Genomic DNA, 72,089 nt, shown 5'->3' with positions numbered 1-72,089 from the left:
CCTATTCAAAGTCGGAAACCACCACAGCCGTCGGATCTTGCTTCAGATGAAATCTGGACCATCGATCAGTGCAAATTTCTTTCACTCACCCGTGAACCATACCATGGATCATGAAATATTTCTTGTGGATCGTGCCCTTGAATCTGTGGACCGAACGGCTGGTCCACCATACACTGAAGGCTATAAATTTTGCTTTTTAGGATATTTTTGCTCGATTTTTGCTCTGATTTTTATCTAAAAAATTAGAAAATAATATGCATTAAATTCTTCAATAATTTTTTTATATTTTGGTACTTAAATTTTTATTTAAATCAATACCTATTTTTCATAAATATGCTCTAACTTTATTTTTTTTTAAATTATTTATTTTTGTAAGAAAATCTAATTTATTCATGAAATTAGGTTTTTTTAAAAAGATGTTAGCACATAAATTACTAAAAATATCTAAAATAAATATAAAAATATACCACTTATCATACCCTCCAATTTGAACTTTGCTCATCCTCGAGTAAAGAAAGAATTTAAAATTAAGTATCATTTAACTTAAAATTTTGAATTTCACCAAATAATTCTAAAAAAAGCCACTGATGTTCCGTAGAGTGTGAGTGAGGTATGTCATTGGAGTATTAATACTAATCAATATGGGAGTTAAACTAAGAACACTAAACTTTTTTTGAATTTTTTCTAAATTATCCCTACCTTTATCTTCAAATCGTTAACTTTCATATGGACAAGTATATTGTTACTTCCATCCTTCATTTATTGAATTTTTTTTTTAATATTGTACTGCTATTGAGTGTTTTAACTCCTTAAGCTTTCTATTTGATATATGTAGTGAGTTTTCAGCCAATAACTCCCAAATCAGATGGCTTTAGGACACTAGGTATAGAATACCCCTCAGACTTATTTACTTGAATCAAACAGGCTACGAGTTAAAACTGACTTTACAATAAAGTTTCTTTACCCTTCATACATTTTGACGTGAAACTCAATGCTTGCTTAGGCAAAGAGGCCCGATTACTCAGCATGAAGTACTTAAAATTTTTTTTTAATTTTTTTTCAATATGAAGAAATGTATAGTTATCCTACACAAGCCCATAAGAAGTAAACTCACTTTTGATGCTGGTAAAAAAATTTAGAAATACTCAAAGAAAATTTGTTTAAGTTCTAAACTTAACTCTTTATTGAGTTTTCTTAATACTTGATCCCTCAATATCTCACAAACTCTCTAGTCTGTACATCAATTTTTTTTAAAAATACTTAGTTTAACTCAATTTTTAAGTGCAATCAGGTGCTTAAATACTAAATACTAACTTACTTAAGGACGTTAAAAATTTAAAAATTTTTATTATTCTTTCCTCCAATTTAATCGACATTGTCCACAATAGAGTAAGAAAAATGAAGGGTGCATATAAAAATAAAGAAAAAGAAGAGATGTCATCTGATCCAGAAGTCTTCTCAAAATTGGTTTTCCTCCCAACTTAGTCAATATTATCTTCAAATTCCTACAAAAAATATAAAGTAAAACTTGATTAACCTAAATAAAATACAAAAGAAAGCAAAAGCAAAAGCTGGATTGCCTCTTAGAAAGCACTAAGTTTATCATCTTCAGCCAGACCATACCGATTCTCTCACCTACCTCATGTCAAATATTGGATTGACAAATTCTAATAGTTTTGGATTGCCAATCTCAGGAAGATAACCTACAATAAATTTTAATATTTTATTGCCAATCTTCAGAAAGTATTGTACATCTCCATTCTTAATTATAGTAAGATAATTCACAAACTCATTCACAAATCCTTGTTTGTTGAGAATTTCTCCTATTTGTTCTTCTAAAATACTCATGAATTGAGTTTTTGGGTTAGGAGTTGAGTTTGAAGTAATAGGTGCTGAAAGGGTATCACTTGATTTTAAACATGCATACTTAGATGTGATCAAAGATGACTTCAGTTTTGGAGGAGGTGATTCTAAAGTGGAAAAACCAGCTTCTAGAGCTGAAGAAAATTGGATTCTTAGTAAATATATCTTGAGTAACTCATCTGCTCTCTTCTCTTTATCACTTAGATCAATATCAGTACTGAGCTCAGGTTCTTCTATTGTGTTAGTCTCAGTACTAATCTCCTCTTCTAAATTTTCTTTTTGGCTAGCATCAGTACTAGCCTCTTTCATCTGATCTTGGTATGGGTCCTTAAGAATTCTATCACTTCTAAGCTCAGAGATTACTTTATTATTTTCAAATTGAAGATTTTTAGGTGGGACATTGGATTGATGACTAGATCCAGGTGGTTGGTGGATGGATGGGTCATTTTTGAAATTGGTTGGCTTGATAATTGATCTAGTTCTTTCCTCATGGTAGACTCAGCTAATTGACCTATTTATACTTCTAACCTGATGAAAGATTGCTGTTGGATCATAATCATTTGTTGAAGTTGGCTAAACCTATCGTCAGCTAGAGGGATCTGTTGAGGAGGTGGGTATAACGGTTGATTGTAATAGGATGGCTGGGTAGGCTGACTAGGCTGACCTCTATTATAGGCATAATTCTGATATTGAGGCCTATCTTGAAAGTTCTATATAAAAAAAAATTTGGGTCTATACAGAAAAATTAAGGTGGTTCCTCTAATCTTGGTTATATGTGTTTGAGAATAGGTCATTGACAGGATTGGAGTAACCTTGGGCAGCTTGAACTTGTTCTTGGATGAAAGGTGAAAACTGTGCAGCCGTGAGATATTCACTCACATGATGGGCTGAGCTAGCATAGATAGAATAAATTTTTTGATAATTAGAAGGTTGTGTGTATTACACAGGAGATTGTTGACCTAGGGCTAAGCATTTATCTATAAAAAGGTTGACTTTATCTAATTTTTGGGTTATCAAGTTCAAATCGACCTTAACTAGAATCTGAATATTTGATCCTATAGAATGATAAAAATATTGATGGGTTATAGGTGGAAGGAATAAAATATTTCTTCATCTGCCTAAGTGGTTCTCAGAATTTCTAGCCAATTGATTATTAGGTGTAACATGGATCAGCCATTTAATTTTAGAATTAGATTCAACTAGATCAAAAAAAATTTATATCGTGCATATACCAATGCAAACCCTAACGTGTGTGGTTCAGATATCTCTTTTTTTTTTTTAAGAAGAAGGAGAAAGAAAAGAAGAGGAAGAAAGAGAGAGGTTCTAAATGTGAGAACCTTAAGAAAGCCCTAGACCTAAGGATGAAAGATTAGTTGTGATTAAGTGTTAATTGCAATCAAGTTAGAAGACAATTAAACCTTGACACCTATGGGTTTCTTAGACCTAATAGTTCGATATAAAGTGGGTGGGCCTAGATGCAAGTTGGGTCTGTTCTCACTTCCTTCAACTAGCCAAGTAAGAGGTGGGGTCGTGGGGGTCCTCCCGTTGCTTGCCTTAGACACCAATTGGATTGGCCAGATAAGCTAATGAAACTAATTAAATAACCATGAATCCACTTAAGCTGAGCCTTTATAACCTCTTGCTTTAGTCACCACTTTCAGACATGAGTCCAAACTTACTTTACACTTGACTTCACCACAATACTCAAACTAAACTCAATTGATCCTAGGGGCCAACGTCTACTGAATTTTAATTAGGTTTGGGTTAATTCAGGATGCTGGTTGGTTATTTTTGGGCTAAGAAAGGGTGATAAAATCTTTACCTTATCTTATTAATGGGTGTTGCCCTTAAGTTGATTTAAGATGAATATGCACAACTAATTTTAAATAAGGAGTTCTATGTAACTAAATTAGATGTATGAAATTAATCAAACTTGAAAGCTTATCTTGTCTCCAGTGATCACCCAAAGTAAATCTAAGATGATGAATGCTTCTAAATAATTAAGTTTCTACTCTTGTCATGTAATTTTTATTAGGTTTATGTGGGTAAATTTTAGGTTAATTTGAAAAAAAATAATAATTAATACTAAAAAAATAGTTAGGTTTAGGGTTAGGATTGATCTCACCAAATTGAAGTATTTTACCCTTCTTTTCTTCTTTTTTTCTACAAAAAGAAAAAAAAAATTCAAAAAAGTTAATAAATTATATTCATAAGAAAATCAAAAAAATCAAACATTAAAATTGCTGCCTTCTCCGGCAACGCGTCAAAAATTGATAGGTTCGCGATGTTGTTGTTAGGACACTGTGATTATCAATCTAATTTTGAAATAAAAATTAAAAATACGTAGAGAGTAGCGAGTTGGGTCGAATCCATAAAGAAGGCAAAATTTTGATTTGAAATCTTTGATTTTATAAAAAAAAAATTTGAAGAAAGTAATTTAAGTCAAAAAATAAAAATAAAAATTATAAAAAATAGATCCGATACTAAGATCTACTGTTTAGATCCTAGCTTCTACTTACAATAAAAATAAATAATAAAAATTTGAAGTGCATAAAATAAATTGATACTAAGATCTACTAACTAGATCCTATCATCTAATTATAAAAAAATAAAAGACAAAAATTTAAAGTGCAAGAAAATAAATTTTGCATTAATTAAAATTTAAATTTAAATATAAAAAATTTAAAAAAATAATAAAATAAAATAAAATTATAATAAAAATCTGAAGTTGATCGGCACAGTCTCATCGAAAAGATAGTTGATGACCTCTCCTTCTTCCATCGTACTTTATAGAGCTAACTGGCTTTTCTTCTTCTTCCCCTTGGATCCCTAAATCTCTCTAATTTTTTTTATTTTTTTATTTTTTTATTGATTTTTTTTTCTCACTCTTATTTTCATATCTCCTATTTATAAGTAAATTTTTTACCTTTTTCTGATCACAAAAGGAGTCCTAAAATCCTTAGAAATCGTATTATACTTGTATAAATTAATTCTGGCCGTTAGATCTTCAATGGACCACTCAGATCAGCCCAAAAAATAGTTGTTTAAATCTTTATCAGGGTCGGAGACATTCTCAACCGTTGGATCAGGTCTCAGATTTAATCTGGGCTATTAATCAGTGCTCAATTATTTCTATTTAAAGTCGGAAACCACCACAATCATCAGATCACGCATCAGATGAAATCTAGACCGTTGATCAGCGTAAATTTCTTCCACTCACCCGTAAACCACGTCGTGGATTGTGAAACATTTCCTGTGGACTGCGCCTTTGAATCCGTGGACCAAGCGGCCGGTCCACCTGCACTGAAGGCTATAAATTTTGTTTTTTAGGATATTTTTACTCGATTTTTGCTCTGATTTTTGCCTGAAAAATTTAAAAAAATATGCATTAAATTTTTCAATAATTCTTCAACATTTTGAAGTTTAAATTTTTAAATAAATCAATATCTATTTTTCATAAATATTCTCTAACTTCCTATTTTTCTAAAATTATTTATTTTTGCAAGAAAATTTTATTTTTTTAAAGATGTTAGCACCATAAATTATCAAAAATATCTAAAATAAATGTAGAAATATACCACTTATCAATTCACAAATGATTTTCGAAACTATTTCGAATCGACCGGTTTGGGGCGTACCAAATCGTACCGGTGGAGAATCGAAACGGTTCCGACGGAGAAAATGGCACACACCGATGTCGGGGAAGAAAGAGAGGGAAACATAGGCAGAGAGAGGAAAGGAAGAGAGAGGAAGATGCCGTCGAAAGCTAGCGGTGGCCCTCTTCGGCCATTGGAAGGTGGCGGAAGCCGCCGTGGCTCGATTCGCCCGATGGGGCTGTCACAACGAACGAGAAAGAGAGAGAGAGAGGGAAGACCACCGGAGATGGGAGGATGGGATGGCGAAGAGATCGCCGGAGGTCTCTGAGTGACCGCCATGGCCATTGGATGGTAAAAGTGGCACAGGCGGCATCACGGCTGTAGAACAAGGGTTGTCACCCCTGTCATGCATTGGCCCTTTTTTAAAAAAATGGAGATGAACAGTGAAGCCAGCAAATAGTTTGCCGGCTTCACTGTTTAAAATTTTTTTAAAAAAGTTTGCCGGCTTCACTGTTTAAATTTTTTTAAAAAAAAATTAAAATCAATGAAGTCGGCAATCGGATTGTCTGCTTCATTTTTTTGAATTAAAAAAAATAAAAAACAGTGAAGCCGACAAATGGTTTGCCAGTTTTACTTAAGTTTCAGTTTTTTAAAAAAATTCGTGAAACAGGAGCGTCGCTCCTGTTTCACGCCTGCGGTGCCGCATGCGTGTACTGCGCCATTTGGCAGCTACGACGGTCAGCCGGAGGCCATCCGACGGCCCCTTCAACTCCTCCCTCCTTTTCTTTCTTCCTCCCTCTCTCTATTTCTCTTTCTCTCTCTTTTCTTCTCTCGGTTCTTTTCCTTTGCCTTCATTGGTTCGTGCTGGTCTGGTACGGTACGGAGCCACACCGTTCTGTGCTGTCGGCTGATCGGGATGGCCATCGGTACCGACACAGCAAACTTTGGTTCTCTAATCTTGTTTATGAAAAAGAAAAACCCTGTAATCTTGAGAAATCACTCTATGATTATGTTATTTATCTTATTTGCAACTGAAATAGATTCCCATATATGTTTAGGATCTTCTCTTTCTCCACTTTTCTCAAGATGACATATAGGGGATGAACAACATGTATCACCTCTTGAGACCTTTTCAGGAATGTCTATGGACAATCCTCTCTTCTCTACTCCCATTTAGACTTGAAGCAAACTTGAAAGACTCCTACTTATCAAAGGTGAACATGCAGTTCAGCCTGCTTATCAAGTAGGATCTTGAGGGTGATGTAATTACTGGCAAAACTGGGTGACTGTTGGCTTTAGTATCTCCTCATAAGTGCCAAGACCTAGATATGATTAAATCATGATTAAACTTTGAGATGGCTTTTTCCTGCTCGACCACTGCTTTTACATGCCTCAAACTCTTGATGTTTTTGGTATTAGATCAAGGTGTTGTGCTACACATGGAATTTACAGATATGGCCTCTATCTCATTAGTTCCTCCTCTGCCCTTTTATGGGTAACTCCTATTTGTGATAACCTGCACTACATATTTTCATCTACGTAAGTCCTCACCTTCTCTATCAGCTTTAAAATGTATCGATGGTCCTTGATATGCCTTGCAACCACCAACTTATGGAATAAGACCATGTGTTGACAGTAAATGAGGAAGTTGATTGATCTCATCCTTGTTGGGCTAGTCCATGTTAGACACATCTATGATCCCATAATTCTTAGAAGTGCCTGTTTGAATTGATCTAATTGCTTATATCATTCACTATGGCTTTTAGATACTTGTGGGAGATCTCATGGAGTGTAAGAGGTGACACAGCAGTCCCTTTCGTCTAAATCATGCCGACCGTGGTTTGAAAATAAGTTGTTCTTGCTGGAAGTTGGGCGATGTGACTAAAATGGAACCAGCTGGATATGGCATGACCCATCTTTACGAATCGTTTTCATCTAAATCATGTTGAACATGGTTGGAAATAGGGGTTTCTCACTGCAAGTTGGGGGATGTGACTAAAATGGAAGCACCTACGCATGGCATGAGCAATCTCCTTCTTCTTGATCCATCTCATTAAACTAGGTAGCCTGTGGATCCATTTCTAACAATCACCGTTGGCCAATTGGTCTTGCCTTTTCCCTTCCCCATGAAAATACTTTCAGCAAGAATGCAAGAGTTGCTGGGCTCAATTCTTGCTGAACCGAGGACTCAGCCGTATGATAGACTGCGGTTCAAAGTTGGAATTGGATGTGCTATGCCAAAAAAATTGTTCGAGGCATGTACCGCCCTTGGTTCACACCAACCCAATCAATTCAGGAACATTTTTATCATCTTGTTTTATCTCCCTTTCTTCACTTCTTTGGTGGCAAAAACTAGTAGGGGCTCTTTCTATTTTGGAAAGGCTTGGGATTTGTCATTTTGCAGCTGAAAATGGCCACAATGGCTTCAAATATCACTTCATCCAGGGTGGCTCCTCCTCCTCCTCCTCCCTCCCTCTCTCTCTCTCTCTCTACTCTTCGAGAATCGTGATTTGATTGATAAGCATTGGGGAAAATCTGTCAAAATTTGGTCTATGTATGACTTGTAGTGATAACACCAGGATTTTGGGCATTTTGGGTTTCAAATCTAAAACCTACACCGAGAAATCCTTTTAATTTGAAGCTAATTCGAGCAAATGGTGTTTGTTTGGGTTGACTTCTGGAATGACTTATTCAATAATGCTACTGGATTATTTCTTGGAACTATAATTTCTTTTATGATTAATTTCTTGAATAATAGTTTTAGAATAATAAATACGTAAAATTTGGGGAAATACCGGGTAACATGTTTGCACTTGTATGTTCAAATGCTACCTATTGGGTTACTTTGGACATGCTCGGGTTTCTTGTGAGCTAAGGCCCAAAAATTAAACTAATTTAAATTAAGCCAGGTGAGAATGCATCCATTTCGGTTGATTGTTTATATGATGTACATATAGGACTAGTCTATGAAATGCCTCAAACAAAATAATTTTCAAGAAGATTTATAATTTTGAAAATCAGTGGAATTTATTATTTATAAACACCAAAAGTTTTATATTTTTGGTAAAGTTATACATGCCGTTGCTAGCTAATTATACACTATTTTTTGAGTTCGATAGTGCATTTTATATGCAATGAACATTTTTATTTGTTTTGAATTTGAAACAGCAGTTTGAAAATATTGAAATTTTCCTATTTTTGAAAAGTTATATAGGAACTTTTTGACTATTGTGAATTGATTACTGAGACAGGTGGTGTATTTTTTGAAACCAATTTTTTTTTTAAATTTTATGTTTAATTATATATGTTTAAAAATTAAAACTAAATAATGGATAAAACAAAGACAAGTCGATGTACCTTTGCACGTATCACTTGACTACATAGGCAGCAAAGTGCATGAATTGACCTTGCATTTCTGCTATTTTTGGAAAAGTTCATTAGAGATTCAGAAAATCATAAAATATCGACAAGTTATGGCCTGTCCTTGTTGGCCATCAAAGAATTTATTATTGATATTCTGAATTTTCAAGATTTGTTATCGATGGGGCAGAAATGCAAGTTCATTTCCCATGCTTCTCCTGTTTGCCCAAGTTATGTCACATATGTATTATCTTCCCTTTTTGGTGATTTAGTTGTTAATTTTAAACATATATTTCTAGCAATTAATACAAATATTATTAAAAATGATTTTTTTTAAAAAAAATATGCCACTGATCTAAAAAATTAGTGTATACTGATCTAACACTTCAATTATATTTTTTAAAATATAAAATTGCTTGTACTTTTATAATAAATTAATTCAAAATTATTTTTAAAATTCTAAGTAACTATGAAAATTAATTTTGATAAGATCTTTTACAATTGGCCCTTTATGTACAACATCTAAAAAATCAACCTGAATAGGTGTATTTTCATTTCATTCATTATAATATTGTGTTTAATTTTTGGGTCTAGGCTTGGGTAAAACTCAAGAATATCCAACTAGACCCCATTATTTGGCAAAAAAAATTTTAGGATGTGCACGTCACAAGTGCAAACATGCTACAATTTTTCCTGAATTTTACCTATTTATTATTTAAATATTTCAAAAATTTAAATGTACACTATTAGACTAAGCCATTTCCTACATCATATCGAAAAGGAAACCCAGACAAGCACCATTTTCTCGAGTTAATTTCAGATAAAAAGATCTTCAAATGTAGGTTTTGGAAATTGGGATTAGACCTAAAACCCTTGATATCATTATGATTGAACTTGGATTCCAGCATGAATCAAAGCAGCAAATAATATTTAGATACTTGAAGTGCAAAATTGTCTATGTCTACTACAAAATGGCAGGTTTAAGCCTTTCCCAGCCAGGTGATCTCTCTCATTGGTTTTTATCACCAATGAAATAAAGAAGGGAGAAGGAAATGAATGATAAAAGGTTCCCGAGCTCTGTTAAACTATTCTGTATTTGCTTGTTTAAAAAGAATCTCTTTCTAAAAGAAAAGGAATGGCTAATTATATGGAAAAGCCTTCTATTAATGAGGTATAGCCAGCAATTCCTATTTATCTGTTGTAGAATCAATGGTTGATCAATTCCCATGTCATTTAGATTTGACTATTTTGATTTGTAAAGTAAAAAAATCAAGAATGTAACCATCAATTATTTGAAATTATAGGATTCAATATTGATAACCATTGGGATTATTGAAGATACTTGGACATATTTATCCCTTGCACAAATAAATAAGCACATTATTGGTTTATTTGATTTTCAAAAAAATAAGTTAAAAACTTATTTGGTTTTTGCACAAATGGTAGCTCAATGTTGTAGCCATTAATAAAATCTTGGATTTTTGCAAATTAGAACTTGAAATCTGCCATAGTTGTATAGTAATCCCTACTTTTCACAAATTCTTGTAAAGTACACCTTTTATATAAACCGGTTTATTCCACTAGTTTTCATTGATTGAACCTTAGTTGAGGTTAACTAGGGTTCTCGAAGGACAAAAATGCCCTTAGTTTAATAGCAAATTAGTCTCAAGGCGGCTTCTTCTCCCTCAGCCCACTTGTTGCTCAAGACTTGGCCGATAGGGGACCAATGGTGAAGGGGCACAAGTTTAAGAGTCAATTAATGGTGAGGACCAGGGCCAAAATGTGCAAAACATGTGAATTTAACACCATTTGGAGAATATAAGCAGAGTATTCCATTATTATCTAGTTAACTTAACCTGAGGATGTATAAGCAATAAATTATAAGATTTCAAGATTAAAATATAAATATAGAAAAAACAAGAATTAGTATTCAAATATAGAAGAGTTCTAGCACTAATATACAAAAAACCCTTAGTAGAAGTTATTAATTGTAAAATCTTTAAAATCCTAAAAATATTCAAAAGAATGATCTATATTTTGTACTTCTTTTAGACAAAATACAATGTATATCAAGATGGGGATTTAATTTGCTGAAAGGGCAATTCCTTGATTTCCTTGCAAGTAAAAAATTTCATAGTGGGATTAATTTGATATATCCCTCTTTCCATTTAGCAAAAGTAAAAAATCTTAACTTTATTCACCTGAAAAATTTGAATTCTTGGACTTCTTCAATTGGAGGTGCATGAAACAGCGATCCAGATTATCAAATTACCATGACCCTCTTAGATTTTTCCTATATAAAGGTGATTGATCAAAAATCTTTTAGGTAATTGTCATCATTTGCTCTTATGATCAAAGACTTTGCCTTCGGCTAGATCAACTACTTTGTCCCTTTTAGTAAAGACAAATGAAGGAGATACCATTTGTCTCTATGTAGTGATTAAAATGATGGCATGACTTGAAATGGAAAAGATGCTTTGAAGATGTATGAAAGCAGAAATTCAAAGATCTGACACAAAGCTAGAGATGCAATCCGGAAATAAATCCATCTGAAATCCACCCTTGCCTTTAAAATAGAGGCAAGCTGTCTTAAAGAGGTGTCAGTTTAGAGGTAAGAGTATGGAGAGTGGAAGCATGATTGTGGTGCGCTTGTAAATGGTTTTTGAAGAGTTTGCTTGAGAGTGTGTTGTACTGTACTTTCTGAAAGCTTCTTGTTCTTCTATTATACAAGAATTATCTTAAATTTTCTGTTATATTATTTACAAAATATTTCCTCTATTGTTATTTGATGATGGCACTTCATTTTGTTTTGTTTTTGGAATTTACCTTCTGCTTTTATTTATCACCAAATCTCCAGCAGATAAGAAGAATCTGGTTTATCTTACTTGGCAAATTTTACTTTTACAATTCAGGGTGTGGGAATCTCTTTCAGCTACGACATGTTGTAGATCAATAGTTGTTATGCATGGAGGCTACTGCCTTCTTCAAATTGGAGTTGCAGCTGAATCTCTAACAGAAGTTGGTCAAGCAGTGGCTGTTGATGTGCATAAATTGATTCAAACTGCAGTTTATAGAAGTGTCATCGAATCTAGAAAACGTAGGTATCATACCAATATTCTGTTGCGGTTAATTTGCTTTGAATTGGACCGCACAATACTTATTTCTTTTTCCTTTTTTCTGAACATAAAAAACAGAGAGCTATTTGGCAAACCTCTCTCTTTATCCTGCAAGGTCCGAGCTTCCCTTCTTGCCTGCTAATACACAGGTACTATTTATCACTATTTCAGATAAATGTAAAACACATTTCTACTTTGTACTAGACATAAAATACATAATTTACTAGACATAAAAAGAATATTTTCAATTCTTGAAAATTTTTGTTCATAATTGCTATCATTCCATCTTTCTAACGAGGTAAAAATTATGCCATTTCTGAACTTATGAGCCCCACATTAAGCTATATGTATTGATGATGGAAACTTGTGCAGTTTGATAGCAGTGTCAGTGTAACAAGAATAGAAATGGTTCCTTTGTTTAAACTTGGGAAATCATACCAAGGTATTGTGAGAAACTGAGAAAGTATTATGGGCGAATTCTCGAGGAAAGACAAGTGCATGTTATATCTGCAAGTGAGGTCACATGACTGATGTTGTTGGGCATGAAAATTAGTAACTAATAGACAACCATGGACTTTGGGACCAAGTCTGCGGGATGTAAATAAGTGTCTACTACCAGAATGAAATTATTTGTATAGGGTTACAAATGCCAGTTGTATAATCAAATTCTCAATTTGGTTATTGCATGCTGAGGCCATGCTGTTTGGGGGCCAGCATGGTATGCATGCTTTACAATACTGCACTGACACTTGTCATCACTGGTACTGCTGAAATATATGATTCTGATAAGTGGTCTTGTGATTAGAAATTCTATTATTTTTGCATTTATGTTACACTTTTAAATTTTAATTATTGTCTAGTTGGAAGTGGGGATGTTTTGAATGTCCAAACATCATTTCTGACCCATTTAAACAAACTGTACATCACAAGCTGATGGGAAAAAAAACTAGTTGTAAATATGTGGTATGTTGCACATGAAACTAGCATATTAGGGTATCAAAAAGAAAATGCACAAATAAAAGCTCAACATAGGTGAAGTTTGGGAGAGAGAAGAAAAGAAACAAACCTTAACCGATTTTAACTTGATTTAAGTTCCATTGCATTTTTTGGACAATTCAACCAGTTGCTCCTTGGTTTAGAGGAGAGTGGAAACTGAAACATTGAGATGCAACTCACATGCAATTTAGTTCTACTTGGTGTAGTATATTCATTAGCCAAGCAAACTTTCATTTTTGATCTGGAAATTAGTAGCCCAACCAGACAGTTTTTAATTTCTCACATTAAGTCAGGCATTCTCAAACCTGAAACCCTTTATATGGAATATTATACCTCGATCTGCACAGTCATCTGATGTATGTAGCCTGCTCCTCCATCATGTAGAGAGCATGATTGCTTTGTAGTAGATTGTCCATTTAAAAGAGAGAATAAATTGAACACAAACTAATAATTAGTTATGCTTTTTCAACTAGAAAATATCTCTACCATTTGAACAGACTTATTCTAGAGAAGTTCTCTATCCCATTCCTTCAGTTGAACTGTGCACTAAATCTATCTCAACTCTGTAGGAAACTAGGAATAAATAGGAAAGTAGGCAGTAAACATGACAGTTTCTGCAGACTAGAGCTGATAGCAGTCCAGTTGACAACGTACTAGCAACCTTAGGTCATGAGCACATCTATTCAAAAAGAGAAAGAGAAGGGAAAACACTGATCTTATCATTCAAAATGCATCCTAAATGCTTCTGGGAATTTTTACATGACAATATTCGAACTTATTTTCTCTTAATTGATCAGCTCATGAGCACATAGCTTTTCCAGGCAGTTATCTTGCAGCCACTAGGGAATAGTGGAATTGCTATCATTGGTGGCGATACTATCAGGGGCTTCACCAACCTTGATCAGGTATGACTGTTCATTAGGAGATTGAGAATTTCCTAATTATGTTTTCTGTTTTACATGCTCTGATTTTAGTTAGTTTTCATCTCTGTTTATATGTTGGTGATTTTTTTCACATCTTTTTCCTGAATATAGATGTTATTTGCTTCTGGATATATATAAATTTCAGAATCCTTAAGATGGAATTCACTTGTGTCCTATTATGCCTTTGAATGGGGTCCTTCATGTTTAAATACCACAAGCATAAGGTACTGGAGTCAAAATGGAAATATTTTATGTATTTAGTAGAGGGAAAGCAGAATATGAAAGCAATGCCGGTTGAGATGTTGGAGCAGATGTGTTTTTCACAAACATAAACATGGCAAACAAAGAAACGCTAAGAGCTTATTGGGAAACTACATAGTGGTGGAATGCAATGATCCAAGAAAACATAGACAAAATGTGATATGTATTACCTAGACACTTGTGCCCGGCTCCAAAAATCCATCTCAGATATATATCTGAGTCTCATATGCACACTCGGATACTTATGAAGTTCTATGATTGTCACTTTTAAGGATTGGGGGAGAGTAAAACTCTTCCAACAATGAGTTTGACCCTCCATTTTCATGTTAGAAGTGAGTATTCTTTCTTTTAGTGATTGCTAGTGGATGTAGGCATTGAAGTAATTTTGGGAAGTGTTATTTAGTGTTATCTCTTATATTCTTAAGTTAATTAGAAAGTAGTTAAACTCTTCCAACAATGAGTTTGACCCACCATATTCATGTTAGAAGGGAGTATTCTTTCTTTTTAGTGATTGGTAGTGGATGTAGGCATTGAAATAATTTTGGGAAGTGTTCTCTTATATTCTTAAGTTAATTGGAAAGCTTTGAATGACAAACATGTATATTGAAAGACCTAAACATACAATAACTTAATGTTTATTTTTAATCTCTAAATAAAGAAAATTAAAGATATGAATATATATTTCAGTTACATTTATAATTTATCCTACATATCTCTCTATCTGCCTTTTTCTCTCTTGTCGAATCAAACATTTGGAATTTTGGATGCATGTCTGAATCCGATTCTCATATCCATATACATGCAACACTAATGAGATATTAACATGAAGTTGCTAGATATTTAGACTTCAGCCAAAAGCACTAATGGATTGCATCTGGCCTTCCCTAGATTTATTAGATATGTCTTTACCTATCTTTTCATTCTTCTGTATATTGGTAGATAAAATGATCACACTTAAGTCACTTAACCCTACCTCAAATGGAAAACAATTAGTGATAAGAAGTAGACTTTTTAAACTAGTATTATTACCAAAATTCATTCAACCGCGATCGCTAAGTTGACAGCACTTTATTTGGATCTCATGCATAAAGCATAAGTTAGCATTCATATCTATTTAAAATACCATAATTGAACTTCTTGCTAATCTTTAGGAAGATGCACCATGGTGTGAATTGATGAGAAGAACACAAGAATACATGCAAAATTATGATTCAATTTTGAACGAGGCCTGAACTAAGTAGTATAACCCCAAATAGAGATGAACCATTCAATTGTGCTTGGTCCAGGGTGGTTTGGTCCTCTCTCCCCTTGTTAAATTGAGAGGAAGGCAAAGAAGGCCTCTCATGCCTTCTTTGCCTCTCATTTTATATATTTTTTTTGTTCAACTCAAAAAATAAAATTGATCAAAGGGGGTAGATTCTACATATGTCAGCCTAGATATAAGCCAAAAAATAGGTAAATGGCCTTCTCTCCTTCTCTCATTTTTTTTTTCTTTTTCATGCCAAAAATCAGCAAAAAATGAAGAAAATAAGACTAGATCATGTCAGATTTTTGGATTTTAGAATGATTTGATGTTATTATATAAAAATTAATTAAAAATATTTAATGAAGTCAAAAAATTATTAGGCTTTGTATTATATAATATATAATGTAGAAATATTTTTTGGACTAATTTCTTGATTTTTTTATTATAATGTAATTTCATTAATTTTTAAATAATTAACTAATTATGAATTAATATAAATTGTTTAATATATGTTTGGTAAACTTGTAGGAATGGATTTAGGAAGTAGTTGGAGTGTGATATTGGTTAAGATCATGAGGTCATATTTTCAGGCTAGCACTATTAAAGGTGCAAGTGGTGCAACATGGAGTTCAAAGAAGACATGTGACTTAGTTGAAGCAGCATCTCGTAGGTGGTTACTTCAATGTGTCTACCTACTAAAAATGCCTGCATGAGATTTGTTAACTAACAAAGAAATGCCGAGAAGAGGGTGGAGATCAAATTTTGGATAGGAAAGCCACCATCATACAACTCGAGAGATCTAGAGGATTATGACACGACCATTTTGAATGATGAGAAGGCACAGATTCTAACTACCATCTAGAAGAGCTTGAGTGACCAATGGAAGAGGGAGGAGATTGCTAGTAATAGGGCTCAGTTTGGGCATCATAGTACAAGTCAAGCTCGGGTTTTGGGTCCTCTAAAATAGATCTGAGCTATGGGGGTATGTTATCTGTTAGGGAGGTTGTCTGCAAAGGTGTTGCCTATATAGCCTCTAAGTTGGAGCTTTTAGCAATAAGAAATGAAAAAATCCAGAGAGAAGCAAGGCCCATTATTCATGATGTACATCCTCATACCTTTTCTAGCAAAGATTCTAAGCAAGAGAGGGTTACATCACATTAGGGAAGGATAAGGAAAAGATATATGGAGAGCTATTGCATTGTGGTTCTACTTTAGCTACATCCTAGCAAATGCGGTATACAACACATACTATTGGTATACTATCACCTCTACTTAAAGTGCTAGTCAGATGTAGATTCTCCTAGGTTGAAGGATGTATATGGCGAGCTACCAATCAATAATAAGCAGCTAGAGAAGTGGATAGCCTTTTACTTGAGCAATGGGACATATATGGTTTGACTCTAACATGTGATGGTTGGATGGGTCCCAGCAAATGGAGTATCATCAATTTTTTTACATATTATGACATGAAGATATTTTTTCACAAATCTGTTGATGCTTTGAATTAGGTCCATGATGCCTATTACATCCTCAACTTGATGGAGGTTGTTATAAACCAAGTAGAGAAGTAGAATGTCATGCAGGTAGTCACGAATAATGGGTCACTGTACAAAGTTGTCGGGAAGATTCTGATAGATACATGATCCCATTTTCTGGATCCTATATATTGCACACTGCATAGATCTGATGTTGATGGACATCAAGAAGATTCATAAAGTGAAGTAGGGTGCTGAGATAGCTCGATCCATTACCAAATTTTAGATACAACCACATGAGCGTTGTCTTTGCAGGGAGTGAGATATTGAGACCAACAGTTACATGCTTTGCCACCCATTATATTTCACTGCCTTATCAAGAAAAAAGTAGACTTGCGTCAGATGTTCATTAGTGTCAAGTGTTAAGAGAGTAGATATGCTCAGGCCGGCATTGAATGGAGCCACGTCGAGGGCTTGGCTATGAGTTGACAGTTTTGGTAGTAGGCTTAGAGAATTATGAAGGCTATCACACCATTATATCAAGTGCTGAGAGCTATGGACAATAAAAGATACCCTTAGATGAAGTTCCTCTATCAGTTGATGATGATTCCCAAGGTCAGATTGAGTAGGCAGACCCAAAACATGCCTAGGATTCTAGGAATATATTAATATCATTGAGAAAAGGTGGGACTGTCAGATGGATAGAGAGTTACATCTAGCAGGTAATGTTCATTCATATACTTGTTTCTCATATACTTATCTAATATTATGCTAAATCAAATGCAAAATGTATTGGCAGCCTATTACCCAGCCCAAAGTTCCAGCATATCATCCTAGGAATAGGTATGGGTGAGGAAATTCTGACCCTCTTGCCAAATGTTACGTACAAGATGAAGCCTGATCTAGAAGTTGTTGCCTAGTGTCTAGAAAAGAAAAGTTAACTTGAGTGGCATGCTAGATCATTACTTTGTAAACATGTGTAAATCATTAACAATGTCAAATTGATATTGTATTCTATGTATCTATTCCACAGACAAATATTTAGGGAGGGCTATTGCAGCTTTAACGACAAGCTAGCTATGGTAAGCAAAGAAAGCATGAATCTAGGTGTCATTAGACACCTACTATGATACTCCTTTAATGTTTTATAATTATTAGTGTCTAACAGGCAATTTTCTTGAATGCATTTGTAGTCAAATTGGTGGTTCCACTTTGGGTAGTAATCCAAGAACCTTAGGAGCCTGGGGATTTGGATCTTCTTGAAGATGGTCTCCTCCGATGCCTATGAGTGCAACTGGTTTACTTTACCCTTACCCATAGCAAACAAGAGGAATTGCCTCACAAAGAAATGCTTGATGATCTTGTATATGTTCATTGCAATCTGCATCTCAAATTGAAGTGTATGAAGAGGAAATGGTGCTGAAGTATGATGATCCACTTTATAGTGATTTTGTGTATGATGAGAGGATCAATGATTGGTTGGCATGAGGGCCAGCAGCAATGGCTAGAACTAGAAGAGCTGAGATTGCCTCCTGATTGACTAGCATTTTAGTAAGGGAGGCTAGGGCAGATGTAGAATAACGGACAGAACGACATATGCCATGCTCGCATCCAGCTGTTGAGCCATAGAGATCTGGGAGGAGCCAATCATTGTAAGACTTTATGTCTGAAATATCCTCCCAAAAATCTAATGCAGAGATACTGAGAAAAGGCCACCATTGTACTCGATCTACTTAGGGAGGTCAGCACAATGGATCCACCTAGCAAAGCAGGTAGAGATGAAAATTTAGGTAAAGAAGGTAGCTCTTTAGATCAGCAGGAAAGGAAAAGAAAAGAGACTTGCAGTCCCATTGGAGGGAGTCAAGGAGGAGTTTGTTCATTAAGATTTGGAAACCCGTGACATCTCAGATGTTTGATTATCCAGATTTTCTTATGACACCTGCGATGATGACAGTTCGAGTGACAATATATCTGATGGGCAAAGAGTAGCGGTAGATATGGCATGATAGTATATGAGTCACAGCCTTAGGATATTTGATTCACCAATGAGTCCTAGTTTACTCGAGCCACATAGGATACATGTCATAGTGAATGACCTTGGCCCATGAGGATACCATTGCGTACAAGAGGTAAGTCCCTCGAGGTCATTTGGGACATACTGCTGCTGTAGATGACATTGCACATAGAGTAGTGTGTTTGGACGTACCTAGATTTGAGTCACATCGAATCCTATTCCATATAGCTAGGGTATGATTTGTATGGATATGGTTCTTTTGAGATGCCATATTTCAGTGGATGCTATCCTTAACAGCCTCAGGTAGCTTATACATCGGATTTTGCTGTCGCAACCTTTGGATGGCCAACTCGATATCAGTCGAAGGAATATTATCAAGATGGCTATCTAGCGGGCATGTAGGAATATACGGCATTCCTCCTGAAATCTTGGGAGTGGTATCCCAGGCCTGGACTATAATTGCGATCTCATTGTCTATGAAGGATATTTACACTTCACAAAATTTTAGATATTGGCATGTGTTTTATACTTTAAATACATTAAATCGACTCTTTGTTGTATTGTATATTAACGTATAAATACTTTAATTGTACTTCAATTCCAACTTATGACCAAAAAGACATTAAAACAATGTCAAAATTACAAAATAAAACCACAATAATCAAAATCACAAAGTGGGAACAAAAAATTTAAGGAAATAAGAAAAATTAAGAAAACAAAAAAAATAAAGAAAATGGTGCATTGGTTAGTGATCGATATGCTAGCCCATGTCATCTAAATGTATGCCAGCTTGTACCATATAATTGATTTGTTGGCTTGTACCATGTGTTGGTACGATGCTGAGCTAGTATCATAACATGCCGGTACCATACCATATTGATGGCCTTCCAGTATTATATCCGGTACCGGTTTAGTGCATATTTGATAAAACCTTATAGAGCTTATAAGTTGTTAAGCTAATGAATCGTGAGCAACTCATACTGGCCTATATCTTTCATAGCAACTAGAACCAGCACTCAACATCCCCCAGCATCAATTCTTGAGGGGAATTGGCTCTAACTGCTTGAAATAGACAACTATTTGTATTTCTTGATATCAAGCTCATTGGTGCTTTTACACCTTAGTTTTTGTTTGCTCATTCAAATATCACGAGGGGAATTTTCACTCATGGGGAACTCAAATCATCAAAGAATGCAAGCCAAAATGGTGAGAGATTGTTAGAGATGTGGCCATTTGATCATTGTAAGTGATGAAAAGTAATAGCCTCTTTCTTAATATTTTTTGTATTTTTAACAATGTCATAGCTAAATCATGTTTTATTTTAAATTCACAAGTAAGAGCTTTTTAGATTTTGAAATGTAAAATATGAGATTCATGTTTCTAGAACATAATCTAGGATCAAATTGAAGGGATTGGATATTTAGTTTGCATATAAATCATTCCCAAAAGCACATTAAATTCGAAAATAACTAGAGCTAATGCAACATCATCAAATTTTATAAAATAAATTTAGAAAATAATTTTCATACAAAAATAATTTAAAAATTAATTTTATTGAATAATAATTTAAAATATTAAAGACTTCTTTAGAAAAAGGTAATATTGCCTTCATAATGGACAAAGATATGGTTTGACTTTCTAACCTTTCTACTGAAATAAATTATTGGGCTAATTATGTCTCGATTGGCTACAATGGGTTGTATGGCTATAGTTGGCCGTTTGTGGCTATAAGAGGTCACATAAAATTTCTGAGACTTATGTCCTGGTTGGCTACAGTAGGCCATGTAGCTATAATGGACCATTTGTGACCACAGTAGGCCACATGACATTTTTAAGGAGTATGTCCCGATTGGTTGCAGTGGGCCGTGGCTGACTTCAATAGGCCATGTCGGCTGTAGTGGCAATGGCTGCTTCAATGGATCCTATAGGGTCTTCGAAGGGTTAGCCCCATATTTTCATCAATATGACTTCTACTTTGGTGCACCCATGAGCAAAAGCATCACGTGCCTTGTGAGGGAAGGTGTCGCTTGGTTATCCTCGAGTTTCTGCATCGGTAGGACTTCCATATTTTGAAAAGCATCAAAGAGCCTTTCGTCCTTTCTTGGATGCTGAGTTACCTTCAGTCTCTGAGCCTCGAGAGGCTCGGGGTTCGTCCATGCATGGGGTCCAACAAAGGATCCAATTATCCTAATTGGATAGTCATGAGCCATACTAGCATTTTGAGGTTGCCTCAAAGATATCGTTATTAGGGCTGAGCCTCGTTCAACATAGACTCGGCTCTATCCTCACTTCCTGTGGGTCAGCTAGCAATTTTATCCTTCAAAAAATATTCTGAAATAAAATATCAGTTGAGTTTTTATTATAAACAGAAATTATATTTACATCATAGCTGGCAATCATCGATAGTGCGACGATGGTGCCATTGACTTCCCTCTAAGATCAGAAAGAAAATGATGCTCCCAAACACTGTCCCCTTTTCCTCCTTAATTTGGGCTCCTACCCCCAACGTTGCTAGCTAGGGTAGAGATGGTGTTGATGATGCCGGTCATTGGTTGGTTGTCATTGTTTTCCTCATTGGATGGTTGATTTTGCCGCTCTTATAGATACTTGCTGGGGTAGTTTCTTCGAATTAAGGCCTTGATCTCATCTTTGAGCTAGTGGTATTTCTCGGTGTTCTGACCATAGTTGCGGTGGAAGTGATAGTGCTTCCTCTTGTCCTCTTGTTCGGAGGGGACTTCATTGGCCCAGGCTGTCATAGATACCTTTGACCCTCGATCTCCATTAGAATCTAGGATTAAGAGGTGGATAAAGAGTGTAGCTGTCGAACCATTGGGGACGACTTCTCGATTGGTAGCTCTTTTACAGTTGAAAAGATTTTCTTTCGGTCTGGGCTGCTCGGGGATCTTTTCGATCTCTCTTCTTCCCAAAGATCTTCTTTTCTTCTACTGGCTTGTGAGCTCTCAGATTTCTTCCCCTTGGGCGTCCTTCCAAGCTCAAGCTAGTAGGTCAACATAATCCCTTCAAAACTTTTTGTTGAGAGAAAAGACAAGGTGCTCATTTTGTAGCCCTTGCTTGAGTGCTGACATTACCACTGACTAGTCGAGGCTTTGTACCTCAAGCATGGTGGCATTGAAGTGTGTGATGTAGTCACGTAGTGACTTGCTCTCTTTTTGCTGGAGAGAAAAGAGACTGTCAGAGTTTTTTGATTGAGGTCGGTAGCTGCTAAAATGAGTAATGAACAGCCTATCGAGCTACTTGAACGAACGAATGGATCCTGATTGGAGTTTGAAATACCACATCTATGCCGACTTTCTAAGGATGGCCAGAAAAGTGAGACAAAAGAGGTTTTGAGGACCCTACAGCATCATGAGGGTTCTATATCCTATAGGTGATCAAGGAGATCCATGAAACCATCATATGGCTCCAGATGGGGTACTTTAAATGATTTGGGATCAATTTCTTTAGGATGGCCTTGGAGAATGGTGGTTGAGAATTGAAGTCGAAGCCATCATTACTCTGGTGAGGCCCATTCTGGACTTCACCGAGATGATGCTCAATGTCTTAACTCTCCTCTTGAGTTCGTCCTCCTATTGAGATTTTTCGAGCCTAAAAAAGCAAGTCGAGATGGAATCATCAGTGGAGAAAGAGCTTCTCAATGGTGCCTTCTCTCTTAAGCTTCGACTGGAGGAGGATGGGCTATCATAATGGGGGAGCGAAGGGAGTGTCGTTGGGGAGCAGATCTCGAACTTTGGGAGTAATATGCCTACTGAGATGGGAGGGAGCCATCTGAGGGTTCAACTCCATGTGCTGTTGTCATTGCTCCATCACTTGTTATAGTTGCTACATAGCACCAGTCGATGCCTAGATCTGGTGAGCCAAGGCATCGAATGGAGGTGGATCTATCATGGCAGAGATTGCACTACAACAGATCCACTGACAGCACCACTCTGACTGTGATGGATGGGTTGCTGATAGGAGGCAGTGGAGTTTTATGCTCTCATTGCATCATGCTTTCTGTTCTCTCAAAAAGGGACTAAGCCCTTCCTCTAGCGCAATTTGTTGCGTAAGACTTCGGAGAGGTGTTAATGTGGTTGGAGCTGGATGCCATCTGAGATCCACGACACTGAAGAGTACTTGTAAAGAAAGTCCACACTCATCAGGGATGTTCCAATGGGATTCTCTGATGCTTATGTTAGTCGAGCTTTGAGAATGGTAGAGAAAAAAGAAAGTGAGAGCCAAGAGAGCGGAGAGAGTTTTCCTTCCTCATCCTTTAGGACTTGCCCTTTCCTTGAGTGCTTGAGTTTGCTTTCTCTTACTTATTTGAGGATTCCTTTCGTACCTCTTTTGAATGAAGCTTAAGCCCGTAGGCCACTAGCTAGAATCTATGAGTTGTTAGGTTTAGCTCTATAGGCTGTTGATTATGATTTGGACCTTTATTGAGAGAGAAATCTCTTTCACCTCTAAATTAAAATTGTTAGTCATGGGTATTAGCACAGGCTTCACCAGCACAGCTGGCTAAATTGATGGTTCTGAATCCACAGCTGGTGTGAGCTCACCATATCATCCTGGATGTGTCTTAATAGAGGATTGGTCCCGATCGACGTGTTTCTCTCGTAACATGCCCTATAATATGGGGTTTCAAATTCTTAAGTATTAAACTAATGGAACAAAAATCATATGGGCAGGCATCAGAGAAGAAAATATGATACGAGCTTTCCATTTTACCATGTTGTCCTTATTACCCATCTTAAAAGAGAAACTTAAAAGTCAAATACTCCTACTAAGTCAGTCATCAATCCTGTAATTTAAAAATTAACAAAGAAAGAAAATCACATGTGGCATCCTCTTTCATCATTATTTCTAAAATATACTTATCATCGATAATATTATATGGTCAGATAATACACACTAAGCAAATTAGTCATCCATCAAGCTAATATATATCTAGATAAATCAATATATAGTTTGTAGAACATGATGTTTATCGATATATAGTATACGATTAAGTGATACACATTTAATAACTCAATATATACATCTCAGCAAATTGATATACAGTTTCTAGAACTTCATGTTCATTAGTACATATTATATGGCTAGTTGATACATACTGATCAACTTTCTGATGCATATTGTAAGTTTATTTGATACATGCCTTGCAATGCTCAAATACATACCTCTATATAAATCGATACATAATTTTTAAAATATATTTTTTACTAATACACACTAAATAGCCGATGACACCATACAAACTAGTCATTTAGCAAGCCAATATAGACTTTTAGATAGATTAATACATAGAGGTTAGAACATAATATCCATCAATACAAGTATAGTAGTCCCTACCTTTGTCTAATATAAGAAATTATATATGTTGGAAATATGGATTTGTAACCACCCATGATGGGCTTATTTAAAACTCCCCACTATTTGGGATAACTACTCAGTATTTGAGTAAAAGTGAAAAGTTATTTCTTATCTTATTATAACTGCAAAAAATAGTTATTTCTCGAAGACTCCAATATAAAAAGAAAAATGATATGGTGAACAAAAATGGAAAAAGTTTTTCTTTCTTTGGGCTCTCAAACTATCTTTGTGATTATCCAGAGGCAAATGAATTTGGATGCGGACAAAAGACATTTATCCATTCATAATTTACCTTTGACTAGGAGTATATTTGCTGATTGGTGATTTACTCCATATAGTTTCTTGGGGTAATGTATTTTTAACTTAAACATTTAAAATTTATAAATTTTTGAGCATCATAATTAAAATAAATAAATTTATTTTTAATTATTTTAATTATCCAAAAATTTCTTCATTGGTAGCAGAGCATGTAGGTTGTTTCCTAATCATCTATATGTCGTAGATATGATTATACTTATTGTATTGATGTGTCAATTGCATTAGACCCATTTAGTGGTATTTTTTTTGATTGACATAATTAGAGTTATTGTTAGACTGTGAAATTTTGTATGTAACTAGATTATATATGTGTGATGTAATAAAAAAATTTTGTAGCACAAGCTTTTGTATGTTGAGAGATATCAGTGACCCAAGCCAATTGAACCAAAATTTTATGTTAATTATTTCTCTCTCTGTGATTTGTCTCAAACTATGAGATTTGTATAATTGTAAACTACTCTTCATCAGCTTTCTGTGGATATAAAATTCATATCTTTGGAGTTAAAATGAGAAGATATTGAATTTTAAGGGTGGTGATTGGGCAAATTAAGGGTGAGTACGAGGCCCGAGAGGAAAACATGAAGAAATATCTTCAAAAGATAAAGGACTTAACTTGGTCTTCTTAAGCTTTGACATTCAACAAGTCTCCAGAGCAGACAATCAGTGCAGATGCACTATCAAAACTAGCACCTTGTTGCCCACTGATTTGGAGAACAAAACCTACTTCGAAGTGCTCAAAGCCTCGGCCCTTGAGGAGCTTCTTGTTGTCCAGTAAGTTGATGAAGAACCCTCTGGATTGATCCTTGCTTAAGTACCTTAGGTCAGGCAAGCTGCCCACTGACTGTAAGGAGGCCCGAAAGATAAGAAAATAGCCCATCCGCTATGTCTTATATGATAACAAGCCATACAAGTGGTCATTCTCCCTGCCTCCTAAAATGTCTGCACTTATCCGAGGTAGACTATGCACTATGGGAGGTCCATGAAGAAATCTATAGAAGCCACTTGGAAAAAAGGTCCCTCTCTTATAAAATCTTTGGCAAGACTATTATTAGCCCACTATGCAGCAGATGCAGGTGCCTTGTCAGAAAATGCTATCGATGCTAGAGGATCTCCAATATTCAGCATCAATCGATAGCACTCCTAACTCCCATCAGTGCTTCATGGCCATTCGCTCAATGGGGGATGGATATCCTTGATCCTTCCCCCTTGCATCCGGTCAGCACAAGTTCCTACTGGAGGCCATCGATATTTCACAAAGTGGGTCGAAGTCAAGCCCCTAACTGGTACATTCGAGGTGAAAGTAAAAGATTTTGTTTGGAAATCAATCATCTGCTATTATGATCTTCTCCGAGTATAGATCATAGATAATGGCAGGCAGTTTAGTGATATTGACTTCGTAAATTTCATAGAGAATATGGAATAGAGCACCACTTTACCTGATTGACCACCTGTAGATGAATGGAGAGGTGGACATGACTAATAGAACTCTTTTGCAAGGCTTGAAGACCAGAATAGATCGAATTTGGGGGTCCTGAGTAGACGAGCTTCATCATATACTGTGAACTATCAACCACTCAGAGACTCCCAATGGGTGAGACTCCTTTCAACCTCGCATTCGAGACTGAAGCAGTCATTCCTATGAATTTGGGCTCCCCTCCCTCAGAGTTGAGGAATATAATGAAGATACCAACTTTGTATGGTTTTGAACCAATCTTGACTTGATTGAAGAAAGCAGGGAGCATGCTGCTGTCAGAATGGCTGCCTATCATTAGAAGGTGATCAGGTACTACAATGCTTGAGTCAAAATCAAAAAATTTTGAATTGGTGATCTAGTATTATGGTGAGTCGAAGTTTTATAGCTCATGGAGTAGGAAAAGCTATCACCCAACTGGAAAGATCCTTATCAGGTGGACAAGGTAGTACATCCGGAGACCTATCGGCTCAAGTAACTCGATGGAACTTCACTCCTAGACCATAGAACTCGTCCAACCTGCACATATTCATCAGTGATTTTATAATATTATGTCATTATATATCAATATAAATGCTCAGATTGACTAATTTCTACTTGCTTAAGCATCATGAATGGCCTAAACTTCTTTTGCTGTGAAGAATTCCTCTGATCAGAACTATATCTAATAGATGAGGGCTGACCATAAGGACCCTCGGTGATCGACGATCAGTCCTCGATGACTTGGAGGTGGGGCTAACTTACAAGACCCCATCAGAGCCCAAGTCATGTGAGAAGTAGAGGGCGACCCCAACGGACCTCTGGTGGGCTAACTTATAAGACCCTCAGTCTGTGATCATGAGAAGTGCACACACTGTCTACAAACACATGCTGCCTCTTGCGTGTAGATGAGAAGTGCACACCGTTCCACTCATAAGATGAGTCGAGCACATGCTGTCTCTCATATAAAAATGAAAAGTGCACACGTTGCCTCTCACATGAAGACAAGAAGTGCACTTGTTGTCTACGGGCATATACGGTCTCTTGTGTAAAGATGAGAAATGCACACACTGTCTCTTACATAAAAATGAGAAATGCACACGCCGCCTACGGGCACAGGCTGCCTCTCACGATGAGAAATCCACACGATGCTCCACTCGTAAGATGAGCCGAGCACATGTTGCCTCTTCCCCACAGAGCAGAGCCAAGCTGCCGCCTGCAGGGCAGAGCCACACTGCCACTGCAGGACAGAGCCAAGCTGCCGCCTGTAGGGCAAAGCCAAGTTACTGTTTACAAAGCAGGGCCAAGATGTCACTTACTGAGAAAAACCAGTGGCTCTCTGGTCGGAACCACCTTCAACAAAGTTTATTCGGGATAATTTATCTCGAATTGGAACAATTTCATTTAAATTTCTAAGGTTCGGATTGGTCCAGATCAAAAAAATTCTAAGTGCCTTAGGTTGAGGTCAACCTCTGCATATTAGGTTAAAAATATGCAAGCTTACAAAAGATAATTTTTATTCATTCTGATATTTACAAGAAGAAGGATGGCATCCCCAGCGCCACCTTACAAAAAAAATGAGGGAGAAAGGAAAAGTGGGAGAAAGTGCAGCAAAATAGAAGAAAGGAGGAGGCCATGAAGGTTACACCGGTCCAAAAGCAGATCCTTGTCAGTCAACGAACCCGATTTGGAGCTCTCATCATCGTGGATGATGGCAACAATCGAATAGTGGATGCTCTTCTCGATCCCCAGCTTAAGGATGAGGAAGCTCAGTCCTCATTCGACGAGGAAGCCTCCTCATCACTGTTTTCGGACTGAAAGGATTGGAGCTCTAAATAGAGCATCATTTGCAACAGGCGGGTCTTGCAGTTCTCAAAACCATCGATAAATCTATCGACGACAATGTCGATGGCCTCTCTCTTAAACTCTGCAGAGTTTCCATACTCCTTAATGTAGTGGGCCCAGATGTCAGGAAGAATCTACTCGAATTGAGGGGTGTGATGACCCTTGAGCCTTGACAGAGATTATGAGGTGCAAGGCGTCCAGTGAGAGGAAAATGGATCAGCACTTCTGGCTTTTGCTGTTCTCCAGACCTCTTTTATAAAGGCCCACCTCTCTTTCACTCTGGCCTTCACCACCGGCAAAGGAGGATGCAACGGGGGACGCAAGGGTGATGCCATCACATTAGATGGGAGGAGTTTCTACGAAGGAGAAAGATAAAGAGATTGGGTTTTTCTACCTATTGGTCTCTATTTATAAGCACCAGAGCCTACATCAAAATCCACCAATCAATGGCTTAAGGGGATATAGCTGTCCACCAGTTAATAAATGGTATATCTTCCCACTGTCAGAAATAAATCCCGATGACACTTTGAGAGTTAGAACACAGCTATGTGGTATATGCCCACAGGCTCCATGTCTTTCCCTAGGCATCATCCTAGTGGGAGAGTCAATAGCCGTCATTCCCATGATCGCTAGCATTAAAAAGGATAGAACGAAGATGCCGCATCGGTGACTATCATAGATTGGCGCAAGTTAATCATTGCTTCAGATCGGCATGCACTAGCTATTGCCTTGCATTACTTTACGCTAGTGGTTGCATCTGATCGGCAAATGAGAGCAATCGCCTCTAGCCGGTCATAGCTCGAAATCGTTGTTGAAGTCCTTCTATTCGGAACATTCCTACTTCCTACGATCGGAACTTAGTTTGCTGCAAAACATGATGTCCTAAGTCAACTCGTGTACTGCATAATAGTGTACAATCACAAGTAAAAAGCAGAAAGTAAGAAGAAGAGCAAATTTTGTTCATCTATCCTCTGCAAAATATTTACAATTGGAGTTTTTATAATGATCTTGAAGGTCCAAGTACAGAAAGAAGAAAAAAAAATAAAAAATCTAAGAGGCAACATCTGGAGCTGAGGCACTTGTTATAGGTTCGTCAGCTGCAGTAGGGTCCCAAACTTCATCTAAAAAGTCTACATTTAATTTTGAATATTTAGCGATGATCCTATCTTGGACCATAAATCAATCATGGATGCATAAATCATGAATATTTCATAAACATGATTCAAAAATTATTTTTGTCAGATATTCATATCATGTTTCAAAACATTGCTCACAGATATTCATGCTAAGGTTACTATTACACCCATGATAGGATCATATTTGTTAATCGATAGAGTTCTTGTTTCATGTGCCAACTTTATACCCATTGGCGGTGACATGTTTCATATGGATACTAGCTTTGAATGTTGATTTTTCCAAAGAGATTCGTTCATAGCTATTTGAGAGCCTTTGAAATCCTTATATCTTTTTCTTAAAATATACATATACATATATGAGAAATAATAAAATTCATACTTCATAATCATGCTATTTTCATAAAATATATTCATAGAATCAATGTTGATAATAAAATATATTTTTTTATATCACATATGTTGATCCTTATTTTATGAAAAATATAATTTCATCAACAATAATTCTTTACATGAAAAATATAATTATTTACAAATAAATAAGAAGCGTAAGATCTACTTACCTCGATCGTTCTAAATCTTTAGACTTCATAGATAATCCTATTTAAAATGTCAAATCATCGTCAATTTCTATTTAATGAATATAATAAGATTAAATCATAAAAAAAGATGATTATTGACCAGATGCATCGGACCATCCAAACTTTAGGGCAATTCAAGATCTTCGAGCTGAGGGTCAGATTTAAGCGACTTGATCAAAAAATTATAAAGCATAAATCAGATCAAGGTCAAGATCAATCAATAGAATTTATTAATAATGAATTTGAAAGATACTTAATATGGCCAAATGAGGTTGACATACAGCACAGATATCAAAGCAGCTTCGGATCATCTTGTTGGAGTCAACATGAGTTCCTAAAAGATGAAAGCATGACTCGATACAAGATTCATAGATCTTCTTAGAGAGAGAAAGTTGTTCATGAGAGAGAAAGTAGAGAGAAAAAATAGAGAGAGAATTTTTATATCTTTCAAAAGAGGCAATCATGATCGAGATCATCAGAAGTCTTATTAAGGTGACTCAGTATGGATTAACTATGATCAGATGCTATAAATTCGAATAAGAGCCGGACTGGGATCTAACTTATTGTATGGATTTTGAAGCAATTTCGGATCATCTTATTTTTATGTCAAGTTCGGGCTAGGATCCATGGTGCTATTAGAGAGAGAAAGAGAGAGAGTAGAAAGATCCTAGAGAAAAAAGAGAGAGAGAAAAGGCTCTTTTCTCTCTCTTCTTCCTTTTTTTCTTTTCTTCCCTTCTTCTTCTTCTTTCTTTCTTTCTTCCTTTTCTTGGCCGAACAGGGGAGGGGTCAGGGCTGCGACTGGTGGTTCTTGGCTAGAAGACCAATGGTGGACCATGGCAGCAGGTGGTGGTAGTGGAGAAAGGGCCGGTTGGTGGTGGGGGCCGAACGATAAGAAAATCAAGTGAAGAATTTCAGAAAATAGGAGATTCACCCCTTTTCATATTTTTTCGATCAATGGTCGATCACCGATGGTCGAAACCTTCGAGGAAGGTAGCTGATAGGTTGGGGGTAAAGATCCAAAGATGTGGCACCGCAGGCGACGACGTCGGTGGCCAGAAAGAGGAGAAATAAGACTGGGCCAAACAGGGAAAAATAAAATCTTAGTTCATGTGGCTTTTTCGATGGATCTGATAGTCGATGGCCATGTGCAAAAGCATGGGAAGAAGGAGAGGAAGAGAGTCTAGGACTTACCTCAGGCTTCAGCAGCTTCTCCGATGAGAAATTTAGGCAGACATGGTGAGGGTGTCTACAGCTTTAGCAGAAGAAAAGAGAGAGAAACAGGAGTGAGGAAGGCAGCTATTCGGTGTTGATTGCTAAAGATGGGGAGGGGGAGATTTATAGGTTGGAGGGGAGGTTGAATCCTCCTCGGATTTGACTTCTCCTCTGATGATTTTGGGTGGAAGAAGACTCCCAATGGGAGTCTTCTTCGTTTCGTTCTTTTTTTTGACTGGGAGTCTTCTTCATTTCGTTCTGTTTTTTTTTTTTCTTTTTAGGCTGCTTTGAGATTCATGCAATAGAAAAAATTAGGATATCATATTCTTCCCTCCTTAAAAAAAATTTCATCCTCGAAACTTGCTTGCTCTTTTCGATGAATAATTCGGATGGGAAACTCTTCATAAGTTAAGTCTTCATAACTTGCAATAGCTCATATCTATCGCATTGTTCATATTAGGAACAAACTTCCTCAATAAGAAAACATGAAAAATATTATACACTTTAGACAATTCTAATGGCAAGGCTAATTTGTAAGAAATATATCTCCTCTATCCAAGACTTCAAAAGACCCAACATAGTATGGACTTAGCTTGTCGTGCCTTCCAAACCTCGTGACACCTTTTTATTCATGAGATAATGAATTTCTTTGATCTCTTAATCTTCACTTAAAATATCATAATTCCTTGCTCATGAAATTGTTTGCTTTTGATTATTTCATATGAAAATCATAATTGACTCTACCTGTTTTTAATAAAAATAAAAGAGTCTGGAACATTAGATGCTCACCATAATCGATAACCTTCTTTATCTTTTTAACTTCTTACCTGATATAACAATTAAACTCTTATCGTAAAAAATCTTTAAATCCATTTAAACAACTAGAGTGATAATGTCAAAACTAAAAAAAAGATATCTGTATCCGAAACATTCTACATCCAAACTCTATCAAGAAATATCAATCCGCTAATCTTAAATTTAAAATGCTCAAAATTCTTCTGACCATTACTAATAATAAAAGAATCAATCACCGAAAATAGTACTGCAATATCTAGATGAGCCCAAAAATCAACAAGCTTATCCTTTCATTTATCAATGGCAATCTTTTTTTTAATTAAAAATCAAGTCTCCATTCATAACACTTATTGTATCAGAATTAGTATTCTTAGCCATTTTTAATATAATTCAACCACTATTTTGTTGCGCACTCTGATCTGAACCCACTGAAGCCTATAGGGCTATCAGATAAATTCTTGACAAGAATACCATTTTATAGAGTCTCAAAAGATCTAACTTTTAAATTTTTGATAGATTTTAAGCAAAACTTTTAAGTTTCTTAATCCTTTATTATGCCTCAAGCATAACACATCAGAATTAAATTTTGATCTACTTCCATATTTGAAGCCTTTATATAAGCTCCATGATTCATCTAAAACCTCATAAATCTAAAACTAATTGAAATAAGTAAGTTAACCCTATATTCACTTGACAATCAATTAGATAGCTACAACTAACATTTTTTTGTAAAAGTATTAACTCTAACTCCAACAAACTAGAAGATCTCAAGTTAACATCTCTGTGAATAGAATCAACTTGATTATTTCTCCTAGAGCTTCATTAGGACCCTTAGCATCCATCAATAAATTGACATAAAATCTTGTCCCTTTCATCTAAAACTCATTTAAAAAAATTCAATAATAGCAACATATCTTAAATCAGCTCAGAAACCTAAACTTTGACTTAAAATAATTAATAGCCTCACTATCTCCAACTAATAAAAGGAAGATAAAGTAATCCCGTCTATAGATAGTAATATAAATTATTAAAGATTTCACTAGAATGTGTATGTCATGCTGTCATAATAAAATTCATTCACCAATATAACCAGTAGAATCATTTTGTAAGCTCAATGCTCGAAAAATATTTCTCTTTATATGATGTAATTCTTTCTTAGACTACATCCTAAATAATTTCTTTCTAAAAATTATAATAATCAGACAATCAACATAAAAAAAAAAGTCATCAAGATCTTCACCCATATCGAGTTTAGAGTTTTCAAAATCATCTAAATAATGGAACAAGTATACACAATATAACAAAACCATCAGTACAACATCCCATATTCAAAAGTCAACATCTCTTAAACTTAAGTCATCTAACTTATTGAAATCCAAGACATAACTCATTAGTTCTGTTATATACATCGTATGCCACTTATGCATAAATTACATCATAATATCTATTGTTTTACAATCTAATCATGTTGTACAATTCTAATCTACATCAATTCTTCTATATTCTTTGTCTGCCATCTCTAGGAATCATAATTCTAGGCTTAAGTTCTATCAATGATCAAACTTATTGCTAGATTTTATGTTCTACCCATTATCAAATCTATTTCTCTGATACCATAAAATATCACGTCCTAATTTTGGGACATAACACGGACATGCTACCGAGGGTTACAACCCACAATAACACGAAGCCTATCCATCATAGTGATCTAAAATCTATTATAAATAGAATATAATAAAAGATTCAATTTCATTATTCATCATGTAATTAAATCAAATTTAGTCCAGAGCATCTAAATTCATAATCAAATACAACCTAAGTTTTAAAATTTATAATAAATAACTGCAAGTCCTTGATCATAAAGTAAACTAAACTTCCGCTACAAAATTTACAAGCTTGCTATGCTAATCCTCAAGCCTGGATCCCTTTGTCGGTCCTAATCTTATTCCTCTGTACAAGAAAAAAAAAAAGAGTTACGCTAGTCCAGTAAGTAGAACCTATGCTTTCTTATCAGATCAAATATAAATTTTATTTTTCATGATAATGCAATATTTAGAAAGTAATAAATATTATAAAAATAAATATTTCATAGAGCATATAATAAAATAAGTCATAAATCAATCATGGATGCATAAATCATGAATATTTCATAAATATAATTCATAAATTATTTTTGTCAGATATTCGTATCATGTTTCAAAATATTACTCACAGATATTTATGCTAAAGTCACTATTATACTCATGATAGAATCATATTTCTTAATCGATAGAGTTCTTATTTCATGTGCCAACTTTATATCCATTGACGGAGCCATATTTCATATAGATACTAGCTCCAAATATCTATCTTTTCAAAAAAAATTCATTCATAGCTATCTAAGAGTCTTCGAAATTCTTATATCTTTTTCTTAAAATATACATATACATAGATAAAAAATAATAAAATTTATACTTCATAATCATACTATTTTCATAAGATATATTCATAAAATCAGTACTCATAATAAAATATATTTTTTCATATCATATATGCTGATCTTTATTTTATGAAAAATATGATTTCATTAATAATAATTTTTTGCATAAAAAATATAATTATTTATAAATAAATAAGGAGCATAAGATCCACTTACCTCATTCATCCTAAATCTTTAGACTTCACAGATAATCTTATTTAAAATATTAAATCATCATTAATTTTTATTCGATGAATATAATAAGATTAAATCATAAGAAAAGAAGACTGTTGATCGGACATGTCGGACCATATAGATACTAGGATAATTCAGGATCTTTGACCTGAGGGTCAGATTTAAGTGACTTGATCAAAAACTTGTAAAGCATAGATCATATCAAGATCAAGATCGATCAATATGATTCATTAATAATGAGTTTGAAAGATATTTGATATGGCCAAATAAGGTTGATATACAGCACAGATATCAAAGCAACTTCGGATCATCTTGTTGGAGTCAACATGAGTCTCTAAAAGATGAAGGCATGACTCGGTACAGAATTTATAGATCTTCTTAGAGAGAAAAAATCAATCATGAGAGAGAAAGTAGAGAGAAAAAATGAAAAAAAAATCTTCGTATCCTTCAGAAGAGATAATCATGATCGAGATCATCAGAGGTCATATCAAGGTGAATCAATATGGATTAACTATGATCAGATGCTATAAATTCGAATAAAGGTTGGGCTAGGATCTAACCTATTATACGATTTTTGAAGCGATTCTGCGTCATCTTATTTTCATGTCAAGTTCGTCCTAAGGTCCGTGGTATAGTTAGAGAGAGAAAGAGAGAGAAAGTAGAATGATCCTAGAGAGAGAAGGAGAGAGAGGAGAGAGAAAATTATTTTCTCTCTCTTCTTCCTTTTTTCTTTTCTTTTCTTTTCTTCTCTTCTTCTTCTTTCTTTCTTTCTTTTCTTGGCCGAATAGGGGGGGGGTAGGGGCCGCAGCTGGTGGTTCTTGGCCAGAAGATCAATGGCGGACCATGGCAGCAGGTGGCCGATGGCAGGTGGTAGTAATCGAGAAAGGGCCGGCCGATGGTGGGGGCCAAATGATAAGAAAATCAAGTGAAAAATTTCAAAAAATGAGGGATTCACGTCTTTTCATATTTTTTTAGTCAATGGTCGATCACTGGTGGCCAAAGCCTTCGAGGAAGGTAGCTAATAGGTTAGGGTTAAAGATCTAGGGGTGTGGCACCACGGGCGACAGCGCTGGTGGTCGGAAAGAGAAAAAATAAGGCTCGATCAAATAGGAAAAAAATAGGTTCTTGGTTCATGTGGCTTTTCTGGCGGATCCAACGGTTGATGGCCATGTGCAAAAACATAGAAAGAAGGGGAAGAAGAAGAGGAAGAGAGTTTGGGGCTTACCTTGGGCTCCGACAGTTTCTCCGGTGAAAAATTTAGGCAGACACGATGAGGGTGTCTACAGCTTCAGTGAAAGAAAAGAGAGAGAAAGATAAGGGAGGAAGGCTACTGTTCGACGTTGATTGCTAAGGACGAGGAGGGGGAGATTTATAGGTTGGAGGGGAGGCCGAATCCTCTTTGGATTTGACTTCTCCTTTGATGATTTTGGGTGGAAGAAGACTCCTAGTGGGAGTCTTCTTTGTTTTCTTTTTTTTTCTTTTTCTTTTTAGGCTGCTTTGAGATTCATGCAATAAAAAAATCAGGATATCGCAATTTATTATCGAAAATAAAAAAAAAGAGAGGAAAAACTTGCATGCTTATGCAGTTTTGCCTTAAAGAAGGATAAGTTTGAGAGGATAATGTATATTCCTTTTAATGATGAGGTGGATATCAAGATCCTCCAATTGGACCATGCAATGGAGAAGTGTTCAATGGCCAAGCAAACTCCGAACCTTGCATAATGTGGATTTTTTTCGAGATAAGCTAGAAAGAATGATATGTTCTAAGAGAAGAAACTAATTTCCTCAACTTGTTCAACTAAAAGTGGGATTTAGGTCCATTTTTCTTTCATTGATGCATAAAAAATAGAGATATATAGCCTCCATTTACACTAGTGAGATCTACCCTTGAATAATTCATATTAGATTCCTCTTTTAATTCAAAGAGGACATAACTTTCTTAAAATAGATATAACTAATGAAAATAAATATAAATAAACTAAAATTCTACATGGTTTATGTTGGGGGAAATTTCGTACAGGCCGAAAATGTGAAGAAGCCCAAGGCTCAAAATGGCATGGCTCAATTCCTGGTAGTGCGAAGACATAGTCAACGCAGGATTGGCCTCTACCTAAGTTAGTCACAGCTAACCTTTAGCTCACATCGGCTAAGCAGAAATTGACGTCAAGGGTTCATCGGCATAACCTAACGAATCTTATTCGGACTCATTGGCAGCCCCTGGTGGTCTATCCATTGGTACCGGCATCTAGATCTACCTGTGAACGATATAGACTGATTGGGCATCTATTCATAGCCAGTAGTTTCCAACCGAACAAGCATCGATAGCGGATAAACCTCATGTTTAACGATCAGCCTGATTCGCGACCAAGGGCCATCTTCCCAAGAGAATGGTCGCAACATCTGACCCTTCTTTGGCCCTATCCACTAACAACGACTTACCCAATAACCTCCTCAATGGTTGTCAATGCCCCTCCACCAACTGATCATTGCTGATGGCTCTTCAAATGTCACTGATGAGGCCTTGGATCAACCTGATCAATTTAATTGCCCTGACCAACTAGATCATTTGAGCAACTAAACAAAATATCCTAACAGACTTCTGGAACGTGGCTATGTGGCACCGTTGACACCCATGACTAACAATTTGGTTAGCGAATAGACAGCAGACAGCCTCCTCTGACAGCCATAGCAGATGCCTATGACTAACAACTTGGTTAGTGGACGTATAGCAGGCAGCCTACCCTGACAGCTTAAAAGCTTAGGCCTAACAACCTTTGGACTCTGTCTATAAGAAGATGCAAAAAAAAGGACCCCAAGGTGAGCCATCATTCTGCCTCTCATGCTTCTTCTGTTGAACAAGATACTGACTTGAGCATCGAAAGATTCCATCGAAGCCACCTCCGGTCAGAACTTTTCTTATAGATTGTGCCCTCGGAAGACCAATCTCGATTGTTTGCTCTAGCCCCTCTGACGTCGGTCGATATCTCATACTAATATATTAACACTAGAGGAAGGGTCGTTCCAACTTGGAGGAATGCAGATCGAGGTAGAGCATTCATGGTTCCTAGAAGAATGTCATCCCACTGCACCAATGCCACTATACAGCCAGAAGAGAGTCAGGTTTACTATGCAGCTCTGTCGGTGGCTGCAGAAAACCCTCCACCTCTGCAATTGATGGTGGTGATGGCAGAGCAATCCAACTTGCTTTTTCAGTAGGTTTAGATCTTGACAACCATCGTCCAGTCAATTCAGGATGCCCCAGCACCCCTATTGGTGGTGTCGTCACCCCATCAGGCCGCTTTCGTACCACCATTAGTAGCTCTGCAGTCAAATCCAGCACTGCAGACAGCAGCACCATCACCTGATCAGCTACAGGTTACTCTTCAAAGTCCTGGGAGGAGGCAGACCCACCAGAGCTACCCCAAGAGTACCCAGAACTAGGGCGACGGTGGCGGTCTCAAAGTCCTTGACTAGAGCATGATTCTACCCTCGATTGGTGATCGCCCCAGTGGTCAAGAGCCTATAGGGCTCGAGACCCCAACATCGAGCAATGTTTTCAAGACTTGGGTCTGCAGATCGATGTGATCTACCACCAGGAGCTGGCGCTATATGATGGGTTCAGCAACAACCCACCTTTCAACCCTTGAATCATGCAAGAGCCTCTACCTCATAACTTCAAGATTTCTCAACTCGAGAGCTACGATGGGATGGTGGATCCCATTGATCATCTGGAAAGCTTCAAGGTAATGATGCTCCTCCATGGAGCAATTGATGCGATTCTGTGCCAAGCATTCCCCTCCACCCTAAAGGGAGTGGTTAAGCACTGGTATTCTGGTTTGAAGCCGACTTTGATCCACTCCTTCAAGCAATTGAGCCAATGTTTTGTTGGCTATTTTGTCAGCAGTCGACTGTAGCAGAAGCAGTCGGACTACCTCCACACCGTCAAGTAAAAGGAAGGGGAGACCATCCGATCATTTGTCAGCCACTTTAATGCGATTGCGCTTGAGGTTTGTGACTTGGACCAATCGATCACGAGTTGAAGAAGTCATTGGTAAAAACCTATCCTCGAAACTTTCCTGATATGTTGGCCAAGGTGGAGAAGTATGCCCGCATGGAGGAGGCCTTCATGGAGGATGAGGCCCCCACTAGTTCCACTATGGGAGGAGGAAAGAAGATGTTGAACAAGGAACCCTCACCTGTGAAGGAGGAGAAGATGTGCCAATGCTCAAGGTCGCCCCCTTGTCGTCAGAAGAATAGGGCCTCGCATAACCATCGATAAGGAAGTCCTTAGAGGAAGAATCAGCATGCCCTATCACCATCGAGGAAATACAACAATTATACCCCATTGAATGCACCAAGAACTCAGGTGCTAATGGAGATCGGAAGGCAACTCCTAGAGGCAAAGAGGCTGTGGATGCATCCGACTCAGAAGGAATTGAACAAGTATTGCTCGTATCATTGGGATCACAACCACAATATGAAGAATTGCATTCAACTTTGGGATGAAATCTAGGGTCTCATCAGGCGTGGCCACCTTGATCGATTTATCCGATGCCGGAGAGAGTAGCAGGAAGACCGACGAAGATCGCCCCAACCAATAGGACCACCATCACGGGTTGAGCAGCAGGAGAATCAAACCCAAGTCGGCATTATCGACACCATCGCTGGGAGGCAAAGCAGTAGCAGGGTCGGCGCAGAAGGGGAAGCAGCGAGGAGGCGATGGATTGAAGAACTCATAACCTTCATCAAGGAGGATGCCCAAGGAGTTTAGTTCCCATATAACGATGCGGTGGTTATAACCCTCAATATTGAAAACTATGATGTACACTGCAACTTGATAGATAATGGAGGTTCCGCTGACATGTTATTTTACGATGCTTTTGCAAAAAATGGGATTGTTCATTGATCGACTGGAGAAAATAGACTCTCCGCTTGTCGGATTTGTCGAAGATGCCATTCCAGTAGAAGGAGTCATCACCTTGCCAATGAAAGCCGGTCGTTTCTCTCTCCAATCTGTTACCCAGGTTGACTTCTTGGTTGTCCGAGCACCTTTGGTATATAATGTGATTCCTGGACGACCAAGCCTTAATGCACTCTGACCTATCATGTCCACCTACCACTTGAAGATAAAGTTTTCAGTGTCAGAAAAAATCGGAGAAGTCCATAGAGATCAAGACTGGGCATGCTATTGCTACAACATCACCCTTCGAGGAGGTAAACCAGCTGAATCTTACCCCATCGAAGGGCTGGACACCCGTGATTGAGTTAGTTGAAGAGTGCGGGATACCAACTGAGGAGCTCATATCTGTCCCCTTGGCAAATGGAAATCTAGAGCACACCATCCAGATCGAATTGAGTTTGGATGAGGTAATGAAAGATTAGCTAACCTCTTTTTTTGTAGGAGAACGCAAATGTTTTCACCTGGATGCCAACTGATATGCCAGGCATTGATCCCTCGATGATGATGCACCAACTAAATGTAAACCCATAGCATCGTCCTGTTAAGCAAAAGAAGTGGAGTTTCACGCCTGAGTGACAAAGGACAATAGCTAAAAAGGTGGACAAGCTACTATAAGCGGGCTTCATCAAGGAGACAACCTATCCTGAGTGGATCACGAACGTGATCATGGTAAAGAAAATGAATGAAAAATAGTGCATCTGCATCAATTTTATCGACTTGAATAAAGTCTACTTAAAGGACATCTACCCATTGTCGAAAATTAATCAGCTAGTTGATGCTACATCGAATCATGAGCTCCTCACCTTCATGGATGCCTTCTTTAGTTATAATCATATCCGAATGACACCTGAAGATGAAGAGAAGATAACTTTTATTACTAACAAAGATCTTTTTTGTTACAGGATTATGCCCTTTGGCTTGAAAAATGTAGGTGCAACCTATCAGCGTCTCATAAATAAAGTCTTCAAAGATCAAATCAGATGAAATATGAAAGTGTATGTGGATGACATGCTCACTAAAAGTAAGTCCACAAGGGCCCACATTGAAGATCTCAAAGAAGCCTTCACCACCCTATGGAACTATTAGATAAAGTTGAACCCGATGAAGTGCACCTTCGGAGTCACTTCTGGCAAATTCCTTAGCTTCATGTGTTAGAAATGCGGGATAGTTGCAAGCATGAATTTTAAAACAAAATTTGAATGCAGCAGAAACTGGATTAAACCCTTTCACACTATCATGCATCAGATTAGATCTAAGAACTACCCATGCCCGGATCCATGACATGCATAAACTGAAAATGTAATACATAGATCACATCTATGTAGCAGATCATATCGACTATGCAATTGAGATCAGATCTCACCTTGCATGGGTTATAATTTGCCACAGCCTATGATCCGTGGATTTGATGAGATTCCTCGAGCCGCACAAATGTCCGGCCTCCACAAATATCCATACGAGATTCATTATCCGATCAGAGATCTGTCAAAGTCTCTAGGGCACTAGCTCTCTTGTAGATTTTTTCTCTTGATGGCTGATCTGAAGTCTTCTTCGGATCTTGTAGATGCTCTAGAGTCGAAGAAGAAACGGAGGAAGAAGAAATAGTGGAAGACAAGAGAACTCTTTCTCTCACAAAACCCCATGCCTACATCCAGAAACCCTAGAACTTCCTCACACGCCAAGGATAGGACGCCCCACTCAAAGTCTCATGCCCAACCAACCCCTCTTTCTCTCTTGTTTGATGGTGTACCAGGTGAAGGAAACTAGCAGGTGTTTCAAGCATGCATTTTTTTAAAAAAAAATCTTGTAGCGAAAGAAAATTAGATTAAACTATTTAATCTAATTAGCATGCAATAGATCAGATTCAAAATAGCTACACTAGAATCTATGATATGATATATGGCATATATAAAATATAAAAATAAAAAATTAGCAAGCATGGATCATATCGATACGACAGTAGATCAAATCTGCATCAAATTTGAGTTCAAATCTCGATATCTGAGCACGGGTAGCTAAGCACCGTAACTAAAAATATAAATCTGAGATCCTGCTGGTTGCTTACAGTCGCACAGAATGTCCAGCCTCTATGGGATGTCCACATGAAGCCCTGGTGCTAATCAATCTCCTTGGGAGTGCTAGCTCACGTGAGACCTTCTTGATGGCTGATTGCAATCCTTTCTTCGAAACTCTCGAACACTTCTACAGGATGAAGAAGGATGTTTAGGAGGAGGCAAGGTGTTGGAAGAAAAGGAGGAGAAGACTCTCTATAACTCTTTTTTCTCTCTTTCCACAAAATCTTAGATGGAACCCTAGGGTACCCATGAGAACTCACACCCAAGAGGATTAGCTTTTTTTGTTTTTCACACACAGAAGACCCACCCCAACTCTGAAATTTCCACCCCACTCTTAGATCTCTTTCTCATGGTAATCCACTCTCAAATTGTCACACAAAATGGATGGGATTTTAAGATGGGCGGCATGACATAGATAAGGATAAGGATAAAGGTTGTTTTAGTTCAAATTCAAACCCATTTAAATTCAAACTCTAACCAATCAAATCCTATCCACAAGGGGCCTTGAGAAAGTGGGCGAGAAACATATTTTTGCATGAGAAATCTTCATGCAAATTCAAAATTTGTGTGAAGGATCAATGGGCATAGAGATGAATTGTGCAAGGGATTTTAAGATTCAAACCGATTTGAATTCGATCCAAAATAATTTAGTCCTAAACCAAATCAGATTTGATTAGATCCAATTAGAGAAACTAAATCTAATCTATTTAAGTAACAAACCAACTCAATTAAGTCTTAATCTAATTAAAAATTAATTAAGTTCAAGTCCTGATCAAATCAGAAATCAAACTTCCTTAGCGATTAGATCATCTCATAACTCAATCGGATCAAACCTAATCGAATCTAATTCAATTAGACTTCATCCAAAACTCATTGCTCAATAAAATTAAATTAATTAGTAATTTAATTACTAATTAATCTTTCATTAATTTACTAACACTTAGCAAATAATTTTATTGTATGTTTTGCATAAGGTTAACCATCAATCCTATTGATGATTATACCCTTGAACGATTTTCAATCATTGATCAACCATCTGATCAGTCAGAAATTTCTTGTGTGTGATCCCATAGGTTCGAACCTAAGCTGATAGTATAGAAATAATTTTTTATACTAATCAAAGTGACTATCTAGTAATGGTATCTAACGTCTGGATAAGTCGAATGATTGTAAAGTAATATTCAAGAACCCTTGGTATATGGTTACTGTATAATTCATCTCTTTGATCCTCAGTGCTTAGGATGATTCAGAGTTAAACTGACAACTCTTAACTAGTACATCCATAATGTGCCTCAATCTCATAAATTCTGTGACTCCTTACAAGGACTATCCTGACCAAGGTTTTGCTAAATTGAAATACAATATAGCACTATCTCTTGAAAATAGGAGCAGTCAATCCCATCTTGACTCATATACAGACTTCACAAGTACTTAACTGTACTCAAAAATTTTTCATTACTAAATTAAAAATTTAAATAATCCGACATCAAAGTATAGTGAGTTGCTTGTAAGTCACCATAGTGATCTCAGGTCGGAGGAATATTTATACCCATATCCTCCGTGAGCTACTTTTGACAGTAGAGTGCTTCATAGCTAGATCACATTTAGTGAGATGTACTCCTATATCTCACCTACATGTCATACCAGTGTCTCCACACTCTTTAGTTACAAGGACAACTAGCTCATATGGCATACAACGATCTACACTTGATAAACATTATCATCCTAGTAATAATATATCATTTGGTCACGAATAAATTTAAGAACTACATGATAAATCTTCTTTTATCGATTGAAAGTAGTTCTAAGAACTTCATCATAACATAGGAGTCCAATAAAGAAGATGCATAATTTATGATGAAAATATCAAATAATTTTTATTAATAAATGATTCATATATAATTTACAATGAGCTCCATCACCAACAGATTGATGATTGACTTTAGGATATATTTTTCAACAACTTTCACTTGGATTAAAGTCAATTGGAACAGTATCGAATACCTATCTTTCATTTATGATCATCGAACTCCTTGATCCCGAGGGTTTTAGTAAATAAATCAGTCAGGTTCTCTTTTTCATCAATCTTTTGAAGCTCGATATCATCTCGATCTACGATCTTTTGGACAAGATGATAGCGACGTAGAATGTGCTTGGTTCACTAATGGAACTTCGATTCTTTCACTTGAGCTATGGCTCTAGTGCTATCACAGTACAGTAGAACAGGATTATCAATGAAGGGTATCATTTCGAGCTCATCGATGAACTTCCGCAACCACATAATTTTTTTGACAGTATCAGATGCCATAATGTACTCCATCTCACAAATAGAATCATCCATAGTGTGCTGTTTGAAATTTTTTCAACAGATTGCTCCATTATTCAGGATAAATATATATCCAACACGATCTTATTGTCATCATGATCTAACTGAAAATTAGAATCAGTATATCCCACAAGTTTTAAGTCAGAATCTTCATAAATGAGTCGTTGGTCTTTAGTATTTTTTAAATACATAAGGATGATTTTTATGACCTTTCAGTGGTTCTCATCCAGATCAGACTGGTATCTACTCACTATCTTTAGTAAGTATGTTGATAGAACCAAATCTAGGGTTTCAGGGTGAGATCTTGAAACTTTTTCAAGATCAGACTGTGGAAGACTAAAATAAATCAAAATTTATTTTATAAAATTAGAGAATCTCTAGATCTAAGATTCTGTTACATGATTATTACATGATATTTAATAAAAAATTAAAATATAAAGAGCAAGAACTACATGTTGATCATATCAACATATTTTTATACTACATCTAATGTATGTAAAATATAATAGATCAGATCTATTACCTTGTAAGTTAGACGTTCTAACTTTGTTGATCCAGACTTGAGGATGATGTTGCAAGTCACACATGCATCCGGCCTCTAGGAGTCATCCACACGAGCTCACGAATCACGATCAGAAGTCCTAATCCAGAAAATCAGTACAGTATGCTAGTACTACGCTGATCCTTCTTCGATGGTTGATCAGATACCTCTTTCTCCTTGATTTGGACTCTTTCAAAGATGAGAAGTAGGAGAAGGAGTTTTAGATGAGACACTCTCAAAAAACTTACAGATGAAGGAAGGGAAGAGATGAACCCAGCAACTCTAGAAGAAGACCCTCTTCTTCTTCTCTTTGCTCTAACCCAGACACCTAGTTTTGTGTCTATTAGATCTCCATGCCCCAAGACTCTTTCTCCTTGATTTTTAGATGCCCCAAAGGACTCTCAATTCTCTATGTTTCACAAAAATTTTATAAAGAAATTTATTTTAAATAGAGAGATATGAAGAGTCCTTATCTAGATCAAATACCTAGTCAAGGATTATCTAAACAAGGCAAGACAAGGGGCATCCAATTCTTGGGCATCCCCTCTTTCTTTTTCTGCCATGGACCATAAGCAAAGGGTGCATATTATGTGCCATAAAAGTCATAAAAATTTCAAAAAAAATCTAGGTAAATCAGTGCCATAAGGAAAGAGTTTTGGTTTCCTAAAACTCTATCTCATAGAATTTGAAATCCAAACTAATTCCTACTTTGACTTGATCCACAATCACATTTCATGTAAGGGAGAAAGAGAGGAGAGTTTTGGATATATGTGAAGACCTAGGAGAGAGAGTTTTATCGCATAAAATAAGAGAGAGTGGGTGTGGGATAAGAGAGAGTGGGCGTGGGGGCTAAGGTGGCGCAAGGTGGAATCCTAGTCTTACTAGGATTCAATCTATGACTTGTTCAAATTTGGTTTCTCAAACCAAATCAACCTAATTAAAATAGGTCTTAATCTAATTAAGAGCCTAATTTAATCAAATTAAATTATATTTAAATTTTATTTAATTTTTTAATCGAATTAAAAATTAGGTTAACCCAAGTCCTATTTGAACTAGGACTAGTTTTTTCTTGCACTTGGCTTATCCAATAAACCAATTGAACTAGATCCAATCAAGCCCAAACCAAATCTACTTAAATCATATTTGATTAGGCTTAATCTCAGCCCTTTGGCTTAATCAAATTAAGTTAATTAGCAATCAAATTGCTAATCGATCCTCCTGCAACACTTACACTAGGTTAAATGTCAATCATATTGATCGTTTAACCCTAGAACGTTTCTTAATCATTGATCAACCATCCGATCGGATCATGGATTCTAATGTGTGTGACCTCATAAGTTTGAATCTAAGCCGATAGCATAAAAATAAATTTTTATACCAATCGAAGTGACCATCTAGCAATGGTACCCGATGGTCGGATAGGTTGAATGTTTAAAACAACATCCTTAGAACCTATGTGGATATAGTTTCCATATAATTTATCCCCTTGACCAAAATGTTCATAGGACACCTCAGAGTTCAACTGTCAACTCTGATCAGGTTGTCCATATTGTATTTCAAAATATCAAATCTATCTGGTGGATTATCCTGGCCAAGATTTTGCTAAATTGAAATACAGCGACTCATTCTTCTCCAACTCTTGGAGTGGTCAATCCCATCTCGATCATGCTTTGACTTCACAAGTACTTGACTGTGTCCAGAAGCCTTCCATCATTGAATTAAAAATTCAGTTAGTCCAGTACCAAAGCACAGTGAGTTGCTTGTAAGTCACTGAGGCGATCTCAGGTCTAAAGGACACTTATACCTATATCCCATCAGAGATATTCTTGACAGCAGAATGCTCTGGAGTTGATCACGTTCAATGATGATGTACCCTTACATCTCACCTGTATGCCATACCAGTGTCTCCATACTCCTTGGTTAAGAGGACAACCAGCCCATGTGGCCTACAGTGACCTATGCTTAATAGAGGCTATCGTCCTTATTAACAGCCTATCATTTGATCGTGAACAGTTTTAAGGACTAATCGATAAATCCTCTCTCTATCGAACCTAAATAGTCCTAAGGACTTCATCACAACAATGGAGTTCATTAGAAGATAAAAACTTATGATAAAAATATCAAAAATATATTTTATTTATTAATAAATCAATTACAATACAAGGTTGCTCAACCGTCAATAGGCTGACGATTGACTTTTGGGATATATTTTTCAATAACTCTCACTTGTCCTAAAGTCACTCGACACAGTATCTAATATCCATCTTCAACTTGTGATTGTCGAACTCCTTTATTGCCAAGGCTTTAGTGAAGGGGTCGGTCAGGTTCTCCTTTCCGTCGATCTTCTAAAAGTCGACGTCACCTCGATCCACGATCTCCCAGACTAGGTGGAAGCAGCGCAAAATGTGCTTCGTCCGCTGGTATGCTTTGGGTTCCTTTGCCTGAGCTATGGCACCAGTGCTGTCACAGTAGAGCAGGACCAGACCATCGAGGGAGGGTACTACTCTGAGCTCGATGGTGAATTTTCTCAGCCACACAGCTTTCTTTGTGGCATCCAATGCTGCGATGTACTCCGCCTCACAAACAAAGTCTGCCACAGTATGCTGCTTGGAACTCTTTCATCAGATGGCTCCATCATTCAGAGTAAAGATATTATCCGACACGCTTCTGCTGTCATCATGGTCAGATTGAAAGTTGGAGTCTGTGAACCCCACAAGTTTCAGATCTGACTCGCCATAAACCAACCATTGGTCCTTAATATTTCTCAAATACTTAAGGATGGTTTTAACCATTTTTCAGTGGTTTTCTCCAGGATCAGATTGGTATCTACTCACTACCACTAGTGAGTATGCCACATCTGGCCTTGTACATGTTATGACGTACATGATAGATCCCACGGTCGAAGCATATGGGACTCTATTTATACGCTCTCTCTCTTCAGGAGTTGTCGGACAATCCTTCTTAGAGAGAAAAATTCCATGTCCTATCGGTAGATAGCCCTTCTTGAAATTCTCCATGCTGAACCTCTTTAACATAGTGTCTATGTATGTGGACTGGTATAACCCAAGCATCCTTTTAGATCTATCCCTATAGATCTTCATCCCTAGGATGTAGGATGCTTCACCCAAGTCCTTCATGGAGAACTGCGATGACAACCAAACTTTTATTTCCTGTAGTGCGGGGATATCATTCTTGATTAAGAGAATGTCATCCATGTACAAGATAAAAAATAGCACAACTGGACCATTTGCCCATTTATAGATGTAGGGCTCTTCTCCGTTCTTAATGAAGCCATACATTTTGATCACCTTATCAAAACGCATGTTCCAACTCCAAGAAACTTACTTCAATCCATAAATAGATCTCTGAAGCTTGCACACCTTGGACTCATCTGTGGATGTAAACCCCTCAGCTTGTATCATATACACCTCTTCGGTCTACTCTCCATTCAGAAAAGCTATCTTTACATCCATCTGCTAGATCTCATAATCCAGATGGGCAGCTATTGCAAGCATTATTCGAATGGATTTGAGCATTGCCATAGGGGAGAACGTCTCGTTATAGTCAATACCATAATGTTGACGATACCCCTTGACAACCAGATGGATTTTATAGGTCTCTACCTTTCCGTCTGTGCCCCTCTTCCTTTTGAAGATCCATTTACATCCAATGGGTTTAACCTCTTGAGGTGGATCAACTAATGTCCATACATCGTTGACCTTCATGGACTCTATTTCAGATTTCATGGCTTCAAGCTATTTTTTGAAATCAGATCTCTGCATTGCATCCATATAGGTGATCGGATCCTCATCATTCTCATCGAGTTCGATGGGATCACCATCCCAGATCAAGAAATCGTAGTATCTGTCCGGCTGATACGATACTCTACCGGATCATCTTAATGGTGCAGGTACATTGGGCTCCGAATTTGATCTAATCAAATTTGACTCAGGTTCAGCTATTGGTGTCGGTCCTTCTACCTGTTGAACTTCATCAAGTTCAACCTTAGAGGCAACGGTTCCTTCACCAAGGAACTCCTTTTCTAAAAAGGTTGCCTTAAGGCTGACGAACATCTTTTGTTCATCAGCATGGTAGAAAAAATATCCTTTGGTCTCTTTGGGGTACCCTATGAATGTGCATTTGTCAGATCTAGGTCCAAGTTTATTTGTAACTAACCGTTTGACATAGGTCGGGCACCTCCAGACCCTAAAGTATGAAAGTGCTGGCTTACGTTCTATCCATATCTCATATGGAGTCTTAATTACAGACTTATTTGGAATCCTATTTAACAGATAACAGGCCGATTCGAGTGTATATCCCCAGAAGGATATCAGCAAGCTAGCAAAACCCATTATGAATCGGATCATGTCTAACAGAGTCTGACTTCTCCTTTCAGACACACCATTATGCTGCGGTGTTCCTGGAGGAGTCCATTGGGAGAAAATCTCATTCTCTCCTAGATATGTGAGAAACTCATCAGAAAAGTATTTTCCTCCTCGATCAGATCGAAGAGTTTTAATACTCTTTTCAATTTGTTTTTCTACATCACTTCGGAATCGTTTGAACATTTCAAATGAATCCGACTTATGTTTCATCAGATAGATATATTCATATCTGGATAGATCATCTATGAAAGTGATGAAGTAGAAATATCTACCTCTAGCACTTGTGCTCATGGGCCCGCATACATCAGTATGTAATGGGCCCAAAAGCTCAGTAGCTCTCTCACCTTTTTCAGTAAAAGGTGACTTGGTCATTTTACTAAGAAGACAGGACTCACAGGTTGGAAGTGATTCACAATCACTGACTTCAAGGATTTCCTCTTGAGTCAACCTGTTTATCACGTTCTTGTTTATATGACCTAGCCTACAGTGCCATAAGTAGATATCTGATACACTGTCTAATCTAGGGTGCTTGCCAGTAGATAGACTACGTTAACAAGTTGTGATAACATATACACACTATTGTTCAAATATCTATAAAAAATAGTAACACCATTCATAATGATATTACAAACTTGTTTCTTTATTGAAATTTCGTAATCATTTTTGACCAGAAGGCCTACAAAAATAATATTTAAAAAGAAACTAGGACAGAAATGACAATCATTAAGAACAACGGTATGGGACTCAAATACAAGTTTCAAGATTCCTAATGCTAGAATTAGAACTGATCTTTCATCTCCAACATTCAGGAACCTCTCGTCTTGCTTGAATCTCCTACTGACCTGCAACCCCTGTAATGAATTGCAAATATGGTAAGGGCTACCGGTATCCAATACCCAGTCAGTAATATCATAAATAGAGAAATTGCAAGCAGTTATCATATAAATACCTTGCCCAGCAACAGCTTGCTTCTTTCTCTGCCTGTTTGGATCTAAGGAGGCAATGTGCTGAGGACAGTTCCTCTTCCAGTGTCCCTGCTTCTTGCAAAAGAAGCATTCAGCTTGACTCTTATCGGGCTTGATCTTTCTGATCTGGCCTTGCACTGATGTCCCAGCCTGAACTTGCATCTTCTTCACTTTCTTCTTCTTGTTCTTCTTTCTTTTCTCAAAGGGTCGAGGATCAGAAGACGAACCTCCCACTAAGTTCATCGACTCCTTGTGGAGTTGGTGATTCTTCTCAAAGTTCTGAAGCAACCCCAGTAACCTGTGATAGTTTACTTCAGGCTTTGTCATTCTATAATGAGTGAGGAATGGGAGATAAGACTTGGACAAGGAGTTCAGTATTGTATCTTTTTCAAGCTGCTCATGCAAGAAAAGTCGAGCTTGCTCAAACGCTCCATCAACTCGATCATGTACAATACATGATCAGTGATAGAGGCACCATCCCGCATTTTAGCGTTGAAGATGGCACAACTAGTCTTGTGCCTCTCCACGTCATCGGGCATGCCAAAGGCATCCTCCAACACTTGAAGCATGTCCTTTGGCTGAGCCATGTCAAATCTGTGACTGAACTCATTGCTCATGGCAGCCAGCATGATGCAGCGCACCGTGGTTCGATCACTGAGCCACTTCTGATAAGTGTCTTTGATTGTTCCACGTGCATTGGCAGCTGGCTCCTTAGGTGTAGGATCTGTTGTCATATATAGGATCCGTTCATGCTCCAGGACTATCTTCAACTTTCGGTACCAACTATCGAAGTTGGGTCCCACCAACTTATCATTATCCAACAATGATTGGAGCGATAGGGAAGTGGCCATATCTGTACAAAGAAAAATCATAACCTAATTAGTAATTGATTCATTAAACCTAAAGATTTGAACTTTAATCAAAAGATTTCTCCCACTATTTTATTCAAATTGGTAGCCTCTACCTCCAATTCGAGGAATTACTCTAATTTCTTAGTGCGTACTAGAATCCACTTAGACTGCACACAAGTCCAACTTTGGTTGGCCAACCCATGTACATCTAAGGATAGGTTCATAACTAATTATTTTTTTAAATAATTTTTAGTAATTTTATTTTTGCCCCAGTCCCTAATCAGTAGGCTTTGGCCTCCACTGAAAAGGTCTAGTTAGGTCCAACTATTAACATGATCATACTTGGTCCATCTAGCCAATGAATGATTAGGCCCAACTTTGGTTGGCTAACCTAACCATCATTTAGAAAGATGCAATCAAGAAATCATATTATGAATGACAATTTCATCAGCCGATAAGCACCAGGCCTTTGGGCCTCCAATGATTATCCAACTGATGGATCCATTATCATCCACTTAATGAGAGGCTATGATCTAGTTATCACCATAACTATTTCATTTTAAAGACCTAATAATTTTAGAAGATTTAATTGATTTAGAAGAGGAGGTCAGATGAACCAGCTTATCATGATCCTCCCATTGGCTTCACCAAGTCAGCTTAAGGGAGATCATTAAAAGGGCTAGTCTAGGAGCACCTAAATCAGTCACACTGATTTACCTAGCTGACATGGGTCAGCTCGAATAGTCAAATGATTCGATCAAAACATAATTTCACCAAGAGGTCAGGTAAGTTCGATCGGTGGGAGGGTCTGCCAAAGCTTGCCTTAGACACCATCAGAAATGATCAGGTAAGCGGGCCGTCAATTAAAAACCACCGATCTGATTTACCTTAAACACCAACTGGTTTAATTAGTTTCGATTAGATCAACCTAACAGTTCGTGCTAGACCGCTTAGCCAAGAATCAAGTCCACTTGGTTCTCGTTAAAGACATGGACTTGACCAACTACAACTATTGTAATTGATCTAGAGAATCCTTGACCTAATCTAAGATAACAATTAATTAGATTTAGTCAATTCTCTAATTAAGTCCATCTTTAATCTAACCTTAGGTCTAACCCAATTAATGGACCTAATTCTCACTAACCCATTAACACAATGTGTTATGATTTGTGTCTTAGGTTCTTCAATTCATAATCCTAAAACCTAATCAAACAACTTCTTAATTTTTAATTAAGTTTTGGGCTGAGGGTTGGGGTTCGACTTTTCGAAAATAATTTTCATGTTTGTAAAATATTTTTACAATATGGTTCTACCAATCAAGTAGCATGTTTGATTCATAATCAAAATACAAGTGAAATAAACATGAAACTATTTTAGATCTAATCTAAACAGGTTCATATAATTGAAACAATTTCAACTTTAAACTGCGCAAATTTTTCAGACAAATATATTATAGTTCTTTGCATGGGAATTATTAACAAAGAGATTTTATTTTAGATTTAAATACTTTTTAAATTTAATAAATTATAAATTTAATCTAGATCACATCTAACAAATTTATGATTAAAGATAGATCTACACAAACTAGGACAACCTTTGCACTGTAAGGAGTAAACCTTACAGCAGAACAACCTACAGTTCGTGATTGATCTGAAAATTTTAATTTTAGATTTAATAATTAAATTATAAATTAGATCTAATCTAAAAAATAATCTAAGCATGTGTAAATAATCATGTAATAAACAGCCTAGGCTCTGATACCAATTGATAGAACCAGATCTAGGGTTCAGGGTTAGATCTTGAAACTTTTTCAAGATCAGGCAGCGGAAGACTAAAATAAATCAAAATTTATCTTATAAAATCAGAGAATTTTTAGATCTAAGATCTTATTACATGATTATTATATAGTATTAAATTAAAAATTAAAATATAAAGAGCAAGAACTACATGTTGATCATATCAACATGTTTCTATACTACATCTAATGTATATAAAATATAATAGATCAGATCTATTACCTTGCAAGTTAGATGTTCTAACTTTGCTGATCCAGACTTGAGGATGATGTTATGAGCCGCACATATGTCCGACCTCTAGGAGTTATCCACACGAGCCTACGAATCACGATCAAAAGTCCTAATCCAGAAAATCAGCATAGTATGCTAGTACTGCGCTGATCCTTCTTCGATGGTCGATCAGATGCCTCTTTCTTCTTGATTTGGACTCTTCCAAAGATGAGAAGTAGGAGAAGAAGTTTTAGATGAGACACTCTTAGAAAACTTACAGATGGAAGAAGGGAAGAGATGAACCCAGCAACTCTAGAAGAAGACCCTCTTCTTCTTCTCTTTGCTCTAATCCAGACACCTAGTTTTGTATCTATTAGATCTCCACGCCCCAAGACTCTTTCTCCTTGATTTTTGGATACCCCAAAGGTGTCTCAATGCTCTGTGTTCCATAAAAATTTCATAAAAAAATTTATTTTAAATAGAGAGATATGAAGAGTCCTTGTCTAGGTCAAATACCTAGTCAAGGATTATCCAAACAAGGCAAGACAAAGGGCGCCTAACTCTTAGGCGTCCCCTCCTTCTTTTTCTGCCATGGACCACCAGCAAAGGGCATATATTATGTGCCATAAAAGTCATGAAAATCTTTAAAAAATCTGGATAAAATCAGTGCCATAAGGAAAGAGTTTTGGTTTCCTAAAACTCTATCTCATAGAATTTGAAATCCAAACTAATTCCTACTTTGACTTGACCTACAACCACATTCCATGCAAGGAAGAAAGAGAGGAGAGTTTTGGGCATGCGTGTAGACCTAGGAGAGAGGGTTTTTCCATACAAAATAAGAAAAAGTGGGCGTGGGATAAGAGAGAGTGGGCATGGGGGCTAAGGTGGTGCAAGGTAGAATCCTAGTCTTACTAGGATTCAATCTATGACTTGTTCAAATTTGGTTTCTCAAATCAAATCAAACCAAAACCAAATAAATCTAATTAAAATAAGTCTTAACCCAATTAAGATCCTAATTTAATTATATTAAATTAGATTTAATTTTTTAATCGAATTAGAAATTAGGTTGACCCAAGTCCTATTTGAACTAGGACTAGTTTTTCTTTGCACTTGGTTTATCCAATAAACCAATTGGACTTGATTCAATCAAGCCCAAACTAAATCTAATTAAATCATATTTGATTAGACTTAATCTCAGCCCTTTGGCTTAATCAAATTAGGTCAATTAGCAATCAAATTGCTAATCGATCCTCCTGCAACACTTGCACTAGGTTAAATGTCAATCGTATTGATCATTTAACCCTAGAACGATTCTTAATCATTGATCAACCATCTGATCGGATTGTGGACTCTAATGTGTGTGACCTCATAGGTCTGAACCTAAGTCGATAGCACAGGAATAAATTTTTGTATCAATTGAAGTGACCATCTAGTAATGGTACCCGACGGCCGGATAGGTCGAATGTATAGAACAATATTCTTAGAACCCATGCGGATATAGTTTCCATATAATTCATCCCTTTGACCAAAATATTCATAGGACACCTCAGAGTTCAACTATCAATTTTGATCAGGTTGTCCACATTGTATTTCAAAATATCAAATCCATCTGATGGATTACTCTGGCCAAGGTTTTGCTAAATTGAAATACAGCGACTCATTCTTCTCCAACTCTTAAAGTGGTCAATCCCATCTCGATCACACTCTGACTTCGCAAGTACTTGACTGTGCCCAGAAGCCTTCCGTCACTAAATTAGAAATTCAGTTAGTCCAGTACCAAAGCACAGTGAGTTGCTTGCAAGTCATTGAGGCGATCTCAGGTGTAAGGGACACTTATACCTATATCCCATCAGAGACATTCTTGACAGTAGAATGCTCTGGAGTTGGTCATGTTTTATGATGATGTACCCTTACATCTCACCTGTATGCCATACCAGTATCTCCATATTTTTTGATTAAGAGGACAACCAACCCATATGGCCTACAGTGACCTATGCTCGATGGAGACTGTCGTCCTTATTAACAGCCTATCATTTGGTCGTGAACAGTTTTAAGGACTAATCGATAAATCCTCTTTTTATTAAACCTAAATAGTCCTAAAGACTTCATCACAACAACGGAGTTCATTAGAAGATGAAAACTTATGATGAAAATATCAAAAATATATTTTATTTATTAACAAATCAATTACAATACAAGGTTGCTCAACCATCAACAGGCTGACGATTGACTTTTGGGACATATTTTTTAATATATGTCACATCCGATCTCGTACATATAATGGTGTACATAATAGATCTCATTACCAAGGCATATAGAATTCTACTCATATGCTCTCTCTTAAGGAGTTATCGGACAATCCCTCTTAGAGAGAGAAATTCCATGATCTATCGGAAGATAGCCTTTCTTGAAATTCTCCATACTGAACTGTTTCAGCACGGTATCAATATACGTGAACTGGAACAATCTAAATAATCTCTTAGATCTATCTCTATAGATCTTCATCCCTAGGATGTAGGATACTTCTTCCAAATCCTTCATGAAGAACTATAATGATAGTCAAACTTTTATTCTCTATAATACCGAGATGTTATTTTCGATTAAGAGAATATTATCCACATACAAAATAAAAAATATAACCATAGAATCATTAGCCCATTTGTATATGTAGGATTCTTCTCCATTCTTAACGAAGCTAGACGTTCTGATCACCTTATCAAAATACATGTTCCAACTTTAAGATGCCTGCTTCAATCTATAAATGGATCTCTGAAGCCTGCATACCTTTGATTCATCTGTAGATGTGAACTCTTCAGGTTGTATCATATACATCTTTTCTTTCAGCTCTCCATTTAAAAAATTATTTTGACATCATTTGTCAGATTTCATAATCTAGATGTGCCGCTATCGCAAGCATAATCCAAATGGATTTAAGCATTGCCATAGCAGAAAATATCTTATCATAGTCAATACCATAATGTTAACGATATCTCTTGACAATCAAATGAGCTTTGTAGGTCTCTACCTTTCCGTCTGTGCCCCTTTTTCTTTTGAAAATCTACTTGCACCCTATAGATTTGATCTTCTAGACTCTATTTCGGACTTCATGGCTTCAAATCACTTATCAAAGTCAGACCTCTACATGGCATCCATATAAGTGATCGGATCCTTGTTATTTTCATCACGTTCAATAGGATTATCATCCCGAACTAAGAAATCATAGCATCTATCTGACTGATGTGATATTCTATCGGATCTCCTCAATGGTGCATCTACAACATACTCTAGATTTGATCTAATCAAATCCAATTTAGTAGGTTTATTTGTCTCTGTCAGTTTTTCTACCTATCAAACTTCAGCAAGTTCAACCTTAGTGGCGTTAGTTCCTTCTCTAAGAAACTTCTTTTTCAAAAAGACTATCCTATTGTTGGCGAATATCTTTTGTTCATCAGCAAGGTAGAAGTAATATCCTTTAGTTTCTTTCAGATATCCAGTAAATAAATATTTATTAAACCTAGGTCCGAGCTTATCTGTTTTCAAATGTTTGATATAAATCGAATACCCCCAAACCCTAAGGTGAGAGAATACTGGCTTACAGCCTATCCACATCTCATGTGATATTTTATTTACAGATTTACTCCAAATATTATTAAGTATATAACAAGTTGACTCGAGTGCATATCTCCAAATAAAGATCGGCATACTTACAAAGCCCATCATGGATCGAACACATCTAATAGAGTTTGATTCCACATTTTGACACTCCATTATGTTATGGTGTCCCAGAAGGAGTCCATTGAGAGAGAATCTCATTCTCTTCTAAATATATCAAAAACTCACTGGTGAGGTATTCACCTCCTCGATCTAACTGAAAAGTTTTAATACTCTTTTCAGTTTATTTTTCTATCTCATTACCGAATCATTTGAACATTTCAAATGATTCAGACTTATTCATCATAAGATAGACATACGCATACTTTAATAGATTATCAGTTTACGTAATGAAGTAGTAATATCTACCTCTGACACTAGTATTCATCGATCCATACACACCACTATGTACTAGACTTAAAACTTCATTGGCTCGTTTATCCTTTTCAGAAAAAGGTGACTTAGTCATCTTTCCAAAAAGATAGGATTCATAGGTTAGCAATAATTCATAATCATTGACTTCAAAAATTTTTTCTTGAGTTAATCTGTTTATCCTATTCTTGTTAATATGACCTAGCTTATAATGCCAAAGTTAGACATCAGAGATATTATCTAATCTAGGATGTTTATTCGACATGTACATTATACTAACAAACTGTGATAAAGTATAAATGCTATTACCCATTTGTCCATTCATCATAGTAATACTATTCATAATGATATCATAATGATTATTCTTTATTGAAAATTTATAACCGTTGATGGCCACAAGGCCTACAGAAATTACATTCAATAAAAATGATGGACAAAAATGACAATCACTCAAAACAATGACATTAGAATTAAAAACAAACTTGATAATTTCTAAAGCAAAAACTAAAACAGGTCTTCCATCTCCAACGTTCAAAAATCTCTCGCCATCTTTAAATCTTCTAGTAACCTAAAGTCCTTGCAATGAATTGCAAATATTAATAGGACTTTCAATATCTAATCCTTAGATCGTAGTATCATAAATAAAAAAATTGCAAGGTGTTATCATATAATTATCTTGACCAGCAACTACTTGTTTCTTTCTCTTATTCGGCCTTGTTGTCCAGATATGGAGCCCAAGAGAGAGGGGGGTGAATTGAATCTTTTTAAAATTTTTAAAATTAAAGCACTAAAATAATGTGCTAAAGTGTTTGAGTAGAGTAGGTTAATTTTCAATAAAAATGAATTCAAACACAAAAGATAGGAATGCAAGTATAAGGCATAAATAACAAGTAAAAAGATGCAAGCACAATAAACACAAAGAATTTATAGTGGTTCGGTGCCAACTTTACATTTACATTCACTCTCCAAGTTCCTACTTGAAAATTCAATCCACTAAATGGATTACAAAGTTACAACACGTCGAACAACTCCGATCCTTGCTATCCAAGCAAGAATACTTATTTTTTAGATACAAGTTAACCCTCAATAATCCAATTCAAGGTTTGGATCAATCCAACTGAGTTTTGGAACCTCCCAAAATTCAAAAATCCAATTATGATATGAGAAAAATAGGGTACAAAAAATTCAGCACAATATTCTCTTAAATAAACATAATAAATGTAATATAAATATAATACTTAAGGAGAAGAAGCTTTTGCTGAATACCTTCAATGACTTTCACACTTGATTGCTGCTGAAGAGTGGTTGGTAAAGTGATTAAATGCTTCTATTTCTCTCTTTAGGGTTGATTGAGCTTTTTTTATATTTGAACTTGAATGCTTGTAAAATCTTATAATTTTCTACTTCAAGAGAACATTTATAGTCATTATTTATCCTTGAAAATATCTTAGAGTTGGTTTAGAGCCATTGGAGAGTATTTAATATGCATTAAATGCATCAAAAATAGACTGAAAACTAGTCATTACGAAGCTCGTCCAGAATGGATCATCCCATATGGGTCATCCCACTGTGACTGGGAAGTCCCATGGGATGTCTCATTTGATCAAACAGAAAATTGGCTTTCTGTTTTGATCTCAGGATCTCAGGGATCATTCCAAGTGAGTCATCCTACTGCATGGATCGTCCCAAGTGGATCGTCCCACTGCGTACCATGAGCCAAAATGAAGCATGCCAGCTATCCAATGAAAGGAGATGACCCAAATGGGTCGCTCCATTTTGTGTCAACCTAGTTTTTCATATATTTAAGGTCTGAAACTTACCGGAACACTTGCAAATACTCTCAAATGACTTCAAATCAATTGGACACTCTTAAAAGGCTTCAAAAATCTCCCCAACTTGCAGAAACTTCAACTTTAGCATGTTTGATGAGGCTTTTCAAATTAAATCTTTTGGACTATCTGAAACATTACACAAACATTCTACAGAGATAAAAAACTTATTAGTAGTCTCCTCAAATAGTTTGTGATCATCAAAATCAATTCTTGAAGCAATAATCTCTCTCTTTTTGATAATGACAAAATATTTGAGTGTTCATAAAATATATCTTTAAAGCTCAAAGAATTTGAATTTATGGAGCACTAGTAGAATTATGCCAAAGATTCAACATAGAGGCTCATGATATACATATTTTCAATAGACCTTAATGATTTAATTCATTTTGCTGAAACTATTTGTGAAGGTATCAGAGTATTTTTAAAAATTATTCTTATTTAATCAAAATCTTCTCCTTTCTTGTATGAATTGGATTATTTTGATCATTTTGAAAAAGATCTCCTCCTTTCTTATATAAAGAGTGTTCAATTTAAAAAATTTTCTTATTGAAGCACAGATGGTTCATAAAAAAATTTAGTTCTTTTCTTTCTTATTTTTAGTATCAGATCAATAAATATGAAAGGAATATTTTTTTCTCTTTTTCTTGTTTTGAAATTAAAGCAAGAATAATACTACTTGAACAAGAATCAAAAGAGAAGAAATTGGAGCATTTTGTAAAATCAAAATAGATGTATCAGATTAATTTGGTATTAATGCAAAAATAAAATTATCAGAATATTTAAGAAAAATAGATGTATCAGAGTAATTTTTTAAATAATATCAAAATGAAGATAAAAATAAATGTATTAGAGTAAAAAATGGGTGTATCAGAGGCATAACAGTACAAAATACAATATTAGAGCAAAAAGTTTAAAAGAGCTTAAAGAAGCAAAAGATTTTAACAAATGTAGATAGACAATACACTACCAAATGTAGATAGACAATACACTACTTTTACCATTATCTCCTTTTTCTTGAAATCATCAAAAAGAATGGACTAAGGGAGTAAGATTTTTCATGGTTGAATGTCAAGTATCAAAATAATAGTGCATTCATTCAAGTATAATAGTCATTCATCTATTCATTCATCTAAAAAGAAATAAGTCAAATAAAATGATAATAACCTCATTCATTAACATCAAAAAGAGAGGTTACAAGAGTCATAATGAGCATAAAGCTCTCATACATCCAATCTACAAAATATAACTAAGTAATCTAATACAAAATGATGAAATCAGTGAGATTGAGCATCGAGCACGAAATCAAGATAGGTGAAACAAGATCAGCCTCATCTGAAAGGTCTGGTCCTAGAGGAAGATGTCGGAGGATGGAATGCAATAGGCTGGACGAAAGCTGGCTCACTGGATGCAGAGGGCCTAGACTAAAGCTGAGTCCTAATGGCATCTAGATGGGACAAAACCCCCCTCACAGAAACTCGTAGCCTATTTAGGTCAGCAGATATAAAGTCTCGAGAGTCCCTGATGTCTGTTTGAATCACCTCAAGAGAAGAGTGAAGATGACAGTGAAGTCTCTTTATTTCTCAGATTAGGTCATCCATCTGCTATGTAGAGAGGTCGATATGCCCACTCCAGTTGAGAGAGAGTTTACAATCCATCTGATCTCCCTCTCTATATCAAAAATCCTGCCACTGAATCTGAGAAGGGAGCTCTCCACACCCTCCAGTCGAGTACTCAAGTCAGACAAGAGCTCCATCAAAGAGGAAATATGTGGCACAATGGAAGAGTCCAAGGAAGGATTAGAGAAGGCACTCGGTGGAGCTTGGCAATACTGCTGTGGCTGCTGCTGCACCTGCTGCTACTGCACCTGCTGTAGAATCCGCTCCTGATACAGCTGAAACTGATGGAGCTGCTGAAGTATCTGATCCTGAAATCGTTGCTGCTGAACAGATAAAATCTCTGCCACTCTCTCAGCCAGTTGTCCCAAATCATCATCCCCCAAGCTAAATGATGGCACGGTATGGCTTGATGGGGTTACTCTGAGCGAGGGTCCTACCTTAGGCTCTGAAATATGGTGATCAGCTGGACTCGGCCTGGACACAGATGAAGATGGACCCTCTCCCTTAGCATGCTCCTCCTCAACTACTGCTGCTCATCCCTTGGCCCAATGGCCATCAACTCTCACAAAATCCATGTGCTTGAGAGAGTGGTTATTGTAGGTGTCAGTATATGACAGTCTACAGACAACTTTTCCTTAAAACTCACTCCTGACTCCCTAAAGATCACAGTGAGGACCATTCCATAAGGTAAGGGAGCCTTAGATCTATTCAAGACTTCCCTCATGGCATCGATCATCAGAAAAGGTAGGTTCAGGAGAGTCTCAGAAACTACATGGTGTATCAGACAGATATCCCTACCAGTCATCAAATTATATCTTCCTCCTCTGAGGAAGAAAATCCTAGACACCATATGATGGAGCAACCTCATCTCCACACTCAGATCCTTGGCCTCAATCTTCAAAAATCCTTCTACATTATCTCTCCCAAGGATAGTTCTAAGGCCAATTTTCTTTTTAGGTAGCTTATCTAGGCAACTACCCTCACAAGGTATCTGAAGTAATCTTCCTAGCCTAGATGCATTCAAAATGATTTGGACTCCCTTCACAGTAGACCTCAAAAGACCATCAGAGAAGACTAAATTTGAGTAAATTTTTTTGACCAAATCAATATACACCAGCTCAGACAAACTTAAGAAAAATTTTCATCCTTGCTTAATTAATTTTTCTCTAATTGAAAAATCATCATTTCTCAAAAACTTAAAATTTACATTTCTACCCAAAGCAACCTTCTTTGCAGATAAAGGAATCTTATTTGGAGTGATCGGTGCAGATGCTTGGGTTGGCTCTTGTGCTGCCTTCTTCCTCCGTTCCTCAGCCTCCAAGGATCTAACTGACTTCTTTCTTTGTGGCAATCTCATTTTGGAGGCCATGTCTTAAGGAGAGGATAGAAATTGGTCAAGAGGGTAGAGAAGGATGAGAATTGAAGAGAAACTAAGAGGAGAAGAGAATTTTGGAGAGTTTCTCACAGATTTTGTGGGTTAGGATTTAGAAGTTGGAGAAATCAAATGAATGAACCGTGAGAACAAGAAATTTGGGGAGAGTGATCCATGGTTTAGTGAGATTTTGAGGCTTGGGGTGATCTAGAAGGAGATTCCTAGGTTTGGGACAAGAGGGAGATGAAGGGTTTTGGGGTTTGAGACGCCCCAAAGGCCTTTTTAATGAAATAGGAATCGGATCGGCTCACATGAAAAGATCCATACCTGTTCAAATGAGATGCCCCATCCAGGGTTGCATCAAGTGATTCAAAAAATAATTAAAAATGAGAAAAAATTCAAAAAAAAAAATTAAAAATTGGTCATATTGAGTTGAGATGATCATGTAGGATCTAGATAAATTTTGTTATGATTTTTGATTGAGTATTTTAACTAAAAAAAATCTAAGAAGGTATCTGAATAGCACTAATGATTTTTTAATTATCTTAAAAAAATTTAAAAAATGATAGATAGCTTTCAAAATTAAGATAATGAAGTCAAAAAATTTTAGAAGAATTTTGAAAGTAAAATTATGATTGAAATTCAAGCAGAAGGGTCTAAGATGCTCAATTCTTTTCTAATTTCATAAAATTTATTTTTATTAAGATTTTGATGAAAATATCAGCTAATTGATTTTCAGTATTTATGTATTCAAGTGTTATGTTATTATTTTGAACATGTTCTCTTATGAAATGATGTCTAATTTAAATATGTTTTGACCTAGAGTGTTGAATTGAATTTTTGATCAAGTTGATGGTACTAGTATTATCACATCTTATGGGAATTTTTTTAAGTTAAATATCAAAATCTACGAGTTGTTGCTTAATCCATAGGATTTGAGCATAGCAACTTCCAGCTGCAATATATTCGGCCTCAGTCGTAAACAATGCCACTAAATTTTACTTCTTGCTAAATCAAGAGATTAAATTTATTTCTAAAAATTGACAAGTTTCACTAGTATTTTTTCTATCTAGTTTACATCCAGCAAAGTCTATATCTGAGTAACCTATTAAGTCCATAGAAGATTGTTTTGAAAACCAAAGACCTAGGTTTTGTGTTCCTTTTAAGTATCTAAAAATTTTCTCAATAGCATTTAAGTGAGATTCCTTAGAATTTGATTGATATCTAGCACACATGCATACACTGAACATTATATCAGGTCTACTTACAATCAAATATAATAAAGAGCCTATCATGTCTCTATAGAGCTTTGAATCAATATTTTTATCATTTTCATCTTTTTTTAATTTGCAGAAAGAAGTCATAGGTATACTTACAATTTTTGAGCTCTTCATTTCAAATTTTTTTAATAATTCTCTTATGTACTTACTTTGGATGATGGAGATCCCTTCCTTCATTTATTTAATCTGATGTCCGAGAAAAAAAGTGAGTTCTCCCATCATGCTCATCTCGAACTCTCCTTGCATGAGCTTGACAAACTCTTGGCACAAATCTTTATTAGTAGATCCAAATATAATATCATCAATATATATCTGTATAACTAAAATTTTATTATCTTTTTTTTTTATAAAAAGAGTGGTATCCACTTTTTCTCTTGAAAAATTATTTTCTAATAAAAACTTACTTAATCTTTCATACCACGTGCTAGGAGCTTGTTTTAATCCATATAAAGCTTTGTTTAATTTAAATACATGATCTAAAAATTTATGATTTTTAAAATCAGAAGATTATTCTACATATATTTTTTTGGCAATATAATCATTTAAAAAAGTACTCTTAACATCCACTTGAAATAATTTAAAGTTTATAAAGAAAGCAAAAGCAAATAATATTCTTATGGCTTCTAATCTAGCAACAGGAGCAAACGTTTCATCAAAATCAATTCCTTCTTGTTGATTATATCCTTTAGCACCTAATCTTATTTTATTTCTTATTATATTTCTATCTTCATCTAATTTATTCCTATATACCCATTTAGTTCCTATTATGGAGTGATTATTAGGTCTAACAACTAGTGTCCATACATTATTTCTTTCAAATTGATTTAGCTCTTCTTGCATGGTAATTATCCAGTTATGATCTTTTTCAGCTTCATCTATTATTTTAGGTTCTAGATATAAAACAAAGGCTATATAATTACAAACATCTCTAAGTGAGGATTTAGTTCTTACTCCTTGTATCAGATCACTAATTATTAATTCTCTAGGATGATTATGGATATACCTCCATTCTTTTGGAAGATTACCTGTATCTTGAGATCGTTCTTGAATATTCTGATCATTGATGCTTTCATCTTTATGTTTTTCATCCAATTGATCTTTGTTTTGCTCATTTGAGTCATTAAGGGTGAGCTCTTTCATTCCATCTTCTATGATACCTGCATCATCAGCACCCTCTCTCTTTCTTGATGGAAGATCATTAGTTTCATCAAAAACTACATGAATTGACTCTTCCACTACTAGTGTTCTTTTATTAAACACTTTAAAAGCTTTGCTAGAAGTGGAATAGTCAAGAAAGATAGCTTCATCAGATTTAGCATCAAATTTACCTAAGCTATCTTTGTCATTATTTAAAACAAAACACCGGCAACCAAAAATATGAAAATAGTCTATATTAGATTTTCTATCCTTCCATAATTTATAAGGTATTTTTTTTAAAATTGATCTTATTAAGGCACGGTTTAGAATATAACATGTTGTGTTAATTGCTTCTGTCCAAAAGTACTTTGGGAGCTTGCTTTCACATAGTATGGTATGGATCATTTCTTCTAAGGTTCTATTTTTTTTTTTCACAACTTCATTTTGTTGTAGTGTTCTAGATACTAAAAAGTTATGATCTATATTTTTTTTATCACAAAATTTTTTAAAATCTTTGTTTTCAAATTTAGTATTATGGTCACTTCGAATAGAAACAACTGGCAAACCTTTTCCATTCAAAATTTTTTGATAAAATTTAGAGAATGCTAAAAATACTTTATCCTCAGAAGCTAAAAATAAAACCCAAGTAAAACATGAAAAATTATCAATGATTATAAAATCATATCTTTTTCTTCCTAAACTAGTTGTCCTTGTAAGATCAAATAAATTCATATGTAAGAGTTCTAAAAGTTTAGAAGTTGAAACAATATTTTTAGATTTAAAAAAAACTCTTGTTTGTTTATCTAATTGACATACATCATAAATTTTATCTTTATCAAAATTAATTTTTGACAAATCAAAAATCAAATCTTTTTTAATAATTTTAAAAAAATATGCATACTAATATATGCAAGCCTACAGTGCCAAAGCCAACTAGTCTCATTAATTTTAGCATTCATGGCCACAAGACATTGCATATTTTGTAAGGATAGATTATCCAAATCAACTATGTATACATTTCCATGTCTATATCCAATGAATCTAGTGCTAATATCAGATGGACTAGTTACCATGCATATGGATGATTTAAAAAATACTTTGTAATCTTTATCACATAATTGACTAATACTTAAAAGATTATGCTTAAGGTCATATACAAGTAATATATTTTCAATACAAATGAAGGGAGTGATACCAATGTTACCAATGCCAATGATCTTCTCTTTGCCATAATCTTCAAAGATGACCATCCCTCCATTCTTGGCTTCCAATGTGATGAATTGAGATTCATCACCAGTTATGTGTCTTGAGCATCTACTATCAAGATACCACTTCTGTTTTATTGCTTGGGTTGCAAGACACACCTGCATATATGAAATCAAGTTTTAACCTTAGGTACCCAAGCTAACTTGGGTCCTTTGGGGTTAGTCACAATAGTTCCTTTTGGAATCCATATTTTCTTAATATTTTTAGCATCAAATTTATTTGACAAACATGAATAAGCTTTATGCCCTACCTTGCCATATTTAAAACAAGTAATATTTGGTAATTTTCTTGGAGATGCATTGACAAAAATATTTTTTAAAATTTTTTATTTTCTCAGAGTGTTATAGCCAAGTTCGGCTTTATTATATACAGCTTTTTGACTGTCAATAATCATTTGAAGTTTGTTTGAATTTAATGTAAATTTATCATCTATAGGTTTTAACTTAATTATTTCTTCCTTTAGTTTTTGATTTTCTTTTATAAAAATTTTATTTTGACTAAAAAGTTCATCTTTTTCTTTTATTAGAGACTGATTCTTTAGTTCTAATTCTTTTTTTTTTATCAACTTCTTTTTTCTTAGCTAATACATGGTTTCTTGATTTCAGATTTTTATTTTTTATTTTTAATTCTTTTAGATCATTTAAAAGTTCATGAAAAGCTTCTAACAGTTCATCATAAGTAAATTTATTTTGAGTTTCATGGGTTACCTCATTTTTATGTGGCATAAGGCACAGGTTAGCTTCTTCATGAGATTCTTCATCAGTGGTGGAGTCATCACTGTCGCTCCATGTAGCCATCATGACCTTTTTCTTCTTGAACTTCTTTTGACCTTTCTTGAGCTGGGGGCATTCTGATCTGAAGTGATCCGACTTCTTGCATTCATAACAGATGATGGGATATTCTTTTTCTTTTTCTTTACTCGACTTGCCCTTAGCTGGTGGTCTTCTCTTGGTCCCTTATCTTTTTCTTCTCATGAAGCATCTTAATTTTTTAATGATCAGGGCCAAGTCCTCATCTTCCTCGCTATTGTCTGATTTTTTTGTCTCTTCTTCTTCCTGAGCTGTCGACTTGAGAGCGATAGTTCTCTTTCTTCTAATTTTCTCCTTAGTGTATTGCTTCATGGTCAGTTCGTGAGTCATGAGGGATCCAAGTAGCTCCTCCAATTGTAGAGTATTTAAATCCGTGGCCTCTTGGATTGCAGTGACTTTTGCTTCTCACGATCTTGATAAGGACCTGAGCACTTTTCTCATAAGATCACTGTTAGAATAATATTTGCCAAGACTTTTTAAACCATTTATAATGTCAGTGAAATGAGTAAATATTTGAGTTATTGACTCTTCAGATTCTATTTTAAATAGTTCATAGTTGTGCACAAGCATATTGATCTTAGATTCTTTTATTTGATTTGTGCCTTCATGTGTGTCTTCTAATCTATCCCAAATTTTTTTAGCTAAACTGCAAGTAAAAATATAATTAAATTTATTTGCATCTAAAGTACAATATAAAATATTCATGGCTTTAGTATTGAGCTGAGCTATTTTCTTATCAAATTCATCCCATTCACCTTCTGACTTAGGGAGAGACACACCATCAATCAATTTAGTGGGTGTGTGTGGTCCATTTACTATGACACTCCACATGTCATAGTCAAGTGTTTGAATAAAAATTTTCATCCGAGCTTTTCAATAAGTATAATTTGATCCATTGAAAAGTGAAGGTCGGTTTGTAGATTGCCCCTCGACTAGGGATGTGCCAAATTGGGCTGCCATAGACCTTTGGCTCTTGATGGTTAAATCAAGCAACGACTAGAGCACCAAACTCTGATACCACTTGTTGTCCAAATATAGACCCTAAGAAGGGGGAGTGAATTAGATCTTTTTAAAATTTTAAAGATTAGAGTACTAAAACAATGTGCTAAAGTGTTTGAGTGGAGTGGATTGATTTCTAATAAAAATAAATTCAAATATAAAAGATAGGAATGCAAGTATAAGACACAAATAATAAGTAAAGAGATACAAGCACAACAAATACAAAAAAATTTATAATGGTTCGGTGCCAACCTTGCACCTACATCTACTCTCCAAGTCTCTACTTGAGAATTCAATCCACTAAATGGATTACAAAGTTACAACATGTTGGATAACTCCGATCCTTGCTATCCAAGCAAAAATATTTATTTTTCGAGTACAAGCCAACCCTTAATAATTTGATTCAAGGTTCGGATCAACCCAATCGAGTTTTGAAACTCCCCAAAACTCAAAAACCCAATACGATATGAGAAAAATAAGGTACAAAAAATTCAACACAATATTCTCTTAAATAAATATAATAAATAAAATATAAATACAATACTTAAGGAGAAGAAGCTTTTACTGAATACCTTCAATGACTTCTACACTTGATTGCTTCTGGAGAGTAGTTGGTGAAGTGATTAAATACTTCTATTTCTTTCTTTAGGACTGATTGAGCTTTTCTCGAATTTGAACTTGAATGCTTGTAATATCTTATAATTTTTCACTTCAAGAGAGCATTTATAGTCACTATTTATCCTTAAGAATGTCTTAGAGTTGGTTTAGAGCCGTTGGAGAGTGTTTAATGCATATTAAATGCATCAAAAATAGACTGAAAACTAGCCGTTACGAAGCTCGCCCAGAATGGATCATCCCATATGGGTCATCCCACTATGATTAGGAAGTCCCATGGGACATCTTATTTGGTCAGATAGGAAATTAACTTTCTATTTTGGTCTCAGGATCTTAGGGGTTATCCCAGGTGGGTCATTCCACTGCATGGGTCATTCCAAGTGGATCGTCCCACTGCGTGCCATGAGCCAAAATAAAACGTGCCGGCTATCCAATGAAAGGAGATGATCCAGATGGGTCGATCCATTTTGTGCCAACATAATTTTTCATGCATTTAAAATCTAAAACTTACCAGAATATTTTCAAATGCTCTCAAATGACTTTAAATCAATTGGATACTCTCAAAAGGCTTCGAAAAGCTCTCCAACTTATAGAAATTTTAACTTTGGCATGTTTGATGAGATTTTTCAAATTCAGTCTTTTGGACTACCTGAAACATCACACAAATATTCTACAAAGATAAAAAGCTCATTAGTAGTCCCCTCAAATGGTTTGTGATCATCAAAATCAATTTTTGGAGCAATAGGCCTATTCGAATCAAGGAAAGCAATGTATTGAGAATAATTCCTCTTCTAGTGACCCTGATCAGGCTTGGACTTCTTGGTCTGATCGGACTTGGACACCCCAGCATGCTGCACCTTCTTTTTTTTATTCTACTTCTTTCCTTTCTTAAAGGAACGATGCCCTATCGAAGAACATCCTCCCACTACATTCACCGGCTCCTTGTAGAGCTGGTGATCCTTCTCAAAAGTCTGCAGCAATCCTAGCAAATCATGATAGTTGACTGCAGGTTTAGTCATTCTATAATGACTAAGAAAGAAGAGGTAGGATTTTGGTAGAAAATTTAGAATTGCATCTTTTTCGAACTGCTCATATAGAAAAAAATTGAGCTTACTCAGACGCTCAATCTGCTCGATCATGTACAATATATGATCAATGACCGACATCCCCTCCCTCATTCGAGGGTTGAAAATGGCACAAGACATTTTGCACCTCTCAACATTGTCAGGAGTGCCGAAGGATTCGTTCAATATTTGTAACATCTTCTCTGGCTGAGCATCCTCGAACTTACAACTGAACTCGTTGTTCATAACCGCCTGCATAATGCAACACACCATGGGACGATCATTGAGCTACTTCTGGTAAATATCTTGGACCACACCACGAGCATTCAAAGTAGGCTCCTCTGATGCAGGATCCGTAAGAACATACAGGATCTTTTCATACTCCAAAATAATTTTTAACTTTCGATACCAGTTATTGAAGTTGGGTCCCATTAGTTTATCACTATCCAATAGTGATCGAAGTGATAAAGTAGTAGCCATAACTGAAAAGAAAATAAGAACTAAATTAGTATATGAATTAATTAAGCCTAAAGACTTGAACTTTAGTCTAAAGTTTATCCTACTATTTTATGCAAATTGGTAGCCTCTACCTCCAATTGGAGAAATTACTTTAATTTCTTAGTGGGTATTAGAATCCACACAGACTGCACATGGGTCTGAGTATGGCTCAGCTAACCCCTGTGCACCTATGGATAGATTCTTAATCAATTATTTTATCAAATAACTTCTAGTATTAATTTTACCCCAGGCACCTCTTCAGCAGGTATGTGGCACCTCCATTGAAAGTCCTGATTAGGTCCAACCATTAACGTAACAAAATTCAATGCATCTAACTAACGAATGATCAGACCCGAGTGTGGCTCAACCAACCTGATCATCTATTAGAAAGTACAACTGAAGCATCATATTAAGAATGATAATTTTAATAGCAGATAAGCACCAAACGTGTGGTGCCTCCAATGATTATCAGACTATCAGATCAATTATCATCCACCTCAAAAGGAAGCTATGACTTTGTTATCTCCATAATATTATCATTTTAAAGATCTAATAATTTAAAAAATTTGATTAATTATTTTAGAAGAGAGAAAAGATTAACTAGCAGTCAAAAATCCTCTCACTGATTTCATCAAGTCATAAAGAGGACTAAAGCAAGCTACTTCAAGGGCACCTAGATCAGTCATACTGATCAGCCTTAATGGCATAGGTCAACTCATATCACCAAGCGATCTAATCAAAATATAATTCATCAAGTTGGTCCGATAAGTGAGATCGGTGGGAGGGTCTATCAAGCTTGTCTTAGACACTATTGAAATGATCAGATAAATGACTGTTGATAAATACTTAATTTAAGTTATTTAAAGTAGAAAATTATATTTAATTTATTTTATTTATTAAGAATTTGATGCTTCTTTTTATGTTTTACAGGAAAGATACTCGTCGATACAAAGAGTCCGATTCATAGATCAAAAAGACTCAAGTTTGAAGAAAATTAGACTTAAAATAAAATTAAAATAAAAGAAAGACGCATACGGTATTATAGAAAATGAAGATACTATGCAAGGAATCCAAAAAGGATATAGATGTCATTGTGAAGAAACAAAAGTTTCTTTTTGGAATTGGAATAAAAAAGGCAGTGTTCACGCTGTTCCTGGGCGCGCGTGAGCGCGTGGGCACGTGGGTGAGTGTGGACGCAGGGTGGACGCGGTGCGGATGCGGCATGGGCACGAGCGCGGGCATGGGTGCGGCATCGCACTGGTGTGGGCGCGCGGCGAGCGGGCGCACGGCAGGCGAGTTCGCAGGGAGTTTCTGATGGCGGTCGAACAGATGCTTATTAAAGGAAAAAAATTAATATTTAGAAATATTTTGAGAGGAAAGATTTGTATTTTCTTTAGTCCCACATCGAAAAATCATGTAAAACTCCTCCCTCCTAACACCTATAAAAAGACTTTTGTACTCCCATTGGAGGGGGAGCCCAGAAATTCTTCTAGAGCCTTGCATAGAGGAATAGAAAGGGACTACTTCATGAGCAGCTAGGCTAGCAGTCTCAGGAGTGGAGAAGAAATTTTGTAACGACACAGAGATGGTTCATTATTCTAAACTTTCTTATATTTTTTTATATGCAATAAAGATTATACTTTTTATTTAAATCGTCATGAGTTCTTTATTTGCTCCCTTTCATATGCTTTTATTTATGCTTTCTTGTTAGATTAATATTAGGAACAACTTTTACTTTCCGGAGACGCACCGTGATCTACGGATACGGGGCGTATCGAGGAAAGAAGAGTTGTTTACCTAGTACTTTTCGGAGACGCATCGTGATCTACGGATACGGAGCGTGTCGAGAAAAGATAGGTATTTTTTCTAAGATTAATCGCATCTATTTAATTAAAAAAAAGAGATACAACTCTGCTAGTGCAAAATTAATTCAAAACTCCTGAGCTCTTTATTTTCTAATAACATCAATTTTAAGATAATTTATTTTCTAAATCAAAAACAATGCTTCTTTCTTTTATTTTGCAATCTCAACTTAGCCCAAGGTCCCTGAGGATACGATCTCGACTCATCCTACCTACGTAGTGAGTAGAGTTATTTTTGGTGCTATCAACGACTACACATCAAATTTTGGCACCGTTGCCGGGGACCTTGGCACGGTTGAAATAAAAAAAAAAAGCCATTGACATTTCATAACACTTAACTAAAATAGCGTAACCCCAAATATAAAAATTTTTAACTTGATTGGACACCTTGTTTCTTTGCATCTCATCTCCATAATTAACTTTAAGGGTAATAACCCATTAATCAGATAAGGTAGGGATTTGATCACCCTTTCTTGGCCCACAAATCACTACCTTACATTTGCATAACCTAGACCTTAATCTAAAATTAATTAGACGTTGACCCTTAAGGATTTCGAGCTCAATAGGATAAGAAAGCTCTAGAGTTGAACCGAGTGCAAATTGGTTAATTGCTCGGTGTCTAAGGCAAGTGGTTAAAGAAAGTGGTTTTCAATTGGTTCCGTTGACTGACCTGGCCAACTCAGTTGGTGTCTAAGGAATGCAACGAGCAGGGAACCTCCCACATCTTACGCTTACCTGGCCGAGTCAGTTAGTCAGTCTTGAGCTTGGAGTGCTCAAAGGCGGTCTTGGAAGTTAGGAGCTGTCTAGATCTAAGTTAACCTTAGGATAGAGAGTCCATGCTTGTTTAAGTTGATTGCAATTAACATCTAAACATTAACTAATTTCTCCCTTTTCATAGATTTAAGATTCTTAGGTTCTTCTCTTTAGATTTTCTTCATTCTTTTCCCACTGTATTATAAAAATATATATATTATAAAAACTAAAATTTTTTGTGTTTGCTCTAAAGTATAATTGTAAGGTGTATGCTTGGCCGTAGATCGTTAGGACCAGAAATCCAACCTTTTGATCTAGAAATAGAAAGAACCTTTAGAGCCAACAGACATAAAAATATGGACCAAAATCAGGAGAATGATCCACCCAAGCAACTGAAGGAGTACTTTACTCCTTCCACATATACCTACTCTTCTTGTATTCAAGTGCCCCCTGTGGAGGCCACTCAATATGAAATTAAGTCCAGTATAATCCAAATGTTACCTTCATTTTATGGACTTAGTAATGAGGACCCTTATAAACATCTTGAAGAATTTTTTGAGATATGCTCAACTGTCAAAATTCACAACTTCTCTGATGATGCTCTTAGGTTAAAATTATTCCTTTTCTCACTTAAGGACAAAGCCAAA

The 72,089-nt window shown here is 36.0% G+C and overlaps 1 protein-coding gene across 1 annotated transcript; it reads left to right on the top strand.

Moving 5' to 3' along the window:
- Positions 1-11,736: 11,736 nt before the first annotated feature.
- Positions 11,737-70,400, top strand: LOC114913013 (protein COFACTOR ASSEMBLY OF COMPLEX C SUBUNIT B CCB4, chloroplastic-like). Its single transcript, XM_073251554.1, has 4 exons — positions 11,737-11,916; positions 12,014-12,084; positions 13,753-13,836; positions 69,758-70,400. Exons 1-4 carry the CDS (start codon positions 11,781-11,783, stop codon positions 69,845-69,847), a joined length of 381 nt encoding a protein of 126 aa, XP_073107655.1. The 5' UTR covers positions 11,737-11,780; the 3' UTR covers positions 69,848-70,400.
- The last annotated feature ends 1,689 nt before the right edge of the window (positions 70,401-72,089 follow it).

Source organism: Elaeis guineensis, chromosome 1 (genome assembly GCF_000442705.2).
Source record: "Elaeis guineensis isolate ETL-2024a chromosome 1, EG11, whole genome shotgun sequence".
Lineage (NCBI taxonomy): Eukaryota > Viridiplantae > Streptophyta > Magnoliopsida > Arecales > Arecaceae > Elaeis > Elaeis guineensis.
This window is presented reverse-complemented; position numbering and strand designations above follow the sequence as displayed.

Bases quoted from the DNA above. Each gene is read 5' to 3' on its own strand.
- LOC114913013 (XM_073251554.1), top strand. From the start codon at position 11,781: ATGCATGGAGGCTACTGCCTTCTTCAAATTGGAGTTGCAGCTGAATCT. The intron at 12,085-13,752 runs GTACTATTTATC...TAGCTTTTCCAG, and splicing joins TCTTGCCTGCTAATACACAG to GCAGTTATCTTGCAGCCACT. The intron at 13,837-69,757 runs GTATGACTGTTC...TATGTTTTACAG, and splicing joins GCTTCACCAACCTTGATCAG to GAAAGATACTCGTCGATACA.